A 72,089-nucleotide genomic window follows, 5' to 3' on the forward strand; every position below is an offset into this window, starting at 1 on the left:
ATCCACATTCATTTACATCATACCACATCTTATCACATCCACTCACATCTTATCACATCTTATTCACATCGCATGCACATCTATTCGAATTTAGTAACATTTTCTATTTTCGATACCGATGGAACTTTTCTAAATTTCTATCAATTATTTGGCCTAGTTAAAGGTACTTTTTCTCGACGGATATTTTCATATTCTTTCTCAAATTTCTCAAGTGAAATATATTCAATATTCTTCTTTTGAGTAAAAGATTCATGGGATTTACAAAAATCGATTCTACCCATATTTCTCAATAAAATTAATAAAGCTCAAAATTTCACTTTTGATAAATACTCATAATTTGAATTATGCTAAAAATTTCTCTTTTACCATTTAATTTCTTGGATCTCAAATATCATGGGAATTCCTCTTTTTACATTTAAATGATTGAATTTCAAATGTCATGGGAATTCCTCTTTTATCATAAAATAAATTTATCTAAAATTCATCTTTTCTTTAATAAAAATATCCATTACTTCAATTGTGCCAAGAATTTCACTTTTACCATTTAAATGAGTGAATTTCAAATGTCATGAAAATTCCTCTTTTATCATTTAAAAATTTCTCATGCATAAAATATATTTGTCTAAAATTTCTCTTTAAATTAAATAAAGATATCCATTATTTAAATATACCAAAAATTTCTCTTTTTCCATTTAATTACATGGATCGCCATTATCATGGGAATTCCTCTTTTTGCATAAAAATAAAATTACTAAAATTTCTCTTTTCTTAATTACTTATTTATGCATAAACACTAAAAATTAGTTTCCCATGAATATGATGAAAAACATTCTTTTAGCCTAGGATATTCAATCCTAGAATATGGCAGGAAGTCCTTTTTTCATATTATGCATAAAAATGAGCTATGTATTAATTTCTAAAAAATTTACCATAGCTTCGCTCTGCTATTACTTATAATTTTTAATATTTCTAGAAATAATAAGACTTTGTAATACAAATATGATAGAAGAACTATCTTTGAACTTAAATCTAATTTATGAAATTAAATCATAAATTTATCATAATTTTATTATTATAAAAGCATAAAAAGATATTTTCTTAACCTCTAGGTTAACAAGCTTAGACATTGATTTTGAATTAAGAATTTATCAATGAAAATCATTCATTTGCTAAAGAATTAGTCATAGGAATGACTATTCTTTTGGGAGAGAGAGATATACATAAAAAGCATCATAATTAAGCATAAAGATTAACTTTTTTATGATTAATCATTAAAACTCTTAGAGAAAGCTTGATTTGCATTAAAAACAACTAAATAGAAACTTCTCAAGCTTGAGAGGGGTTGAGAAGTGAAATAATTGAGAATATTAATGAAAACCATGAAATTACTTCTTATCTCTAGATTTGGCTTGCTTCTTTATCTTAGAAGGAAGCCCCCAATTAATCAATTGGTTTTGTATGTTGAGAAGAAAGCTCCAAGGATTGTTGAAGAGAGAGCGAAGCTCCAAGTTTTCCAAAAGTAGAGGATTTTTAAGAGAATAGAAAATATCATAATTAAAATGCAAGATGTCCTCATCTCACAGCTGGAGGACAAACTCTTTCCCTTAAGATCCAACTAATTGTGGGGTTCCTTATAGTCTGGTCAACCCACGCAGAATCCTGGGATAAAGATCCCTTCTACAAGACGAACACACAGAACTCATTATCAGAGAATAATTCATTTAGAACATATCATTCATATCCTTAACACAATAATGGTTTATCAGACCGAAAATTCCATATGAACATTCTCCCACGGAATTTTCACTTATGTAAGTTCTCAATTTATCATCCCTTAATTTGATTCACTGGGTCAAAGGTCAAACAGCAGCAATCTGTCAGCACAATCCACTAATCTCATAGTAGTGATTTGCTGAAGTCATTATTCCCATTCCAGTTATTAACATCATTACTGGGATTTGTCCCATTCATCCTCATTGTGGCTTTGTTCAACTTATCTTCTTTCAACCAAAATTCAAGAATCATTATCTTTCAATATGAGAATCCAAATAAACTCATCAATTCTCAACCGGAAGTCTAAAATCATATCAACTAGCATTCGAATTCATCATTTGGATAGCATTTTTGCTTATAATTTCAAGGTCTTAGATATACTCGTATATATTGTGAGTAAAGAGCTGCATATATACCCACGGTCACGGTCCTTGGAATTATAAGGTAAATACCATCATATCTAGGCCTCAAGCAAGTCAGGGATTCCATACAATTGCGATACTTCCATTTGAAGACCCAATTACCAGTTTATGAATCTTCATTCCAAATATCAATTTGTATGAATTTTATCACACAATTACAATCTTTTACTAGTACTTCATAAATTTTTGACATTTCTTGCTTCTCGGTTGATCCACTTTAGCCAATTTGCTCTGATATCAGTTGAAAGATCCATGCCTCCTCCACGCAACGAATTCGGGGGTGCAAAAGTAGCACTTCTTGCGTAGGGTAGAGCCTCTCACTTGGGGCCTCGCCACGGATATCCAGACAAGAGACGAATCCCTCGGTTCTTCCACAACTGAACTCGAAAAGACTTCCCTCGCTCAGAAAGCACGGGTGATTCCTCCATGATATTTTATTCTAACGTAGTCAAGGTCTTCACTAACCAAATTGATCCGACCGAACCTGTAAATCTCATGGTCAGATCAAGGAAGAGACTTGCACTTGGATCATAGAGACCAACGCTTTTTTCCTCATCAAGGGGCACAGCCATTGATTCTTTTCCGTAGAACTATCCGGGATTTACTTCAACTATCGTAACTTAACAGAATAGAGTCTCATTTTTAGGGATCCATCAGTCCAGCTTAGCCCCATCCAATCCCATGGGTTAGCCAACGCCCAACCACTGTAGAAATAGGATCCATTTAGAAATTTGGTTATGTTTTGCCCCGGGTACCAGGGAAAAGAATTCCCAGGCTCCCTAGCCGGCGCTTCAAGCAAACTTCAAGATAGTCACACCACTTACACACCCAATATGAAATTGCCTGTTCTTTAAAATAATCTTTTAATGAAACCATAGTATTATTGATCATAATCCTCCAAAATATCCAGGTTGAATTCTAAATTTCCAATCATTCTTTCATCGGTGTACCTATGGCACCTATGGCAACCAGAATGCTCACCACCTGTTCACTCAGAGACCTTTTCAATAGTTCCGAGCTCATAGTACCCGAAAATATATTCACTTATAAAAATACGGACAGACTCTCCGTTGAAGATCACCAAGATCAACCAACAGATCCATATAAAAGAGCCATGGACTCATCCGTTGAGGACCAGCAAGGATAATCAACCAGATCCATGCTCGAGTTCAGAAAACAACTCTAACTCCTTGTTCCATTTTCTTCCTTGACGTACGCGTGGGTATCTTTGGCGACCCAGAGCCCAAGCACCGTATTGTCAGCATCCTCTAGGATCCTTTGCAGGTCACCCAACGTTTCACTTAAAGGCCGCTTCCTTGGTCCCTCATCCACCGTACCGGAAGCTCACCATTTAAATCGAACTGAGGCTGGTCAAGACCTCTGCTGACCTTACTACGCGAGACGTCCTCCGTTGACTCTCCATCAGCTATTGTAACTTTATCACTTAGGTCTCCACGACCCCATTAACAAGATGACCAAGATGCTTCCCCAGCATTCTTGACATAAAACAGTCATTTAAAAGCAGGTCATAAATACAGCTTCTAATGAACTCTCATCTTTCCACATTGTTCCACATCATTGTAACTTTATCACTTAGGTCTCCACGACCTCATTTACAAGATGACCAAGATGCTTCCCCAGCATTCTTGACATAATACAGTCATTTAAAAGCAGGTCATAAATACAGCTTCTAATGAACTCTCATCTTTCCACATTGTTCCACATCATTTCTCGTTATTCCACATTCTTCTACATCAATTCACATTGCTTATTCCACATCCTTTCATATGTATTCCCATCATCCTTCATCTATTCTCATCCAATCACATTATATTACATCTCATCACATCTATCCACATATATCCTCATCACATCTCATCCATTCTCATCTACCCATATCCACATCACATCCATTCACATCACATCTCATCCATTCACATCTACCCCGATCCACATCACATCCAATCACATTATATTACATCTCATCACATCTATCCACATATATCCTCATCACATCTCATCCATTCTCATCTACCCATATCCACATCACATCACATCACATCCATTCACATCACATCTCATCCATTCACATCTACCCCGATCCACATCACATCCATTCACATCACTCTCATCCATTCATATCTATCCCAATTCACATCACATCACATCACATCTATACACATCACATCTCATCCATTCACATCTATCTCGATTCACATCTATCCCGATTCACATCACATCCATTCACATCTATCCCCATTCACATCACATCCATTCACATCACAGCACATCTATTCGCATCACATCTCATCCATTCACATCTATCCCCATTCACATCACATCCATTCACATTAGGCGATTCCTCCAGGATATTTTATTCTAACGTAGTCAAGGTCTTCACCAACCAAACTGATCTGACCGAACCCGTAAATCTCATGGTTATATCAAGGAAGAGACTTGCACTTGGATCATAGAGACCAATGCTTTTTTCCTCATCAAGGGGCACAACCATTGATTCTTTTCCATAGAACAAAGACTATTCGAGATTTACTTCAACTATTGTAACTTAACAAAATTGAGTCTCATTTTAGGGATCCATCAGTCCAGCCTCCAATCCCATGGGTTAGCCAACCGCATAACCACTGTAGTGATAGGATCCATTTAGAAATTTAATTATGTTTTGCCCCGGGTACCAAGGAAAAGAGTTCCCAGGCCCCCTAGCCGGTGCTTCAAGCAAACTTCAAGATCGTCACACCACTTACACACCTAATATGAAATTGCATGTTTCACAGATTCAGCTGTGAAACCACTTACACACCCAATATGAAACTGCCTGTTTCACAGATTCAACTGTCTTTAAAACAATCTTTTAATGAAACCATAGTATCATTGATCATAATCCTCTAAAATATCCAGGTTGAATTCTAAATTTTCAATCATTCTTTCATCGACGTACCTATGGCATCATTGGTAACCAGAACGCTCACCACCTATTTACTTAGAAACTTCTCAAGCTTGAGAGGGGTTGAGAAGTGAAATCATTGAGAATATTAATGAAAACCATGAAATTACTTCTTACCTCTAGATTTGGCTTGCTTCTTTATCTTAGAAGGAAGCCCCCAACCAATCAATTGGTTTAGTATGTTGAGAAGAAAGCTCCAAGGATTGTTGAAGAGAGAGAGAAGCTCTAAGTTCTCCAAAAGTAGAGGATTTTTAAGGGATAATAGAAAATATCATTATTTTAATGTAATACTGGCATGGTATAGTTCTCAGATTTTTTTTGCAAAAGACTAAGGATCTATTTATAGGTGAGGGAGTCCACTAACCAAGTCCAACTAGATTCTAGAATTTTCCACGTTCAGTTTGACTCAATTTGGACAAGATTTGGATCAGTTTGGCTCCCTTTTTTATTTGGTCTGATCCAAGAGAGAGGAGAGATAAAAATATCATAGTTTTTTTGAATTAAAAACTCATCCACATGTATGAATTAGGTGCCTACCTCAAGAGTCCCCCTCTCCTTACCAAGGTGTGAAAAATGCATTATTATTCCAAAATATCTCATTATTTTAGTAATATCCCATAGTTTTTAACTAATAAACCTTGTACTCAGTCAACTCGTCATCTTATGTGAGAATTTACTTATTTTTGGGTATTTTCTTTTATTCTTTGGATTTATCTCATCCCAACACTTGGATTAATCCAATTGGCCCATTGAAACCTTAATTGGATCATAATCCAAAAATTCCTAAAAATGTAGACCCTTACGCTGCTATGGTCCTTTATACACATTTTCAATTAATTCCAATTGCACATTGGAAAGCTCTTTTTGAATTTCTATTTTTAAGGGAATCCATTTTAGACACTAGGAGGATTTTTATATCCAAAGATATCTCAATTTAGGACTATCTCTCTCTAGACTTTTTCTCTCTAGACCAAAACAGGGTAAAACATGATCTTTCTTCTGTTTCAGAGGGGAATAATTTCAAGAATAGAAGGGGAGGTTCTTACATCTTTGCACCTCAAAAGCTGGAGGGAGGAATATTACATCCTATCCCACTTAAAAAACGCAAGATGTCCTCATCTCGCAGTTGGAGGACAAACTCTTTCCCTTAAGATCCAACTAATTGTGGGGTTCCTTATAGTCTGGTCAATCCACGCAGAATCCTGGGATAAAGATCTAACTAATTGTGGGGTTCCTTATAGTCTGGTCAATCCACGCAGAATCCTAGGATAAAGATCCCTTCTACAAGAAGAACACACAGAACTCATTATCAGAGAATAATTCATTCAGAACATATCATTCATATCCTCAACACAATAATGGTCCATCAGACCGAAAATTCCATCTGAACATTCCCCACAGAATTTTCAGTTATGTAAGTTCTCAATTTGTCATCCCTTAATTTGAGCCACTGGGTCAAAGGTCAGACAACAGCAATCTGTCAGCACAATCCACTAATCTCGTAGTGATTTGCTTAAGTCATTATCGCCATTCCAGTTATTAACATCATTACTGGGATTTGTCCCATTCATCCTCATTGTGACTTTGTTCAACTTATCTTCTTTCAACCAGAATTCAGGAATCATTATCTTTCAATATCAGAATCCAAATCAACTCATCAATTCTCAACCAGAATTCTAAAATCATATCAACCAGCATTCGAATTCATCATTTCGATAGGATTTTTGCTTATAATTTCAAGGTCTTAGATTTACTCGTATATATTGTGAGTAAAGAGCTGCATATATACCCATGGTATATATACGGGTAGTCACGGTCCTTGGAATTATAAGGTAAATACCATCATATCTAGGCCTCAAGCAAGTCAGGGATTCCATACAATTGCGATACTTCCATCTGAAGACCCAATGACCAGTTTATGAATCTTCATTCCAAATATCAATTTGTATGAATTTTATCACACAATTACAATCTTTTACTAGAACTTCATAAATTTTTGACATTTCTTGCTTCTCGGTTGATCCACTTTTACGAATTTGCTCTGATATCAGTTGAAAGATCCATGCTCCATGCAACGAATTCAGGGGTGCTAGCAACAAAAGTAGCACTTCTTGCGTAGGTTCTTGCGCAGGGTAGAGCCTCTCACTCGGAGCCTCGCCCACGGATATCCAGACAAGAGACGAATCCCTCGGTTCTTCCACAACCGAACCCGAAAAAGACTTCCCTCGCTCAGAAAGCACGGGCGATTCCTCCAGGACGTTTTATTCTAATGTAGTCAAGGTCTTCACTAACCAAATTGATCTGACCGAACCTGTAAATCTCATGGTCAGATCAAGGAAGAGACTTGCACTTGGATCATAGAGACCAACGCTTTTTTCCTCATCAAGGGGCACACTGTTTATTCTTTTCCATAGAACAAAGACTATCCGGGATTTACTTCAACTATCGTAACTTAACAGAATTGAGTCTCATTTTAGGGATCCATCAGTCCCCATCCAATCCCATGGGTTAGCCAACCGCCTAACCACTGTAGTGATAGGATCCATTTAGGCATTTGGTTATGTTTTGCCCAGGGTACCAAGGAAAAGACTTCCCAAGCCCCCTAGGTGGTGCTTCAAGCAAACTTCAAGATAGTCGAAGCCTCTACCTTACAAAAATATTAATACTTGTGTAGCTTGTTAATGAAGAGAAGTATTTGAACTACACTAATATCCACTACTACCAAGGAACTAACCAAGATGTGATACTACCAAGATGAGAATCAAGGTGGATAAAAGAAGTACGAGGCTAAGCATGATTAGAAGCACTAAGTAACACTATATGAATACACACGAGATGAGAATCAAGGTGGATAAAAGAAGTACGAGGCTAAGCATGATAACACTATATGAACACACACGAGATTAATCAAGACAAACAGTAAAATACTCCAATTTTATTCTTACATTAGCATGAGTAAGTTAGCTCGTTTATAGCTCCATAGAGCCACACACACACCATACAGATAAATGGTATAAAAAAAGTACCACCTAAACGGCTCCAAATGAGTCCACATTAGCACATGCTATACCACAACCTTTTCAATCTTCTAAAAAGTTATTCATTTCTCCCCCATCCACTTTCACAAGTTACAAACAATGAACCTTACAATAAATATTCCATCACCACTCTTCCAACAAAGGCCACTTCATTTGTAAAAAAATTGTATGAGTTGATTATGACCAAATTTGGTTGTCTAATCGAATTAAGCAAGGAGGATATTTTGGTAAGAAAGTACTACAAAGCTTGACCCGACATTTAGTTACCTAATTGAATTAGTGAGTGACCAAGGAGGACGTTTTTGAGTAATAAACATCATATGATTATTCATAGGAAGTATAATATGTATTATCCTTAAGAAGTAATAGAAAGCGTGACCCGACATCATATGATTATTCATAAAAAGTATACTATGTATTATCCTTAAGACGTAATAGAAAGCTTGACCCAGCATTATATGATTATTCATAAGAAGTATACAATGTATTATCCCCATAAGCAATGGTCTGCTGTGGCTGAATCCTCATCAACAAGATTTTATAAAATATCCTAAAGAAGTTAGTTATAAATGAGGACATGACAAGCTGGGACTAGAAGCATCCCTTTTGCCTATGGGCATTTCGGAAAGACACTAACGTGTGGTAGACACAGTTTTCAATAGTATTTATATACAGTTCTAGAAGTAGTAGTTCCCATGGAATTTATGGTTCTAAGTTTATGCTAGATGATCTGTAGAGGAGTTTGAAGAGCACCGAAGTCAGCAATAACTGCCTACTTTCAATAGTAGCAGTAGCTGTGAAAAGTCTTTGGACAACTGATGGTGAAAGGTTTTTCTCTTGGAGATCTTGAAAGTTAGTGAAAGGTCACTATACCATCATGTGATCACTATATCATCATGTGGTTTTTCTCCTTTGCACGTGCACTTTTGGTGAAAGGTTACAGCTTGAAAGAGCACGTGCAATTAGTGAAAGCCCAAAGGTCACGATATGAGCACACTAGTCCAAAATGATCCCTCTACAAGCTGGCCAAAGTCCATGGTCCGTTGGTGTCCAAGCAGCTATAGTTGCTTCCACGCCGGCAATGGCCCCAGCGGGCGCTCACGAACAGCCGCCCGTCTGGCCTGAATAGCAAACCACTCGCTGATGATAACATCAAGGCCGTAGTCCTGGTAATTACTTATTGCTTTTAAGTTATGCTTAGCTTTTCTCATATCATCGTTATTAAACCCCCCACACTTTTCATACTCATTGGGGTTCTCATACCACTTTTAGACCATCAATCATTTTAAGCTAGCTCTTTTAATAGAAATTGAAAACACCCACTTTCAAATGTCACAAGTATCAAACGATATGTTCCCTGTGGAGGTATATCCTTACAATAAAGTAGTATTTGACAGTACATTCATGTGGATTTTTCACTTAAGTTTTGAACCTTTGTTCACACTTTTTACACCTTTAATAACATGTGCATCCTTATCTACCCAATAAGATTACATGTTTCTCTGATCGATGATTTTATGAGCCTCAGGCCTTTAATAAAATATGCATCCTTATCTACCCGATAAGATTACATGCTTCTCTAATCGATGATTTTATTAGCCTCAGGATATGTTTGTGGGTGGTATACACACATCTTCAATTGCGATAGAGTGGGCTTTAGCATAGCTTGTAAAACACCAAAAAATTATGAAGAAGGTGCAAGATGAATTGGAAAATGTGGTGGGAGTTGCATGCTTGATTGAAGAGTCAGACTTACCTCACCTACATTACTTCCAAGCGATGGTGAAGAAGACCCTAAGATTGCACCGCCCAGTTGGACCATTGCTAGCTCCACATGAGTCAATGCGACCATGTAGCATAGATGGTTACACAATCCCTGCGAGAGCTCGTGCATTTGTGAATGTATGGGTGATAGGCCGAGATGAGGACTCATGTGAGAGACCTCTAGAGTTCTTACCACCAGAAAGGTTCTTAAACAACACCGTTGATGTGCATGGCCACCACTTTCAATTGTTACCCTTTGGATCAGGAAGAAGAGGGTACCCTGTGCGATCCCTGGGTGGCTTGCTCCACATGCAGCTCATGCTAGCTACATTACTACATGGCTTTAATTGGATGCTTCTAGATTCAACATTGGATATGTCAGAGAAATCTGGCTTGACAACGATGTTGAAAACACCCCTAACTCTAATGGTTACACCAAGGTTACCTACCTTTCTCTATAACTTTTCCTAATCCATCTTTCTAAGTGATGAAATGTATGCTGTTGACTATGTGTATGATGATAAATGGCCATTGTAAACATGCTTAATTACTGTTCTTAGATGATCAACAATCGAGGAGATTATTCCTCTAGCTTTCTATTGTAATATCACGAGCATGTCTAACTTTTGGACACTTTGTTGTAGGTTATTTTCTATGCCTACAACAGTGTCCAAAAGTTAGACATGCTCGTGATATTACATTCTCCCACCACATTTTCCAATTCATCTTACACCTTCTTCATAACTGTTTGGTGTTTTACAAGCTCTGCTAAAGCCCACTCTATCGGAATTGGAAGATGTGTGTATACCACCCACAAACATAAACAAAATTTTGCTGCTAGAAGCGTTGCTGAGCAACAAATGGAATCCCAGACATTCCGACAAAAAAAAACGTTGCTAGAAAACACTACTATGCTCCTGAGGTGTTGTAGTAGTGAAACCTTATAGTTGAAAAGTTTTAGCTATAGACCATGATTTGAAAGTTGTAACTTGTAAGTATGTTATAACTTGCAACGTCACATCAAAGACGTTACAACAACATTGTTAGATGTTATCCTTAGATGTTGAGGAATGAAAGTAACTTAAAAGAATAAAGGTTTTGATTTAAAGAAATAAAATGTGAGCCTTCAACTAGTTATACATGCACTCATAGAGTGAACGAGGATTTATCTCTTTTACCCATTAAATGGTCCCAAATATTTGTTGCCACATTCTTGAAGATATGCATGGGATCTAAGAGGTGATTGATCTTCATGTCACACCAATATGGAAGTCGAAAGAAGATTGAGTGTCTAGATATCCCGTTTGGTGGTGGATTGGGAGTGCTTCTCCATGCCTCAAACCAATCTCTATCTCTTATCACAAGTGGTGATACATCATGTGACACATACTTGGGATTTGAAGGAGGGATAAATCGATGATGTTTGTCATACACCACCTTCTTAAGTGTAGAGGGTCTTTACAAAACAAGTGATGGTCCATAAATCAAACATGCATGATGTTCGGATATTGCTAAACCTATTTTAAAATTGTGATGATTGAGAAAGAGATATAAACTCAAAGTTTAAAGGTTAAAGCCTTATGCATATAAGTTTTAAGTAGGTACCTGAGCACTCCAAGAACCTGGGATAGTCATGCATCATCCAAAGAAAAACTCCTTTCACCTCCACCTCAGGCCTATTTATTGGCCTTGAAACACCATGTACTTTGATACCTCGCCATAGTGTCTCAAGCTCCTCAATCAAAGGCTCGAGGTACATATCCATGTTCGCCACCTTATACTTGCATGGTACAAGGAGAGCAAGCATGATATAACCTTTCTTGATTGCTACCCAAAAAGGGAGGTTGTAATTCACCAATATAATAGGCCAAGTAGACCATGATGTGGACTTGAAGCCAAATTGGTTAACACTATCCATGCCCAAGCCAAGACGTAAGTGACAAGGCTCATATACGATTCTCATGATGCCATCGATCGAGCGATGAGTAGCATGCCATATCATGAGTTCTGCAATCCCCTTGCATTTATGTTGGATGCAAGAAATAATAGGGAAGTGTCTCAAAACCTTTTGGGGAACTTTATCTCCTTGCAAATCATCCCTATAGCTGCTCTCCCCACATTGTAGACATTGTGTTGCATCTTTATTAACCTCTCTAAATAGCATGCAATTATTGGGACATGCGTGCATTTTTGTGTAATCCATACCTAGCATTGAGTGCATTTTATGACACCCATCTCGTGAGTTCAGTAATAGATTTTGAGGGGGAAGAATCTTCTTGAGAAGTCTGCAATAAAACATAAGAAATCATAGGTCAAAATATTAGCAAAGAGAGTATATAGAACATGAAACATTTTCTATTTGAGAGAATAGAATGAGGTAGTCTTACCGAAGAAGACTTGTGACACTTGTATCACTCCATTCATAAGTTGTTTGCAAGTTCAATAGCTCCAAGTTTTTTTGCAATGTGGAGTACAAACATCGCGCATACAAAGGGGTGCTTGCCTCTCTATGGAAGCTTTCCTCCTCTTGTGACATTGGAGCTTGCTCACTATCATCTATGACCTCCCGTCCAAAGAAGTCATTTGCCATGTCGTCCATGATGAGATTCTCTTCCTCCTCATGTGGCAATGGTGGAGGCGCCTAATTCATTAGTTGGGGAAGATGAGTCTCAACCATGCTTTCCATATGAAGCCTTGCCACCTTTCACACTCCACCCGATGTCACGGAATGGTGTGGCATGTTACCTAGCACTCTCCTATGGTTCTCCTCCATGTCATCATCCACACTTGGTCGTGCCACTGCCTCATGTGAAGACCATGTGTCCAGAAATGCTCAATTGTTATACGACGTTGTCATATATACTGGCCCTTGCATCAATCACAATGAATTTTTGTCTCTCAACCATGCTTAATTATTATACGACGTTGCCGTATATACTGGCCCTTGCATCAATCACACACACACAATGAATTTTTTCTCTCAACCATGCCTCGGAACCAACTTTCGGCCCTTGATGATCACTGTCAGACATCTTTAACCTGGCCAAAATTGATTTAGGGTTCACTATCAGACATCTTTAGCTTGGCCAAATTTGATTTAGGGTTCATAAAAAACACACAACAACATCCAGAACTGTAAACAAAAAATTTCACTACATGCGAACTGTGACTCCCACCTAAATCGCCGCCGATGGGTGTCAATACCTACCTACTTCCCCTATCCTGCACATGCATAGGTTATGCCTACAACCCGACTATTCCTCCCACCACACCTCTTCTCTCTCAAGGCTTTTGCATCAATCAACTCTCCCTCTCCAAGAAGGTAAGCCCTCTTTCTTGCTTTCTCCAAGCTTTAATGGAAAGCTTCAATATTTGCCTTATTCTAAGCTTTCATGGAAAGCTTGTTCATAGCTTAATGTGAGATTTTCTTCCCCTTCCTCTCTCTCTTTCCTTCTCCTTTCTCCCTTCCCCTATCTTTCCTCTCCCTTGTCCTAACCCTAGTCTAATGCATAAAGCTTTAATAAAGAGCTTTGATGGAGAGCTCCCCACCATCAAAGCTTTCTATTAAGCATTCTGTGCATAGAACTAGGGTTTAGTCTTAACATAAACTAATTTTTTCATTTAATTATGCATTAAGAGTAGGGTTTAGGGTACTCACCTTTTTTCCCCCTTGTTCTCCTTGCTTGTTCATGTGTTATTGAGGACTAAATTTTTGATTTATTATGTGTTAATGAGGACTAACTTTTTGATTTATTATGTTTCTTTTTTTTAAGGTTTATTCATGCTTCTTGTCTTTGTGTTTTGCACCCTTGGGTGTTAAGGATTAGGGTTAGGTCAATAGGCCTCTTGCAAAATAGGCTAATGCATAGCCCTTATATGTAATAGGTCAACAGGCCTTATGTATAGCCCTTATGCAATAGGGCTTATGCAATAGGTCTTATGCATAAGCCCTATGCAATAGGTTTATTCATAGCCTTATGCAATAGAGCTTATGCATAAGCCCTTATGCATAAGCCCTATGCAATAGGTTTATGCATAGCCTTATGCATAAGCCCTATGCATAGCCTTTGCATAAGCCCTATGCATAAGCCCTATGCATAAGCCTTATGCAATAGGGCCTATTGCATAAGACTTATGCATAAGCATAGGCCTTATGTAATAGGCCCTATGCATAAGGTCTATTACATATATGTTAAAATGAACTAATTTTATTTTTTTTATGATAATCTTTTGTAGGTCTATTCAAGTGAACAACCACCAAGGGTTTGGGCCACGGGTGACTCATACGGATTTGGTTACAAGAGGTAAGCCCTCTTTTTCCATTATTTGTTTATGCTTATTCTCTTGTGTTTTTACACCCATGGGTGCCGGGGATTCGGGTTAGGTCAATAGGCTTATGCATACCCTATGCATAAGGTATGCATAGTGCTTATGCATAGCCTATGCATAGTGCATACCCTATGCATAGTTCTTATATGTATAGACTATGCATAGGTTATGCATAGTGCTTATGCATAGTCTATGCATAGTACTTATGCACTAGGTCTACCAATGCGTTTCCCCAATAGGGGGACTCTTCATCTACATATTGTGAGCCAGCTCCCAGGATATCCATTCCTCCATTCGATCCACGCACCCTACCATACAATGTGGATATCAATGGTGCCCTCGTGAGATGGATGCATGAGAAAGGCAAGTCATGAACTGCATGCATGTAGTTTCAAACTTGGAGTTTATGAACTCCTTTAAGAAGTGGAAAGCACAAGATGAACTTTTAAAGCAATACGTTATTGATGTGCTTAAGTCAGAGTTCCCTATTCGACATGTGGGTGTTTGATTCTCCAAGGAGTGGATGAAGAGGCGAATCAAGCTTTTGGTCTCTAATATAGTAGAGCAAATATCTAGAAAGCAACAAAGAATAACTTGGAGAAGTCCAGTGTTTGCACGGCCAAGGAGTGAAGGCATGTACGTAGCTTCGTGAGAAAGCACCCAGGTGCTTTTCAACAACTAGCAGAGCAGGGAGTGCTTCCCGACTATAGGGATGACAGGCTGTGTGATAGCCATTCTAGAGACTGGCATAGTTATAGCGCCAGCTCATTTAGTCGGGTCTTTTCTACGTCTAATTGTAATTTAATGCCCTTTCTTACCTTACGCTTGATGGCATGTATGTAGGATAAAGGGGAAGATAAATAGAAGGATCTGATTATGAGCATAAAGCGATAGAAGCAAGTGAAGAGGACGAGGAAGATGATGATGATGATCACTCAGAATCCGAGGAGGATTCTAGTTAGATACCTCTTCATTGTAAATATTTTATGTATATATGGCCAAAGGTACAACACTTTGTTAAATATAATAAAATTTGGACTCAATTGCATTCTCCACAACCTATGTGTTTCTAATGTTTGTGTTTGTGTCATAAAACTAAAACTGTGACTCTGTTTTAATTTTTAAAAAAAGAGCTAGGGTAGACTGGGGAGTCCTGTGTAGACTCCCCAATCTTTCCTAGCTCTTTTTTTACTGTGCAGAGCTTTCGCTGTTGAGTAATGAAAATAGCAGCAAAATATCACTGTGAAGCAACATAATTTCACTACTATTTTCGCTCGTGCTGAGCAGTGAGCCCGTTGTAGCAAAATTAATAGCTGTATTTCTAGCAACAAAAATAGCCCGACATCTACCTACCTTTCTAGTTATAAAAATGATGCTATTTTTGCTACTACACCCTCATTATGTTGTAGTGTTTTATCACCTTTAATATTACATGTCACAAGGTAACTTCCTTCTTGAGGTTACCAAAAGATTTACTGAATTTGACAAATAATACATTGGTATCTATTAGTTTGTTTTTTTCTTCTCCAAAGAGATATACACTTGAAAATGAAAGGGAAAAAAGCAGTGACACTAAGTGGCCATGTTTCTATGAACACCCATGGATGTCCTTTTTTTTACATGATGTTAAGGAGGGTGTACCCTTTCTTTTGCACAATGTCATGCTATATCTAATCAATGTCTGCAAATATAGCTTGTAACGAAAGTACCATGTATCCTCCCCCCAATACAAAAAAAGAACGGTGTCATTTTTGCCTTGACTATAAAAGGCACAGTGCATTTAAGAAGTGGGGAGCATGGCATCGATGGCATGGGGCATCTTGAGGTGTTTTTTATGGCCGAGATTTTAAAAAGGCATGCCCGAGTTCAACGCAGCTCGCTCGAGTTTAGCCCCACGTCGGATTTTGAGATGCGTAACCACGTGTGTACTCTACCTCTATGCTAAACGCGTTTCGTAGGTCCATGGCGCGCGACTTGTTTATAACCTAAACCCTATTACTTGCCAAGTTCACCCCACAGAAATCGAACGGCTGCCCGTGTTTCGTTTTGCGTGCCCGACTTCCGCGGCTTATGCACAGTGCCTTTTATGCACCGTCACACGACCCAATCTATGTGCCTATGTTGTAATTCTTTCTCTATGAACAGTCGCACGTGCCAATCGGACAATGAGACGGATTCAAAGGCACTGGTATTGTCTCTCTCTCTCTTCTACTGACGTTAATACCTCTCTCTCTCTCTCTTTGCTATTAGCTCGGTCCGCGTGATGCTGGGAAAGCTCTTCGGCGCTCGTGTTTTTCATTATCGATCTGAGCGATCTTGCCCTTTGGTTGTCCGTTACAGTCTTGAGGTATGTGTGTGTGCGCGCGCGCGCGTGTAGAGAGAGAGAGAGAGAGAGAGAGAGAGAGAGAGATCTTCGTATGCAAATGTCAAGGATTTTCTGCAGATCTTCAAAAATACGGAGGAATCCTCCCTAATGAGGATGCAATGGAGAGCTTGAGCTGATTGAGCTGACTTTGTCTCTAATATCGGCAAAAATGAGGCGCAGGATCGGCGATCCACGGCGCCAGCAGCGAAGGCGCTTCTCTACCGCTTTCATTTTGCTCGTTGTCGGGCTCTTTGCACTGATGATCCTGGCGATTCTCGGTCACCATCGCCGCCCTCCTGCCTCGTCTTCACAAGGGCAGGTATGCACTCCTCTCTTGAGTGGTTTCTGGCTCCGCGTTGCCTTTGTTCACGTGCATTAGTCAACAGATCAAAACCCTTGTTTTGAAATTGAGGTAAAACAACGGGATAGCATGTCCGGAGCCCAGGTGAAAGGCAACCGCGGTGCCTGTTAAGAGTCCTCTTTTTTCAGGTAAAAGGAAACCCTCTTGATCTTTGGCAGACCAAGTTTCAGCAGGGACACTGGTCTCCGGACCAAAAAACACTCCCCTCAAGCATCTTCTTACACAGCAATACAGACAAATACAACACCAACAGGCGACACATGCCACTGGTGGAATGCTCTTTGGCTGGAGAATGAAAGGGAGGCGCATGACAACGAGTTTACGCAAAGAAGGAGTTACAAACACAAATTATCTCATGCCAGCTGAAATTGGAACTTGGAGCAGGACAAAGAGGAGTGGAATGACGCTGACAAAGGCATGCATTTTCGATGCAAGGAAGTGGAGGCAGCGCAACAAAGATGCCTTTGAAGCGATAGCTCAAGTGGTAGAGATTTTTGACTAGGACCAAGAGGCCCTACATGGTGCTTCCTCCGAAGGGTCCATAAAAAAATGCCTATGAGTGAGCAGGTGCTTATGGGCGATGAAAAATGGTAACTACGGGAGGAAGGCTAGTTGGGGAAGAAAAAAGACGCCTATAGGAAGCCAAAAATTGGGCGTTGGCAAATTGGGCTTTACATCAAATAGGACTGAAATCAGCTCAGGGCATTTGGATTTCCCTTCATCATGAGTCTAAGGGTAGAGGTAGAACTCTGATAAGAATCCGGCAATGCATTGAGAATTGTGGGCACCAATGTACTATTAGGATATATCTTATCCACACTAGCAAGCTGCTTCTTAAAATCTTTGATCTTGGTTAAGAAGCTGTCCATTGAGTCTCCCTCGTTCATGTGCTCAACTCCAACTGTTTGCGCAGATATGCAACACGTGCTTCATTGCGTACCTGGTATAATACAACAAATGCATCCCATGCCTATTTTGAAGTCTTACATGACCGAATATGAGGAATAATGCTTCGCTTCACAGAAAGTGCAAACAATGCATGTGCCAGTGCATCTCTTCCATCCCATCTCGTTTGAGTAGCAATGGAGGTACTGGTGGTGTATGTGGAGGAGCCACATCTATATCAGATTCTACTTCCGATGTACCTGCAGCATCTGGTTGCACTGGTACTTGTGAAACAGAATGAGTTTCACTATCACTGACCACATTCCAAAGGCCTTTAGCAACCAATACATGCCTCATCATATAGGACCACAATGGGTAGTTAGTCCCATCAAGTTTGTCCTCAACAGACAACATGTTGAATACATCACTACTGCCAACTATGACTTTCTACTAAATGCAAAATCTTTCAACACACTGCAAGTACTTAGTATTCACTGAATGCAACCCTAGATGGCTGCCAACTGAGTGAATCACCTGCAAAGTGTATGAAAAATAACACAAAGTAGAGAATAGAGTGGTATTGATGAAAGTATGTTGGTCGATGTTGTTGAAGACACTGTAGATGCTGTTGCACACCAAATCTTTGTCGTTACATAGCCCAAACACCCAAAATTGAGTAGAACCAATCCAAAACGACGCCTCTCCAGAACGTTTGCAGAAACCTTGCAGTGCGCAAAACGCGGCCCGAAGCGCGTTGCGGATACCAAAAATTTTGTATACTTCGTATATTGCACACTACAGTATATACCTTCTTCTCCTAAGAGGGTATCTCAATCGGAGACAGAAAAACAGGGTTGTGAGGAGGGAGGTAGACTACTAGATCAAGTGTCAAGAAAGCTAGCTCTAATACTAATTGTTGGAATTAGGGTTAGGATTGCAACAATGCACACACAAGATAGAGAAGCTTGAGAGCACACAAACTCACTAGATTAGATTGAATAAATGTGTGCCAGATACAAAAGATAAGTACATATCCCAAAATGAGTAGATAAGAGTGTGTACATACGCACAAGGAAAAAAACCTCCTAGTGAGGGAAAAAGTACTCCGACGGTCCTAAGTGTGTTCACACACATCACTACCATATAATGCCACACTCGAATAGCAATAGTTGTGCTTTTTTAGACCTTAAGATCACTCAATCATCTTCAGGCTTCATAGTAGATATTTATGACAAACGCTTATAGCCTGAATATGCTAACTTAAAGATCATTCGGATGTCGCATTTTTCTTTCAATATTTTTGATACAGCTAAGTATGGTGTTATCTGCTCTCAGCTTTTTAGATTCTCTCGTCTTTGCTCTGCTAAATTTGCCTTTCTCTCTCAATTATGCTATCTTAATTTGCTGCTTATCAAACAAGGTTATAGTTTCAATAAGATTTTGAAAAAGGTTCATTCTTTCATGAATTGTAGTAAGTTTATCTTTGGTATTTCAGCTTTTGGAATGTTTAAAATGATTAGGAGTAAGTTTTATAGAAGTGGGGAGTTGAAAAGCCCACTTAATTCATAATTCAATGCTCTTTTTTGTTAAAGTGGCTTGTTCGAGCTTAGAGTAGGGTTTGTTGTTTTAACTTAGAGTAGGCCTTGTTTAGTCTTTTTGTAATTCTTTCTCGCTCTAGCTTAATATAGACTTAGTTTGGTTCTTTCCTATGTTTTGTGATTCTTTGTTGTTATACCTTAGAGTAGACTTTGAGTGCTAGTCTCTATCATGGCTGAGTATGCCCATCACCTCCGGAGAGCGATAGAAACTCAGTTTGCTGGTTTTCTAAAGCATGTTCTTTTTGACTAACCTTATACAAACCTGCACCTACTCTTGGGCACTGATGACGTGAGTAGGGATGTCATAGCTTATTGTCCACGCTATGCATGATAGAGTTGATAAACCTACACTTCATGTTCGGACAGACATTGAAGTTAATGGTTGCACTTTTGAGTTGAAGTCTTTTTTAAAGTCTAGCTTAATGTTTGGTTCTGGCTCTTTTAAGTGCTTTAGGTCTAGAACTTATAGTTCTCTGTTTTGCTATTTTGTGTTGTTGTTTAGTATCTTAGCTCAAAAGGTTTAAGTTCTTATTAAGAAGAAGTGTGTGTATACTTTTGTGCGTGTGTTTTTATTTTTTATTTTTTTAAAGTTTCTTTCATTCATGTAATTGTTTTGTTTTGTTTTCTTGTTTCTTGTTTTTTGTTTTTTTGTTTGTTTGTTTGTTTGTTTTTGTTTGTTTGTTTTTTGTTTTTTTGTTGTCTTAATTAAAAGTCTTCATTTGATTAAAAGTCTTCATTTGATATTATCTTTTGTTTTCCTCTCCTTAGTAGCTAGGTTTGTTAGTTTATTTATTTTTGATCTTTCAAATGCTTTGTTTTTGTGTTTGTCTTTCTTCACTATTATTTCTTTCTCAAATCTCTCAATTTGTAAGTTCAGATTTTTCTGACCTTATGAAGGTATATATAAAAGCATAAGAGCATAAATCAGTTAGGCATTCAGTACATTCAACATTCATTCATCATTAGCATGAGAAGGAGTTCTGTAAAAGGGGCCAAGGGTAAACTTGGGGGGTCAACCCCATGGGGTTGACCAAGGCCCACACATGTACAAGCATTCATGTAACCTTTTTTTACCATATGAATAAAAGAAAACCCTGACACCCAATCTCTCTTCTTCTCTCTCCTTTGTCTTAATCATGTGTTTATCAACATCAATGTTCTTAATCAAGCTTGGGGCTGTGGATTAGTACAACAAGGCTTCCGTGCATGCAACAACTCATTGGTTCTAGGCCAATTTCCGTTTTAAAGCTGGTGCCTATGTATGGGACCAGTTCATTACCCACCTCAAGAAGCAGTTTTTACCACCTCATTATTTATCTTGGGCGGCTTGAAGATGAGTCCATGGGATTGCGCCAAAACGTGCAACCAGTTATCCAATTTGCCAACAATGTCACTTACTTGCCTTTACAGCTGAGCAAATATGAGGAGGGCAAGAGAGAGCAGTTCCTTTATGGTTTAGACATGTAGATCCAATGGGATGTGCATAGGTTTGAACCACCGACCTTCGAACGGGCACTCATGCTTGCACTAAGTGCCGAAATGAAGTACAACGATGGAAAGCCCAAGACTTTCCAACCCACAGTGCCCACAACTGTAACACGACTTTCCATCCTATTCTTATATAAAGGAGGTTGGAAAGACTAGATATCTTATAGATCTCTTAGGCATCTCTGAGGTGGTGGCAAGAAACCCTGCTTAGAGGTAGCTTGAGGTAGCTCTAGGCACAGAGGCAAGCATCTAGAGAGCATGACCATGCTATGAAAATCAGCAAGCTTTTGTATGCAAGTAGATTAGCATGCATCTCTTCATTCAGGAGCACCATCTTTTAGAGGGACGTTCTCATTGCCGCTGCGGGAAGATCTTGCAGGGCAGGAGTCACACCTTCCAGTCCCATTCTTGTGGCCCCTCTGGGACACAGGGTGGAGTATGCATTTGCGTCAGTGAGTAGCTATTGTCGGCGGTGGTTGACCCAGGGCACCATTGTCACTAGATGAGCTCAGTGGGTGACCATCAAGATCTCTACCTAGGACACGAGGCTCCAGAGATTGCGTCTCCCCATCCGCATGTAGGAGGAGCTGCTTGATTTTGAGTTCGCCGATGACACAACATACTTGTCAAGGGACGAGGGAAACTTCCAAAGATTCGCCTAGGTGATAGAGATCTTTTGTCGTGCATCTGGAGCGCAGATCAACTGGCACAAGTCATGTGGATTTTGGGTTGCCTCATCGCTCGCCTCTACTTTGCATCCAGTTGAGGCTTTTTAGTGGCTCCCGAGGGGCACTCCAGTTTGTTATCTTGGATGCCAAGTTAGCATTGATATCTCCCCTGAGCAACAGCTAGCCCCTCTTCTTTTGAGCATTCGGAAGAAGTTGCTATACTCGAGTTCAACCAAGCTTTCGTTAGGTGGCTGGGTTGTGGTGGCGAACAAGGTTCTTCTCGCCACCATGTGGTACATCACTTCTTGTTGGGCCTTCTTCCGGTCTTGTATTGGTTAAGTTCAACGGTTGATCTGCAATTTTCTGTGGTATGGCAGCGAAATGATGGGAGGCCTCTCTGCTAGTCAACTAGCCGACTTGGAGGATTTGGTGGTAGACAGACATTGCATTTTGGATGAGCATGGACACTTGTTTAGTGCGAATTTTCTCAATGAGTTATTTTTGTCTCGGCCCAAAGTTCACCGCATTGATCTCATTCCCGATGTAGAGCCCCCATCTCATGCCCCATACTGGATGAGTCATCTTGAGCTAATAGAGCTCAAGGAGGAACTAGAGGAAATGTTGGCCAAAGGTTTGGTGAACATTTTCTCCGTCCGAGCTCTTCACCGTTTGGAGTTCCAGCCCTCTTTGTCAAGAAGAAGAACGGGAGTGTGTTTGTGTGTGGACTACTGAGTGCTCAACAAGCTCACCATGAAAAAACAAGTTCCCATTGCTCGAGACATTGATGATTTGTTGGATCGGCTCGCAGGGGTGAAGTGGTGTAGCAAGTTGGATCTAAAATCGGGATACCATCAGGTTCGTATACGTCCGGATGATATTCCACCAAAGACAACTTTTCCAGTTTCATTCGGTTTGTTCCAGTTTCTTGTGATGCCATTTGGGTTAACCAATGCCACGGCTACGCTACCTGCAGGAGGATGATGTACCAAATCTTCCAGCCTTTCATTCGGATATTCATCAGTCTTCTTGGATGATATCTTAGTCTTTAGCAAGACTAAACATGAGCATGGGAAGCATGTGGAGATGGCCTTGAGGTTGATTGATGTCCATAAGAGGGAGTCCTGTTAGCAGTCATCTCGTATCTGTACGTTACACCAGGGCCTTTGTTGTGGGTGTGCCCGCCCATTTAGGTGTTCTCCCATTTTTCCTCATTCTCCATAGTATTTTCCCATTTTTGCTGGGTGTGGGAGGACTGTTTCTGGCTGTTGGCTGTATCAGATGCTGGCCGACTGATTCTATGCTACCTGACTTGAGCCTCAGTGCTGGCCGACTGGTTTTCACCTGGCCGACTGGTCTTTTGCTGGTCGTGTGCATTTATTGCTGCTGTCGGCTGTTTATGGGCTGGCTGACCAGCAGCCTGGGGCCATATTAAATGGCCCTGGACCGCCACACTTGTTTTGTATCATATTCAGGATTTTTTTGTGTAGAGCAGAGCTACAGAGCTTCTCTCTCCCCTTGTCATCTGCATTTTGCTCTCTACAGCAGTTGTCTTCTTTTCCGCTCTGCATTCTGACAAGTCCCCCCCTCTTTACTTTTTGTCCGCATTCGCAGATGTTCTATCTTTTCTGACTCATGAAGGATAGTGGGGAGAGTAACGAACAAAAGCAGGGCAGGGAACAGTGTATGCATGAGGGGAGAGGGGTGTTATATATAGGCACAACATGATTGTGGCAGGGCGTGAGCGAGATGGATGCCCCTCTTGTGAAAGTCCTCATTTCTCCATTAATTCTTTGATTAGATCCGTGACTTGTTGAAACTAGGTGTGAGGTTTTTAGGCTGCTGAAACTGGCTCATCCTCAAACAAGAGCCTCATGAATAGAGCCCCTTAGAACCAAGCAAAGACAACTGAGGGTGGTGCATTGGTTTTCAACTCTGGCGATACATTAATTGGAGGTTATTGCGTGCATAATGGGATTCTTGTTAGGACTTGCATGGTGACAAAAAAAGTTTTTTTATTAAAAATATTTACATGCAGATGCTATATATTTATATATATCATTAGCATGTAGTCTATGCTATGCATGATGGAGTTGATGATTTGAAGCTTTGTGAGTAGACTGTCATGGAGTTAAGATTACACTTCGGTTTTTTGTAAGTTTGGGAAATAACCTGAAGTTTCCATTGGGGTATCCAATGTGTTATAATATTAAGTGGACTTCGGAACTCTGCTATAGTTTATCCTTACTGAACCACTGCTTGTGATTTTATATGCAGTTTCTCAATGCACATTTGAGTGACCAACCTGCCTTGAACTTGACAGAAGAGATGCTTAGCACAGGCTCTCTAACTCGGCAATTGGGGGACCAGATGACTTTAGCAAAGGCTTATGTTGTGATTGCGAAGGAAAACAACAATTTAGAACTTGCATGGGAGCTTAGTGCACAGATCCGGGCATGCCAGCAACTTCTTTCCAAATCAGCTACACGAGGCTACCCGGTGACTCTAGAGGAAGCTGAATCAATCATACGGGAATTCTCTGTGTTGATTTATCAGGCTAAGGAGTTGCACTATGATAGTGCTACAATGATCATGAAGCTCAAAGCCCAAATTCAGGGCTTGGAGGAAAGGGTCAATGCAGCTACCGTACAGAGTACAACCTTTGGGCAACTAGCAGCAGAGGCTGTCCCAAAGGGTTTGTATTGCTTAGGGAACAGGCTTACCATGGACTGGGCTATGGATCCGGATCTTCGTAGTTTTATTGCAAGGCAGAAACGCTCTGCAAAGCTTGCAGACAACAAGCTTTATCATTTTTGCATCTTTTCTGATAATATACTGGCTACATCAGTGGTGGTGAACTCGACTGTTCTAAATGCAGACCATCCAGACCACCTTGTCTTTCACCTAGTTACTGATCAAGTCAACTTCGGTGCCATGCAGGCATGGTTTGGCATGAATGATTTCAAGGGGGCAACCATCGAGGTCCAAAATATAGACAGCTTCAAATGGTTGAATGCCTCATATGTGCCTGTGCTTAAGCAGCTCCAGGATGCAGAGACTCAGAGCTATTACTTTAAAGGAGGCCAAGATCCCAAGAGTGCTGTAAAGTTCCGCAACCCGAAGTACCTATCAATGCTCAATCACCTCCGTTTCTATATCCCAGAGGTGTACCCTGCTCTGAAGAAGGTGGTCTTCCTTGATGATGATGTAGTAGTTCAGAAGGACTTGATGAGTTTATTCACATCAGACCTTCATGGGAATGTCAATGGGGCTGTGGAGACATGTCTCGAGTCTTTCCACCGGTATCATAAATACTTGAATTTTTCACATCCTAAGATTCAGTCAAGCTTCGACCCAGATGCTTGTGGTTGGGCCTTCGGAATGAATGTTTTTGATCTTGTGGCTTGGAAAAAGGCAAATGTAACCAGCCGGTATCACTATTGGCAAGAACAGAATGTGGACAGAACCTTGTGGAAGCTTGGAACATTGCCACCAGGCCTCCTAACATTTTATGGCCTTACAGAACCTTTGGATCGGAGTTGGCATGTGCTAGGGCTGGGATACGACCCAAATGTGGATGATCAGTTGATCGAAACAGCTGCAGTAGTGCACTATAATGGTAATATGAAGCCATGGTTGAAGCTGGCCATGAGCAGATACAGACCTTTGTGGGAAAAGTATGTGAACTTCTCACATCCCTTGCTTCAAGAGTGCAATGTCCACTAATTGCATACCATTTTTTAAATCTTGCAGTCATTCATTGGATTTATCCTCCCTTGTCCTGTTGTATGGACATTGTGGTGCATTTTTGTCAAAGGTGGGCAATTTTTAAAAGAGGTGAGCAATTTGGAACCAGCCAGGGACCAGCTTTTCTCTCTTTTGGGGTGGCCAGGAGTAAACAAGATCTGCAAGTTATTGCTAGAGACTAGCTTCTATTCTTTTAGAAATAATCCTAGTTTAATTTATCAAATTATTTGAACTAGTCCATTCAATTTATTGTTAGAGACTAGCTTCTATTCTTTTAGAAATAATCCTAGTTTAATTTATCAAATTATTAGAACTAGTCCATTCTGGTGATGATAGCCTTTTTATATAAATTTTCAACTTCCTGTTTTTACCTAAGCACTCTACATGACATGCTATGTGCCCTAGCATGGCTAATGGGTGGTAGGTCACAAAAAGCGCTCTCTCTCTCTCTCTCTCTCTCTTTGGTTATAGCTTTTGCACGGGCTCCATTCATCTCCTATTACAGATAGTACACACAGTACCATCTTGGTCTCATAGATCAATTTGGCCTCTTGAAGATGGGGTTTCCCCCCTTTGAAAATTTAATTGCTTTATAACTTAATAATGGTTACAAGGTCTAAAAGCTATAACAAACTAGACCCATGGCTTGAACAAAGTACTTATGCAAGGAATTTGTGGTACAAAGCTTGTGGAAAGTCCTTTGCCAAGTTGGCCAACCCACTCCATTGCAAATCTTGACTAGTAGTAGAATTACTAGAATAAAGTTCCTTGGAAATAGACTCAATTATCACCAAGTTGTTTTCCTAGGACTTAGCATTAAGGAGTCTTTTTAATTGAAGAAATAGGCAATTATCTGTGGTATGATCAAATAAATATTTTAAATCTTCCATGAGTAATGTAAGTCCATAGAAAATTGTTTGGACCTTCTCTTCCCATATGAATTGATTTGATTGGAATCAAAGCTTCCCTCTCGAGGAGCTATGAATTAGGGAACAAAAGGAGCCATTTTAAGCCATAATATCGGCCAAATGTAATGAAAAAATCAAATATTTTAAAATGCAATTATAAAAGTCCATCAAATCCAAACCATAGGATCAAATTTGAGAAGCACTTTGACTATGATAGAATTCATGCATCAGTAGAATATAACTCATATTTGATTAAAACAAAATAAGTCACCAAAATTGAAAAAGAATTCCTCAAATTTAGGGCCATGACAACTTCTCAATTGTAATCAAAAATCACTTTATGCAATTGGGCAACAAAAGTAGTAGTGCTCAAATATCTTGGTTTGTAATGTAATTTTCTTTGTTGAAATTTAGAAATCTTGGTTGGAATCTCACGTCGTGAATAATTTTAAGGTACATTATAGTTATAAATCTAGGCATTTGTATGATTTTTTTGGGTGATTTTTAAGTCTAAACCTTAGTTAAGCTTAAGCATTGCCTTTAATTTTGAGGGTTTGAAAAAAAACATTTTTTTTTGAGTTAAGCTCAAGTATTGCTTTTAATTTTAAGGGTTGAAAAAAACATTTTTTTCTAGCACTAGGCAGGAGGCACTCCTAGAGCAATTTAGTACGTAGGTATAGGTAATGTACATAAGAAAAAAAAAGAATCCTTTTGTTTTAGCAGTGCTTAATTTGAGGATTATTGTAGACAAACTTTACAATATACAAGACGAAATGCTTCACAACAATCATCATTTATTAATTAATTATCATAGCATGCTTCCAAGCTCTCCAACATTAAGGAGATCACGAAAAACCTTATCACAAGAAAACATAGTAATAGTAACTGATTAAAATCAAAATAAGAAAGAGAATTATAAGAGCTCTTGTGGACTTAAAGCTCGTGTTGATTGCTAAGTGAAATATATTTTAATGCAATGCTATTTGGGATCGTAAGCAAGAATGTGACTTTAACGATTAGTCTTAGGATAATAAAAGGTGTAATTACCTTTATTACATATTGATGATAACTCTAGTGTTCTATACCTTTGTATTATGGTGCTTATTCACTCTAATGAATTAATTCATTTTATCATGGGCGCTTCTCACTCATTTTATGACGAAAACCTTAGCTTCACCAAGGTTTCAAACATTGGTCACCACTTTATACTTAAGCATTGGTCACCAGTTCATACTTAAGCATGCAAACGTCATCACAAGGAAAATTTAATAGAAGTAAAATAAATAGCCCTGATATGATTACAAAAGAAATTGACAAATGAAATCAAGCTAAATCGAGAAACGAAATCATCCAACCATGATGAGAAATGTTGTTTGTATTTATCAGTATCTGAAGGCGTAAATGCAGTACAAGTCATTAATCCAATCCACTACATGTCATGAACCCACTCTACTAGAAGCCTACTAGAAGCCATAAATCGAAACCATTACAAACCATTACAGTCTACAGGAAGCAATCTTCTGCCTTAGTTAGGCCTACAATTAGTTAGGCCTACAAATTTACAGACTTTTCTGGAGAGAGCCGAACAAACTCATCTCCATCCACAATTGCTTTTTTGAAGTTGTATGCTCTCTCCCAAACAGAAAGATAGGATGTGGAAAAGTTTTCTTCTGATGGGTTGATTTGTTCATATTCAATGACAATAGGATTGCCACGGCTACTGAGCTGCACATTATCATTGGCATGCACATCTTCATCACTTTCTGCACCATCATCATCTTCACGATTATCTCTACTGTATTGTGCAGGTAGAGGATTAAAGTATCTATAACCATCAGTATCTGCAAAGAAGATCTCGTCAATATCTATGCGCTGGGTGAGATGAGGGAGTTTCATTACTTTCCAAACTGCAGTGGATCTTGTCATGCTCATACCAGATCCAGTCTTAGGTATGATCCAAGAAGCTGGTGGATAGTATTTCCCTGTACGAACCATTTTGAGAAGAGTGCTTTGTAGTGCTGCACCTAGTTTGTTAGCTATGTAATTGTCCATGTATACATATGCCCTCTCAAATAAATTTACAGGCGACAAGCATACTTTGTTTTTTAGGTCTGCTTGTCTATATAGAGCGTAGAGTTGGCGACCTCTTGTTATTTCCTCATTGGATATGTTATGTGAGAAGAACTTGAAGTGTGGCTTATGTAAATCTTTCATACAATATCCTATCATCCCTTCAAATGTGTGCATCTTAATCTATCTTAAACCTTTGCACATTACTGTACCACCCTTAGTCTTGAACAAATCCCATCTTAAATATCTTTTTATAGTTTTGCCTACGCTTATGAGTGATGGTGCCATAAGGCTTACAACCATTGGAAAATGCAAGTGGTTTAAAGTACCACCTTTTTTTAATGCAAACATTCCTTTTAAACATTCCATCCTTATGGACTCTTCAAATGGCTCCCAGCGTGATAGGTGTATATCTCTATTTTTTATAGCGACAGTGTGACTGATAATTCAAAAAGGTTCTTTTTCTTTTCTGGTGGGAATAGTGGAATCTTGTGTACAGAGGGTTCTGAGTCTACATTCTTCTCATTTGTTATCGGTTGTTCCCTTTAGAGTTGTGATGTATGGATTTTGCACAATATGTCATCGTTGTTAACAATAAGCACCCCAAAGTAATGTTTTCATTGTTGATAATTTATTAATGAATTAATTAATTTTATCGTGGGTGCTTCTCATTCATTTTATGAGGAAAACCTTGGCTTCACCAAGGTTTTAAACATAGAAAATGAGAAGGGTACACGAGCATTGCTTTGTAAAACTCTAAAAATATCGATTTAACATAAATACTAAAATTATAACAAAAACATTGGATTAAAATTCCTTTAACTACGCTATAATTAATATTTTCGTAAGTAAGACAATGCGATGATTCCAGCAACTAAAGTCTGCATAATTATGCAATTAATCTCTAGATTAATTCCTATATTTAATTTATCTAAACAAGCACATGCCTAGTAAATATGCACCCACAACAAAACTGGTTTGTTTGTGAAAGCTACTTATAAAATTAACCATGCACATCCTTAATTTTAAAAGAAATTGATAATGAACGATGCTGCAAATTATATTCATCAGGCAGTTCAGAAGCCTGGTTTAAATTAGATATAAGAAGGCACAATAACATGCACGCCAATTGATAAATCTGCATGTTATAGGCTGGACAAAATTCATCTTATACATTCAGAGAGAAGTGAACACTTTATGAAAAGGTGGTTAATGTTTTCATCTATACCTTAGAGTAAGTTAATGAGAGCGTGATGTGAAAAGGTGGTTAATGTTTTTGTCTATGCCTTAGAGTAAGTGTATGAGAGAGAGAGACATGAATCCACAGTAAGTTCAGGAGAGGGCAAAGGATTCATCTTTGGAGTACCTTAGAGTAAGTTTATGAGAGAGAGATGAATCTAGAGTAAGTTTATGAGAGGGAGATGAGATGAATCCTTTAGCGGACCTTCACATTATGAAAAGGTGGTTAATGTTTTCGTCTACACATTAAAGTAAGTTGATTATCATATCAACATTTATATAATTAACTACCTAGTAGAAATTAGTGGATCATATAGAGTTTAATACTACATTTTTCGACATGGTGGAGGGAAGACACGTAGCAATGATCTTGTAGAGATGTTTAATTGGATCTATTGCAACAATCTTGCAAGAAATGTTACTAGGGAAAAGCCTTGAATGTCAGCAATTGCTAAAGCCAGCAAACATAGATAAGTGGAATGGAAGTTCAAGAGCAGGCCATGTCGCATGGCGTGCCACAATGGCAAGACATGGTAGACGTTGGGTTAAACGTGTCTAATTTGGTGGTTTCGTAATTTTTGGCCGGTTTCAGACTATCTGAACACATTATAAATGACTTTATATAAAGGTGTAATAGTCTCATTCATTCTCATTTCTATATTTTGAATTCACTTTTTGCCATGGCTCACACGAAAAACATTACACGTAAGCATCCACCATCACCTCATCGTCCTTCACTCCCACCGCCACCGCCACCTCCACCTCCCTCTCCCTCTCATCCGAACACCAGTGACCCGGTCACCACCACTGACCCTGATCGAGAGACATGGAGTGATGTTGACCATAATGGAGTGCCATGGGTTGATATTCCTATCCCCCCAATACGTTCCACAATTGGGGGGAAGATCTTGCATCGAGGCATGGGTCCATTGCCAACACGAGAAGAGGTAGCAGCAGAAGTAGCAACAACAGAAGCAGCAGCAGCAATAGAAGCATTAGTAGCTAAAGGAGCTCCATCATCCTCTCGGTGTAAATGTGCACGAGATTGGAGTGCTCATGCACGTCCTCCTCAACCACCTGCAAGAAACCCTCCTCAACCACCCGCAAGAAACCCTCCTCCTCGCACCCCCAGGAGGAAACAATGCAATTGCATGACAGCTCTAAAGGAGATTTGGAGGTTCCATAAGAGTGTCGACCTCCTCATCCCGAGATCCTTTTGCACGTCTTGTCAAAGAGATACTTTACGATTTAGGGGGCCGAGACAAGAGGATGCAAAGCCTTGCCTTGGCTGCAATCCAAGAAGCAGTAGAGGCATTTTTGGTCACCATGTTTGAAGATTCTAACCTGTGTGCAATCCATGCAAAGCGGGTCACAATGATGTGTAAAGACATGAACATGGCATGCACCATTTGATGTGATAACCTCTAAATATTTTCCCTTATGATGTACATGATTGGACAGTGTAAAACTTCACTTAATATATTCTCTTTTTAGTGCTTCTCAAGTTGTCCATCAAGGCCTTGATTGTATGTGTATTTGTATCAAAAAAATTAAATGTATTTGATTTGTATATTTCATTTACAAGGGTGGTTTGTGTATTTCACTTGTTAGTATGTATAGTTTGAAGGCTTAAAAAAGTAAAAAAAATCCCCAACCTGAGCAGGGCGACTTTTGCCCAGATAGAAAGCCTGTCTGGGCAAAAGTCGCCCTGTTCAGGTTGGGGGTCTTTTTGCCTTTTTGAACCTTCCTCTCAACCATATGTATTAATATTTTTTTATTTTAATATTATTTAGTTGTAAATTTCTTGGTGATAGCAAAACTTGCAATGTATGATAACTAGGTGATATCAGGCTCAGTGTGAAGGCACCACATCTTTTATGATCTTAATACTACTTGTAAGGCAGTATATATCTTTAATTTTAAGTTCTTAATTTATAATAAGGTCTATATAAATGCTTATACATGACAATTGAAGGCTAAAAAATGCAAATAGAGCCCTAACCTGAACATGGTGACTTTTGCCCAAACAGCAAGCCTGTCTGGGCAAAAGTCGCCTTGTTCAAGTTGGGGCTATTTTTGTATTTGGTGGCCTCTAATTGTCATGTAAAAACATTTGTATGTATTCATATTCACATATACATAGGTCTTACTATCAATTAAAGCTGAGTATTGGCTAAATTAGATAAAACTATACTCATGTAAGAACTACACTCATGTAAGAACTCTCTCTTTCCATGTGTACGAACTCTCTCATCATGTAAAAGAGTATCTTTTATGATCTTAATATTACTTTATAAGGCACTATATATCTTTAATTTTAAGCACCTAATTTATAGAAAATCTTATATGAATGCTTATACATGACAACTGAAGGCTGAAAAATACAAAAAGAGCCCCAACCTGAACAGGGCGACCTTTGCCCAAACAACAAGCTTGTATGGGCAAAAGTCGCCCTGTTCAAGTTGGGGCTATTTTTATATTTGGTGGCCTTCAATTTTCATGTACAAGCATTTACAAGTAGTCACATTCACATACACATAGGCATTGCTATCAATTAGAGCTGGGTGTTGGCTAAATTAGACAGAACTACACACTCATTGTGGTCAGAGAGGACATGGGGGGACTTCATGGGAAGTTGGCCCAAATTAATAATTACTGATACCACAAACTAAACATGCATGCAATCCAGTGTTATCCACAATGGCTCTCACTCTCTCTCTCTCTCTCACTCTCATATCATGAAAACTTACATTATTCAAACTTTATGTAGACATTATGTATAAAAAAACCCACTTGTATTAATAAATAGGATTTACATTGATTGTCGAACACAATATCTATGATAAATTTTCAAGCTAACTCATAATGTTCTTGAGACACCTAGCTTCAATCTTACGCCTCTTATTGCTAAGTGGAAGGGTCCCTGACAATATGGCATACGACACAATCTAGGTCCTTCTCACCAATACTCTCTGCAAATGCAGTGTGTGCGAGCACTTTAGGAAGAGTAACCCCCTTGGAAGGCAGTGTACGCTACAGCCTTGTTGATGAGCACTATCTTGTCAATGTTTCTTGGAATCGTTGACAAGCATATGACCTTGCTAAGTACTTTGATGGCTAACATGTAGAAGCTTGCCATGGGGCTGAATGCATTGTGCACCACAACAAGGTGTTGAGGTGCAATATGACCCATGTAATGGGCCAACACAGCATCTCTTCCAAAACCCTCACATGTTCCACCTTTAAGTTGAGCCCAAGCATCTACAGAGACTATATGCTACACACAAGAAAGAGGATTAGTGGAATTTTAGTAGTATTATCAATTATATTTATTAGATTCATACATAATTTATCTTACCGTGTGTTTGAAATCAGAGCTAACCACCTCAGGCTTGCAAATGTCAATGGAGGACTTGTGTTTCTCCCAATGACACTATTGTAGCATCCTCAGACTCTCTGGTCGGCAATTGTTCCTGAGCTTTTCTAAACTCCTCCTCAGTCTCACAAGGCTTTGATCAGCCTCTGCAATTGCTAATTTTAGCATCATCACCGACTCATGCACACCACCCTGCAGCACCGGAACAAGCCCTTGTTGCAAAGTCTCTGAGCCCTTGTCGTCGATGGGAAATTCATTATTCACAGCTAACAAGGAGAGGCACTTGGCTTGGTTGAGCTTGTAGACCTTTTCTAGGTTATGTAAAAAGAGGAATTCCTCCCCTTCAATCACCACAGAGCTGAGCTTACTAAGCTCAAGCTCCGACATCTCATGTGTAGCCCCCTTTCCCTTGCCTACATCTGATACATCTAGGGTACCCTCTATAGGACCCTCCCCCACCTCTTCTCCACCCTCTGTTGTGGTTGAGGCACTTGTCTCTTAAGAGTATGGCAGTAATGCCTTTGACGCGGATGCTTCACCAGATTGAGGTGCCTCAATTTGGAGGAGGAGATCTTTGGCCATAACGGCCTCAACAAGCTGGTTGAGGACCTCAGGTTTACGATCCTCCTCCTTGCCTTGTACCATGCCTCCAATTGAGACATCCTCCACCTCTACCTCTCATCAAAGTCTTGCTCACCACAAAGGTATATGAAGGTGGCAACCCAAGAGAGAAAATCAAGGCCAATATTCCCCCTCTGAAGTGAAAGCATCTCCTCCTTGGTGATCTGCTTGTAGTGACTATCAAGGAGCACAATATCTTGGAATTTTTGCAACCTCGTGAGGGCATTCGTGTCATTCTTGTTGATATATCGAAGGAGATTGCATGGCACCCAATGATTGTCCTCCTCCTCTGGTAGTTTGATAGTCCAGGGCCTCATGTACTCCTCCATGTAGTCAAGAGTACCTCTGTAGTCCTCTTCTTCCAAGAGGATGGTCGTTCCAAAGTCAATCTCACGGGAGAAGATGAAGAAAAGTTCCTCTTTGTTAGGCCACTCGGTCCTCTTCAAGAACTTGAGAAACCTCTCGTATGCCATGTTTGGGTCCATGCTGGAAGGGAGTGAGGAATGCTAGAATTGGAGAGATGAGTGATGAAAGAGAGAGGAACTTCAAAACAAAGTGTTAGAAAATGACAGAGATCCTATATTTATAGACCTCAAAATTAAACATTGGGCATTTCATACTATAACATAAGTGACCAGTAAATAACCCCAAATTTATATAAAAATATAAATTAAATTGACAAGACATAACACAAGTGGTCCTTCACAAGAAACCATCATTTTATAATAGGTTTGATACAAAACCATCTTAATTAAAAAACAGACAAATAGCCCCTCGATGACTTGCGACACTATTTTTGAAGTTGAAATTTGCATCCACTGTTACTCCAGTCTTTTCAAACCTCCTTTAAGCTCTTCTCCAAGCATATTCCAATCTAAACAAGGAAATTCAAGTGTAATAAATAAAACAACATATTCAGAAAACAAAAAGCAACACAAATTTACAAATATCAAAGCTCACCTTTCGTCAGCCAATCTTGATGCTTGCTTCTTGGACATCTTGAAATCCTAGAATGATGAAATGGTCCCGAATATCTCCTAAGATCCATTCATTACTTGCATTCACCACCCCAATTGAACCATCTCATGAAGAATCACATATAAATCTATGGGTGTATCCATACCCTCACTTGATTGCAAGGGAACCCACTCCCCATTCTTCTTCATCCATCGTTCATAGAAAAATCGAATGGATAAGCTTTGACGAGTCTTCAAGTATCAAAAGGTCACACTTGAAGGCACCACTTTATACGAGTAGATGTCCCCTTTGTGAAACCCCTCCACAATATTCCATCCAATTCCCAAGACATTGTTAATTTGTTCAATTTGCAATTTCTTGCAAATGAACATTGTTGGGGTGGGTTGTGGAGAAAGCTTAGAGAACATACAAATAGATGGATTGGGGCAAACCATCCAAGCCCCATAGACTTAGAGGCCTTAGAGAATCTTAAGGAGGGGTGTATGTCAGAATACATCTTGTTTTTGAAAGCATTAACACTCCACTTGTCCGGAACTGGCCACTCTACACTATGTAAAGAGTCCATAGGGATCTCTTGTCAAGGCTACCATATTCTGTAGGCTGAGAAGGGACTTTGTAAGAGTGTGTGTAAAAGAATATATTTTTATTGAAGAGGGCTCTATGATTTTCACCTCCTGGAAACATAAGCTCACCTATTGTACTATGAAAAGCACCGAACACACCAATGAGGCTTCTTAAAGGTTGTTCTTCAATATAGCTTGATGGGAAAATGTCTGCGACCCACATACCATAATTAGTAAAACAAAACAAGCCATTTTCAAAAAAAATACAACCACATACTTATAGTTGTAAGGGAGCCTATTCCTCTCCATGGAAGGAGGAAGATACATGTCTACAGTGATATAGACATGTTGTATTATTATCTTGATTTCTCCATTCTTATCCTTCTTGAAATGAAGAATCTTTCCCTTCCAATGGTGTTCCAAAACACCACGGCGGTTAAGAACTCGATGTGGACCTGTGGCACTTGGTTGCATATAAACCTAATCTTTCACCCTAAATGGATGCCCGCCGATCCACTCACCTTCATCATCTGTAGTGTTGTAGAGAAGGTATTAAAAGATGGAATCACTTGGTCTCTTACTAGAGGTAGGCATAATGAGATGTATGGGGGAAGATGAGTGAGGAAAAGAGAGGGCACAATAGCTTAAGAAATGATTAAAGAAATAGAAGATTATGAAGAAATAGAAGATTAAAGTGTGGTATGGGTGAGCAAGAGAGAGCAAGATAAGATTAGGGAGAGTACAATAGCTTTAGAGATGATTATGCAATAATAGAAGATTAAAGAAGCTTGTGGAAGAGGATTAAAGAGAGATTAAGAGCTTAGAGGCTGAAATGAGCTTGAAAAATGGGTTTCCCCCACCATAGAATATGATTGGATAGCCTTTTTTGAGGTAAAACCACCTTTTTGGAGGGAAAACCACCTTTTTGGAGGGAAAACCAAAATTTTAAAATTTTAGGGTTTTTTTTGACCAAGTTGCACTTTTTCATTTAAAAATGTTGGCCCATGTCATTTCAAAAAGGAGATTTGACCGTTGCCTTGAACTTTGGTGTGACCTCTAGAGAGAGGTGGAAGATAGGTGGAGAAGGCTAAGAAATGTAATAATTACCCTATATTTTATAGCTAAAGCTAGTGGATAGAATGTGCACCCCCCCTTCCCATTGGTGGATATCTTGATTAGCACTATTTTTTTGATTAGTAAAGGGCCCAATTTATAGTCCATTTTCTCCCTAATCATGACACAAATCTTACAAAATTTTGAAGAAAGTGTTCGCTTTTAAATGAGCAGTCCACAACCCTCGATGCCCACAACCGTGGTCCATATCTTTTTGTTTTCCCCTTCTTCTTCTTCTATTTCTCTTTCTCAAAGAGATTGCCCCGCTTTTCGGGGTTTTCTTTGGGCAGTTGTTCACCCTCCTTTTCAGGGTAGTCCTCTTCACATAATTATTTTCCCTCATCTTCTTCGGATAGCTTATCTCTATTTTGGCATTGGTAGCTTCCAAGAGAACTTTTATTCAAATCAGGAATTGCAAACCATGCCCTTGATTCCCACAACTCTGGTCTATATCCAAATATATGTATAGCTTGTTTCTTCTCCATCAACATGATTTTTTTTTGCATTATGCTATATCTTAGAATATCCTAAGTATGCTGACAAAACCTTTAAGGTCATTAATGGAATGCGTGGATCATCTAAATACTTAGAATGGTAAATGATCAACATGTCTAGAGGTATCCTTGAAATATAATGGCCGAGGTTTGAATCTTTGCCAACAAAAGTACATTTACCTCCACCTCGGTCGAGGAATCCATCTTCATTTGCTATCTCCAGCTACAAACAGAGAAAAGATAATTTACTTTACAAAAATAAAAGCTTGAAAAAAATAGATTCTCAATTTATTCTATAAATAACTTTTTGTTCTCAACTTCAACAAGTCGCCTATCCTCCCACAAGTCAATTAAACCTTGTGGAGGGATCTCTCATTCTAAGCATGGAGTCTTTGGTGAATCTCTTCCCATATTAGAGATTCCCATGGTTTCTTGAATAGCTAGAAATTCTTCTTCTATGGGGGGAGTTTTTTCTTGTTCTTCAATCTTTGTAAGGCACATTTCTAAAGCCCTGGGTGCATCAATGAAATTTCTCCCTATTTCTATATCAAACATTCAAAATTCATCAATCTCATTGGGATCAATAAAGTCTGAAGCAACTTGACATCCAAAGGCAATAGTCTTCTCTTAAATTTAAGAACTTTTGAATATTTGTGAGGAGTACAACATTTTTATTGTCCTTGAGTGGGGAAATTTCTTTTAGCCATAGCTTTATCTTAAGGGTTTCTATAATTGATCTTTCTAGGAGAAAGAAGTCAAGCCAAGCTACTAATTACTATTTGGTTTATGTTGTATAATTATTTTTTATGTGTTGAATAAACAAGTTAAGACAAGGTTCTAATTACTATTTATTCTATGCTGTATGGTTTTTTTTAATGTGTTGAATAAAGAAAATAATACTTGTGGTTATTTGTTGTTTATGTTTATATCTATTGGTCAAGGTACCTTCAGTAGTTTTATTTAATTAAAGGTGATTGATAATTATATTGTTTGTTAATGTAGTATAATGTGTGTGTGTTTTTTTGTGTGTTAAGAATGAAGGGTATAGTTGTGTGATTTTTTTTTTGGTTGATGTTGTACAATGTGTGATTTTTTTATGTGTTAAGAATGAAGGATAAAGTTGTGTGATTTTTGTATTTGTATATAATATTAAAAAGATAAATTTATATTTTTTAATTAGTTGAAAGATTAATTGAAAGGTAAGTTGTTTTTGTTTTTGTGTGGTTTAAAAAGTTGTGTGGTTCTATGTTGGGAAGGTGGAATAATCCATGGGCTGACACAAGCAGCATCATGCGCCGTGTAGCTCACAGGCAGCATTAAACCCAGGCCGCTATATTGAGACCCGACCGTTCTACCAACTCGACTACACGTCCGAGGGGTTCTAATCGACACTACTTTGGAAAGCTATTGTGTTGGGAAGGTGGAATAATCTAAAGGCTGACACAAGCAGCCTGCGTCGTGTAGCTCACATGCATTGAACCTAGGCTGCCAAGCTTGGAAAAAAGCCCAAAAAAAGAGAGGAAAATCTAAATTTTGAGAAAAAAAATCTCTGAAAATTTTTGGAATTTTTTCTCTTGAAAACTCTTGGCTTTCCGCATTCCCAGGAAACCTTTTGGCTTTTCGAATTCCGGAAAAACTTTTGACCTTTCGTATTCCGAAAACTTTTGACCTTTCACATTTCGATCCTTTTTTTTTATCTTTTTATTTTCCTGAAACTGTTGGCTTTCCGTATTCTGGGAAAACAGTTGGGATTCTGAAATTTTTTGACCGTTTGTATTCTAAATGCGTTCGGGGTTTAAAAATTTCAAAAAATTCCTAAAAGTTAGTGGAAAATTAGACAAAGGTTATTTTAAATTTCGAGAAAATGTGGGGTTGGTGTTTGGCATGTGGTGTGTCCATTCGGGTGCCCGTGACCATTCAAATTCCTTTAAAATATATATTTTTTGACCGAGAAAATTGAAAAATCCATTAAAATTAAAAATTTTCATTGGATTTGAGAATTGTTGGGCAGAATTAGAAATTTCGTGAACGATGGGATTCTCAAGAAAAATTAGGAATTTTCTAGAAATTATTTTTAGAAATCCTAAAAAATTGGTATTTATAAAATATCAATGGTATTTTGGCAAATTAAATTGCTAAATTTTTTTTGGAAAAATATAGGTTTGGAATGCCATGAGATAGGTTTGGGGGAATTCAAAATTATTATATTTTGAGGTCCTAGAAAATTAGGAAAAATTTGAAAAAAATCATGATAAATTTTTTTCTCAAGAATTTAAAATTTTCGAGGGTTATTTAATGTTGAAGTATGTTTTCGCGTGCTGACATTAGATAGATGCGGGTTATTCACATATTATTAATATGATTATACCTCGTATTAGTAGATATTTCTGTTTAGATTAATTTTAAATGATTTTTTCATGATTTTTTTACCATTGTTTAGCCATTTTTTTTGGACATGTTCCTTAATTTCTTCAATGATGGCTAGAATCTCCGTTCAAAGTGTGTTTCACATTTGACACTTTTCCATGATAATTTATTTTGTACTTATTTAAGTGTGGATTGTGCTTAATTTCTTAAGCCTAAGATAAATTCTATCAGTTGATCTGTTTGTTTTGGTGGATTTTATTGGATGTTTTCTAAGTTTTATTTGGACTCATCACGTTCAACCTAGATCATTTGTGACTAGGGGTTTTTTATTGAGTGCTACACACATGTGTTTCACTCGCTTACTTTGGAGTTTTACTTGAATGACACAATGTTCATATACTCCGAATTGATGAGTTGGCCACCAATTTTAATGCTTCTTTTGGCATGATTAATGTCCATTAGATGGTATGCATTGTTTTTTTATGATCAACTATGGTTTTTATGGATTTGAGGAGCTTCTTTGCTTTTATCCATGTTTCTTTAAGGATCTTTTGATCTTTTGGATAATTTCATGTGCTTTGAAGGTAGCATTTGCCTTCGTTTTTTGCACATAATTTTGGAGTATATTGCTTGTACTCTTGTACATATTCCAACTCGGATACCTAGTTGCTTATATATCTAGGTGAGTTATTTTTCTACCCTAACTTTATTGTGTTTTGAGTAGTTATCATTAGAAAGGCACCAATAATTCAATTTCTTTTCTAAATGATGTACTCGAAAAGAGTTATTCCTTGATGTGGTCTCAGGTATATAGAGATAGATTTTAGTATGTGAAAGTCTGGATAAGGCCATCTTATTCCTTTTATACAGGATTTTATTTATATTTTCCTAGACGACATACTAGGGAGTTTTCAAATTGTTAAGGTATGTATGGGTGGTATCATGGTGGCATGGGACGCTAGTGATCCCTCACATATATTATCTTATGGGATAATTTGGGCTCAAGATTGTTGCTTTGCTTACATCACTTAGCATGTTAACCTCAACATTCAAAGACAATCTCATTTTCTAAATTCACTAGAAGTTATAGTGTGGGCGTTCTCTAGATAAGCTTCTTATATCTAGCCTGCATGTCTTGATGAATGTAATCTCGTCGACATTTTCACTTGTTGAAATCTCTTTCTTTGGAGTTCAAACAAGTTTATCTTGTTGTGTTCGGATAAGGAAATTTGGATTTTTCCTTTGTTGGCATTTCTTTCTCTAGTTTCGTACTTTAGGTGGTTTATACAATCAACCTGATAGGTTTACGGATGAACATATGTGACTCATCGAGACGTTGATAACTCTCTATGTTGATATGGATAACTCGGGACGTCGATTATTCCATATGCAGATGTGGGTATGTCGGGGTGCCAATAAATTCCTAGTTTCTGCTGTTATAATGCCATGTTTTCCTACTTTATTCCGAATGGTTTACAACGAGGAAGTTACTTTGAATGTGAATTGCTTTGATCATCCGCAGTTTGATGGGCAAACAGAGCGTATGAATCAGGTTGTAGAGTATATGCTTCATGCATATGTCTCTAAAAAATCATCATATTGGAAAAAATATCTTCCAATGATGGAATTTGCCTATAACAGTTTTAAATATACGGCTATTGGTTTTAGTCCGTGCATACTTATGTATGGGTATCAACCCAGGGTGCCTATTGATGTTGGTCTTAAGGACATTGAGCTTGATGCATCGAGGGATTTCTTGCGAGATATGCAAGAAATGCTGACCGAAGCTCGGGATTCTATCAGGAGTGCTCAGTATAGAGTACGATTTTATACTGATAGGGGATGCTCATCTCGGTCTTTTGAACCAAGAGCATTGGTTTATTTTAATGTTCCTAAAGATTCTCAGACTTTGTCAATAGGAAAATGCTCGAATTTATCTCCTAGATATTGTGGTCTATTTCAAGTTATACATCGGATTGGCACGGTTGCGTATGAACTAAAACTACCTCCAATTGTTAGAGTTCATCCAGTCTTTCATATCAATAGATTGAAAGGGAAACTAGGAGGTGAGGATAACATAGTTACTCCTCAAGAACTCGTTGAAGTCGAAGAATTATCCTATGTTCCACATGAACCTGATAAGGTACTTGGATTCAAGAAAATGAAACTTTATAGTTGACCAATCCTTGGGGTTAAAATTAGGTGGAAATATAGGGAAATAGAGGATTCAACTTGGGAGTCTGTTGAGATTGTTCAACGCAGTTTTTCTTCTTTTCATTGCAAGATTGCAATGTTTTGAGAGAGAGGAAGTATGTTATATGCACATTATGTGTGCATATACTAGGAGGCTAACCCACATTAGGCTTGTGAGCATGGGAGCATGGGAACAAGCTCTAGTGGAGCATGGGTTAGGACTAACCTTAAGGGTTAAGGTTAGGGTCAGGCATCCCCAAGGATCACACATGGGAAATAGAGAGTCAAGAGTCACTTGAGGGCTCTCCTATATAATAGGGGCATGGGACACACTCAAGGGGGGCTTGAGGGCTTGAGGCTTAGTTATGTTATGCTCTATTGTGTAGAGGATCATATCTACTCACCTACCATTTCACACTATAGCTACATGCTATTGGATTGGAGTTATACCTCTTGATGGTATGGGACATCAAGGTAAAGGTATGATGTATTTCATTTATACCTCTTGGATGGTATGGGACATCAAGGTAAAGGTATGATGTATTTCATTTATAATTCATGTGTGCATCCCTTGGGCTCGGGGGGGGGGGGGGGGGGGGGGTCGACGGGTGGTTGAGTTTTTGCGTCACCTAATGTGAAAGGGTATCTATAGGATGAACCCAATTACTTAAGAAAGAACTACACAAGATGAAAGATTCTAGTATCATTGTACCCATTAAGCACTCAAAATGGTTATCCCATTGTACCCATTAGGCATAAGAAATGGTTATCTTGTTGTACCCATTAAGCACTCAAAATGGTTATCCTGTTGTACCCATTAGGCACTTAGAATGGTTATCTCCAATTCATCCTCAAGAAAAATACCAAAATAAGATTAGTGCATAATCAAGAAAGGTTTCCCCCTTCCCTTCAATGAGAGAGCCCTTAAAGATGTGGTAATTCATGTGATTTATTGGTTCATGGATGATGGTAATTAATCAGGTAGATTTGCTCAAAACCATTTTGTCACATCGTGGGGCACTTATGCTTATGTCATGATTCCCTTCATCCTACAATGCCCTGACTTCCTTTCAGCATCAACAACAACGGACATCAGTAAAGATCTTTGAAAAGTACCTAAATGACTTGTTATGTATCTTCATGGATGACTTCTCCAGCTTTGGGAATAAGGGTACTCATTGCATTGGGAAGAAGGGTCATTGCATTGGGAGAGCAACCGCCTAAGCTTACATTGGTGTTCAAGAAGTGCAAGCTCTTAGGCCTTGGGCTTGACCTCTTTAAGTGTCATTTTCTAGCGGGTATGTGATCTCAATAGAAGGACTCTCCCCAAATCCAGAGAAGACCATCATGATGCTTTGACCACAACCCTAAGGGGGTGCAAGAACTCTTGGGGCACATGGGCTGCCATAGGAGGTTTGTAAGGATGTGCGCTCACATCATTTGTTTCTCTCTTAACAAGTTGTTGCATTTAGATATGTGATAGTAAGTCAATTAAGTTTTTAAAAGGTTGGCTAAGCCCGAACTCTCTTTGGAATCCTACTATCACATCAACTTTCCTCAATTGCTCACATCTCCAATGCACATCTATAAAGAAAGTATGGTTCTCCACTTTTTATAGCATGGATCTCTTTTGGATATATGTTTTTTTTTCAATGTCTTGCTAAGAAGCTGATTGTGGTGGTTGATTCCTATGCATTGTGTTTTTATGAGAGAGTTGAATCTAGAGTCAGTTTATGAGAGGGAGATGGGTCCTCCAAAGACGGATCATTACCAAACTTAATGTTTAGTACCTCTCCTCCGTGCTTGCATTGTCTCAAGAGTGTATCTCTCAACCCATGGGAGGTGTGGTTCCATCTAAAATATTCTCCTTGTCCACAGTGGGGTGGGGAGAAGCAATAAAGGTGGAGATACCCCTTTCTTAATTATGTCATCTGAGTTCAAAAGCCACCAAGCATCTTAAAAGCTTGGCTCAGTGGTGGATTGATCCGAGAAGCATATAAAGTAAAAGCTCTCACACCTAGTAGTGCTGGGTGACCCCTAGAGTTTGCTTTTCATCAACAAGAGTAGCGGACCATTTGCAACTCAAGAGTGATAGCCTCGTGTCATCTTAGATGGCAAGTCTAGAGTAAAAATCATTTTGGAGGCAACCAAGAAACTGTTGAGGCTTTGCATCACCAACCTAAGAGAAGTCATGCCTCTAGAAATGGTAAGGTTAGTCCTAATTTCCCTTCAAGGATTGTTGTAGATGAATTTTGTGATTTGAAACTTTCCCCAACTAGGAGAGCACACAATCTATTGATAAAAAGGTTATGGTTGCAAGCTACTCGAGTGGTGCATGATTGGGGGTCTAGACAAGTTACAGATGTTCTCACAGTTGATGGCAAAGTAACCTTATCTCTAGAGAAGGGTATTAATGAGGCTTCATGTCGAGCCACCCTACATAATACCATCCCCATAGGGAAGGTAGGTGATGCAAAGTAGGAGAAGCTTTCCTTCAGAGAGAAGAAAGTTGTACCATGGTATGAGCTTCCATGAGAGAAATAGCAAGGAATATCCATGGACAAGAACTAGGATCAATTGGGGCTAGAAGGTGAAAGTATGGGGAAGGTCACTCTACACGATACCATCCCATAGGGAAGGTAGTTGATGTAGAGCACGAGAATCTTTCTTCAGAGAAGAAAGTTGTATCATGGTATGAGCTTCCAGAAGAAAAATGGCAAGGAATACCAATGGACAAGAACTAGGATTTGTTGGGGCTAGAAGGTCAAAATATGGGGAACTGGTCAGAGTCCTATCAAGGATTTAAGTGCAACATGGTGGACATAACTAAGTTAGATGCAAACCTTAGCAGGACAAAGTTTCCCTTGGAACAATGGTTATAGGAGGAAGTCCTGGAAGATCTCTCTATGGTGCTCATGGTGGACTAGGCCGAATCCTTATATCATACAATGACCACCACACTAGAGGAGCGTTCCTCCCTCAATAGAACTACTGAAGGTGATAAGCCTACATGAGCTAGAAATTTTTGATAGGTGACATAGAAGCTACCCCATTAAATAGAGGCTACATAGCTAGGAAAAGCCACTTCTCCTCACTACATCTAAGAGGAGAAGCGAGCTAATCAATGCAAGACTAGAGAGGAAGCCTTGCATGTGGAATAACTACCCTCATCTTGGATAAAGGAATGCGTAGGAGACTTTCCCCATGAACCCTTATCTCTACATCAAGTGGTGGTGGTGGTGGGTGGTGTTGCACCTCTCCCTCCCACCATGTATCAAGAGCTCAACCTCTGCATCAAGGAGGATCCTCCGCTTCTGATCTTTGTGTGGTAGCATGGGTATGGGAGGACCCCACTACTAGGGACAAGGTTTTATCCTTCTCAAGGAACATCATGATGTTTTTTCATGGGCATATAAGGACGTCCTAGCAAGCCATTCGCACTCACAAGATTCTCCTCAAGGAAGGTAGTCACTTGAAAGGGTATCTATAGGATAAACCCAATTATTCAAGGAAGAACTACACAAGATGAAAGATTCTAGTATCATTGTACCCATTCAGCACTCAAAATAGTTATCCCATTGTACCCATTAGTTATGCTAGTACATGCCCCTATATTGGTTACTCCTAAATATGGAGCTTAATTTTTATGTGCAAACTGGCGCTAGTGGGGTGGTAGTAGGAGTGTTGCTAGCCCAACCAGATGTAACTTTTTTATATTCGAACAAACTAATGGCCACTTTCAACACTGAAGATGTATCTTTGTGCTACTTTCAATACTAAGAGTGCGATTTGGGAAACGTGGGAAGGGCACGTTCCCTTATGTTTATAAAATTGTGGGGAGGACTGTGCCAACTTCCTTTATGTATGTTTTTTTTTCACACACAAACAAGCACAAAATTTGTATGAATTGAATAACGTTATATAACTCAGATTTAGAGGTGCTAACCAATTTGTAATTATCCTTTTTGCAAGGTACTTCAAGATCTCTATTGAGCAAAAGAGTAGGCATGTAGTTCGTTGTTGACCGTGCCCATTAGGGCCAAAAACATTAAAAAAGGGTCACATTTTAATCACTTGTACCAGATTTGGATTAAGATTTGGACTAATAGAAATGCAACATTCAACCATAAATATAACATTGGGTGTCATATCTACTTTTCACTAACTTCACTAGTTTTGGCTATTTTAGTGGGTTATAACCACTTTAATGTAATATAGCATGGAAATTTCTAGGGGTTCCAACTTTAAAGGCCCACCCCCACGTACCAAATGTTAGTACTTAAAAAAAAAGGTTCCCCCCAAAATGAGTTGTACATTTGACTAAATACATTTTGAATTCCCTAGTCTACTGCGGTTGCACTTCTTTCTCATCATCTTTTTGCATCATCCTCTCCTTTATTCATCATGAAATGATGTCTAGACAATGGTCTAACCTAAGATGCACTCCTAATGACATTTTATCATGCATCCTTCACAATGTTAAAGATGATTAGGATGTGTGTAAAGGTATAAACTTCAACTTAAATGATTGGGTGACTGTGAAACCATCATACAAAGGTCCTCATAGGAAAAAAAAGGCAAAGAAGAGGCTTACTACAATATCATTGGAAGGGGTATATCTTGGAATTAAAGATAGCAAAAGATGGGTGAAAGACAAAGGTGCAACATGTGTAACATGACAAGAGACATGCACATGCATCCTTCTACTCCAACATCTGTATTGCAAGCTCATTGTAAGATATTTTTTGTAATTTAATTTATGTTCTTTATGATTCTATGATTTATTTACATGTGGTTTATATGTGATAGATGCTCATCCACATCACTCAACAACAAGCATTGAGTTGCAACATGTGGAGTCATTTACCGAGACTTTCAAAACTATGCATGCTAATCTTGGGAAAGTATATCAACCTTCTTCTTTTTTCATTAACAAGCAGATATTTTTATACAACGCTACGTATGCAAGACCAGAAGCTTATGGAAGACTAGAGAGTTTTTCGATTGACCTTCTTCTTTTTTCATTAACAAGCAGATATTTTTATACAACGCTACATATATTATCCTTACAAGACCAAAAGCTTATGGAAGACTAGAGAGTTGCCTATACCAAACCTAAATTTATTAGATTGGGATTTTCCAGATAAAGGTACTCTATTAGCATTTAAATCCAAGATTGTCTTGGATTTTCAAAAGTACATGAAAGTAGGGAGGATTTCTAAGAGGATTAAGCTATCATGGTTTATACCTCTCCATGTATTTGTGGCATGTTTTCCAGAAGCAAACATGAAGAGGGCAAAACAAATGTGGTTGTCTACATATATATATGAAGCTGACTTGGATAATGCAATTGGAGTAGAATGGAAAGTGACTAAAGTCATCCATAGGATTGATTTTATAAAATGTAATGCTTGCATTGATTCTGTGGTGATGGCATACAACATCTCTCGATAAACTTGTACATCAGCTTGTCAAAGTCACGCAGCACTAGCACGCACACCACTCTAGGGCACTGAGCAACATCGGTGGCTGGGCTCCCATCTCCTGGCCGTTGCTCCCCCCAAAAAACCCGATCGAAGAAGATATATATGACAAGGTTCCACCACACCCTATATATGGCTCTTTGACTTCCCATGCTCTTGCATATGGGATAATCCACCACAACTTCTAGTCATTCAATAACCCGAGAGTAGCTATGAAAATTGCCACCTCCAACACCCTCCTTCAATTTGAGCACCTTGATAAAACAAAGGTTAGGACCGCCCAAGACTACACAGGCTGAGCTTTGATACCATGTCAAAGTCATGTAGCACTAGCACACACACCACCCTAGCACACACACCACCCTAGGGCATCGAGCAACACGTCGGTGGCTAGGTCCCATCTCCTAGTCGTTTCTCCCCCCCAAAAAACCAACTGGAGGAGATATCTATGACAAGGTGCCATCACACCCTATATATGGCTCTTCGACTTCCCATGCTCTTGCATATGGGATAATCCACCACAACTTCTAGACATGTGATAACCCGAGAGTAGCTAAACGAGAATTGTCACCTCCAACACAGCCTAGAGTATAGACGATGGAAAAAGAGTAGAGGAACTTGGATGCCATTGGATTCAAAGGAAAAATTTAAACATTATTACCTAATGATCACCTTTAGTGATGACAACCGAGTTGTCCTTGTGAATGCAAAATGGACATTGAGGGATGTGCACAAGTCCTTGTAATTTCTATTAGATGCCATATTACCATGAGACTTCAAATTTAAGGTAGATGGTATTACGATGGGAAGATCTGAAAATACTTTTAGTTGTATGAGATGTTTGTCCTCTATAATCTTGAAGTTTTCTTAACACAAGATAATTTTACATCCACTTATCTTGTCTTGTAAATTCATTTGTAAAATAGTTATTCAACATTGTGTCACGACAAGATGACCAATGTTAAACGAAAATTGAATTTAATTTTAATTTCATATATATATTTATTGCAATGGTATCTATACAAATAGGTTGGATACAAAGGGTGAGAACAAAATAACTTCTACTCCTATGACTCTTGCTTTGGTCAGTGTCCATTGGACTCTGACTTCTTGGACTTAGTTTCATTGGACCTCTTTTCCTTAGATTGTTTCTATTTTTGAGAAGCCTTTCCTTCTTCTCCATGTCTGTCATTTTCTTCTTTGAAGATGACCCGAATTTCAATGCGAAGACACTGTGGGAAGAACTTTCTTTTTCAATGGCTTCTTTGCCATCTTAGGTGGGATTGATGGTAGTGGTGAATTTGGATCTGCACAGCAGGAAGATCTACATGATTGTCGAGCATTAATCTAATTGCCTTTGCTCTCACCCACCAAATGTATATGTCTGTAGTATAACATGAAGTTATAAACTACAAAGAATTATGACATAAATATTAGTGTATATTAGTACGATATGAAAGTTTAAGAAAAATATATAAATTTTTTACAACTACTCTTTCTGATGTGTTTATTGAAAATATTGATTGCATGTATACTCACAGCTACTCTTTTTGATATGTCTATTGGAAATTTTGATTACATGTATCTCCATGTATTTGTGATCGCTCTCCATCCACATGAGCTTCCATCAGTTTGTAATGGAAACTATAGCAATGATAGTTCTTGTTAAAACTCTCACAACAAAAGCTCTATTACAAACTTTAAAGTTGATACTCTGATAACATACAAGAAAAATGAAAAACTAATGTGGAGCTTTATTGTCGAGGAGTGAAGGAAGGAGGGTTTCTAATGTGCTTATTATCCACCTTTAGGCCTCCAAAATAACAAATCACATAGATTATTCAATCTAACATGATATGAATAATTAAACACAGTCACCATTTAATTAAAAACTTACAATTTTGCTTCTCCATGCATACCAAGTATGAAATTTAAGAAACATGTCTTTCTTATCTTTAGATCAATTATAAATACACTCCAATGCATCCTTCACAACAAAAAAAGAAACAAATGATCATTAATAGAGAAGTATAATAAAACATATTTAAATCAAATTGCTTCTCATGATAAGGCACAATTACATATTTTACCTTTTCAAAGTTGCATCTCCTCAACCAATCTTCAAGCCTATTAAAATTAGGGTTTTTGTCTCTTACATAAATAGAGACTATAGGGTCTAATAAAAAAAGAAGATAGTAGTCCTCTAGGGTAGGGTGGCCAGAAGAAGCCTACAAAAAATAAAATTATTGGATAAATTAGATTTTTTTCTTCAAAAAAGACTACAATAATAAAATTTACAAAAAACATAGCTTGCATACTTGAGAGATATCAAGATCACTACATAATTTATTTCTCAATTTCTCTCTTCCAATATATATGTATCTGATGGTGCTATATCAAGGTACTCTGAACCATCAAACAAAATCTTTCACTTGAACAACAACTTGTCCAGGTGCATTCTTTAAATCTTTAAGGTTCTTCTTCTCAAGATCCACTAGCTCATGTCCCATTACTCTTTTGTCCTCAATTCTCCTTTCTTCCTCACAAGATATCGTTTCTTTGACCTTCTTAGCCTTTGCTTGATCTACAGTTCTAGTATCCCTGTCATGTGTAATATCTTCAATCTTAATACCTGCATCCTTGAGTTTCCTAGCTGGTGGCACACTCAAGATATTAAATGCCCTATAGTCACTCAATGGTATAGGATGTAATAGCTTTTCAAATTTGTATCTTATAAGCCCTGCAAGTGTGCATGTCCTTGTCCATAAGAGTGGCCCTATGAGCATGGGTAGAACAAATATAGCTGTAAATAAAAAAGTCTATAATAAAATTTTATGTAGCCTCTTGAATGGCACATATTGCATTGGAGGCCCATCTCAATCGAAGCTTTCAATCATCGCACATCTGTCTCACAATTCTCATGAATGTAAGCTTGGGTATGAGAAGATCAACATGTTTTTGGGCCTTCCTTATCTCTCTGAGAGCTTTCATATGCTGGTTAAATCCTCTTCTTTTCAGCTTCTACCTTGATACATTACTTTCACTTACTACTTTCTCTACCAAACCTGAACATACTCCAAACCTCCTTGCTTTCTTCTTTGTTCTAGCCATCTTTGATAAATTAGACATGAAAACAAATCAGACACAACAAACCTTGATGTTAATGTAGATTTTACATCATAGAAGGATTGCACAATTTAGGAAATTCAAGAAGATCCATATGCTTTATTTGTGCCATACTTCTAGTGTGCCTAATGTGCAAGAAAGCAAGAAATCTGATGTCAAATATTCAAGCAAGCATAAAATAGATACCCAAAATACAAAAAGAGGCATGAAATAATACCTTGTTGGTAGTTGGAAAGACGACAAACAATAATTCGATTTTGATGACTTTGCTTCGTTGTTGATATCACACCGTGTTTCTATGAGATATCAAAACCACTAGTGCCCCATAGATATTAGGACAGAGCCCCCTTAGATTAATATGAGTGATGCATTGAAGAAAACAAGGTGATCTGGGATCCTGAAAAAGTTGATTGAAGAAAAGGAGGTGATATGGGAGCATGAAAATCCTGAAAGATGAGGTGGTGTGGAATATTGAAAGCTAAGAATCTGAGGATATGCAAAAGGAGGTAATAAAATTCTAAGAATATGAGAATGATGGCGTGATTCACTTTGATGTGTATATGTGCTATTTGCGCCGTCTTTCTACATGTAGAAAAAATGTAAAAAATAAAATAAAATCCTTCCATGTATTTATAGGTCTTGAACATATACCACGTCAGCAGTATGGACACACATGGGTATAGGTCACATGTGCCAACCACGTGTGAACTGTACTACCACCACGTGTGTCCATACTGCTACGTCTCATTTTGTTAGGCTCGCATGTGTGGATGTATGGCCACATGGCATCCATATGGCTCCACGGTTATGTAAATGATTTAGGTCATTTTATAAATTTTTTGTTGTACATTCCAAGCTGCTACCCACCCTAACCCCAGCCCTCACACTTTTTATTTTGCACTCATTTTGCTAAGCATCCCCAACCCCCACACTCATTTTACTAAACAGCCCTAGCCAGATATTTTATTTTTCTACCCACCCTAGTTTAGTGATTCTGCACTCATTTTACTAAGCAGCCCAATCCCTAGCTAGATCTTTTATTTTGCTACCCACCCCAGTCTAGTGATTTTGCACTTCTTGACCCCAGCTCACTAATTATGCACTTGTTTTCCACTCAAGTAACTCGTTTTTCTTTGCCACCAATTGTGCTAGAAAGAACGGCGTGAATTTAAGCGTCGAAGGAGATCCAAATCACCTATATCGCACCGTCCTTTTAGTGCATGATTCACATCTTATTCTTGATTTTCAGGCATGTTCAGATAAGTGATTAATTTTCTAGTGGAAAGATGGCACAAAATAAGACAACGGACATGATCGGATACACCATATCTCACCGTCCTTCCAGACCTTACAAAGGTATTCCTAGTGATTTTTAATAGCATCTAGGTATCTTCCTAGTTTGCTCAAATGGGTTCAAGTGATGAAGGTATACCTATGGTAGAGGAAACACCTGCAGAGAAGCTCTTTGACTTTTTGCAAGTAGCAAGTGCATAGGATATGTTTGTGTCCTATGAGGAATGATTTAATGTGGGTGTTGACTTGTGTTCACTCATTAATCATTTCAAAGAGTAATATGAAGAATAAATGGAAGCTTTCCTTGCCTTGACAGAGGATGGTGCTTTAGATTTTGAAGGTATTAGGTGTGATTATGTTACTAGTTTAGCAAAGACTTCTTTAGAAAAGGCCATGTTGCATAATAAGTATGATGCACTTCCTGAGCATGTGAAAATCACTATGGACCAGCATAGGTTATATAATAGAAAATGCAAGCTTCTAAGCATCATTTCTAAGCATCATGTAGGCTTGCGTTTCTATCTGCATGCACAAGCGGACATTGAGGATGCTGAAAAGAGCAGTCCTATCACTTTTTGTGTGTAGTCTGTGGCTTTTTTAGGGGATATTGGAAATGAAGAAGAAATGAATGATGTAGAAATGGTCTTGGATAAGGCACAAGAAGAAATGAGTGCTATAGAAATGGTCTTGGATAAGGTACAAGAAGAAATATTGAGCAAGGATTTTGATGTTGCTGATTTCAAGGCTAGCTTAATTGTGCTAAACAAAAGGATGTTTTTATAAAGGTTTCAGAGAAGGAGATCACTCTCCCATGCCTACCACTAATCATGGACTCCTAAAGAAGAGGTCAGTTTGGAGAGCCAAATCAATTGGGCTATAGGTTTTCGGTTTAAATCAAAAAATATTTCAAAAGGTATTCAAATTCTGATGAGATTGAGTTCTACTTGGAAAAAGGACTTTTGTTAGATTAAAAATGAGTGAATATACTTAAATAATGCTAAAATGTGATCTTTTAGATTCTAAAGAAGAGAGAGAGAGAGAGAGAGAGAGAGAGAGAGAGAGAGAGAGAGAGAGTAGCCTTTTTTATTACCTTCTTGCACCTTTCTTTGATTTAAGAAGAGAGAGAAAGTTCTTAGAGGGCCCCCTTTTGAGTCTAAAAATTCCCTAATGGGATGTTCAACATTAATAACTAGCTTGAGTAGCTTCTATAAAACTACACTCCCACTAGGTTGATCAAGCAATAGCTTGAGTAGCTTCTAAAATGGCACTCCCACTAGGTTGATGAAGCCATATTAAGGCCCCAACCAGCCTTATCCTCAACTTTAGACCTATTTGAAGTTTTGTATTCATTATCCTCCTCCTCTATATAATCCTCCTCATTTAAATAGGAATTTTTTTGAGGTAAAATATCTCTTTGAGTATGCTATGATAACTTGGTAATAGAGAACGAGACTAAGGGGCGTTCTTTTACCCAATGCAACAACTATTACAAAGTCTTTATCAATTTTGAGTCAAAAACATAGATTCCTAGTATCCAATTTTAGTGTACATAGTATACACATAAAATGGATACGTGGATATCATGTGATCAAGATAGATACATAGTATCCACTTTTGGTATCTAACATGGTATTTTTTTTTGTGCTTTATTGATCACTCAAGATAACTCACTTTATATAAGTTAGGTGAAGCACTTAAAAAAGCTCAAGGTGAAATAAACAATTGACAAGTAACATAGATAAAGCATGGAACAATTAATTATACTTTGTGCTATAATAAAAACTTTACAGAGAGAAATCTTACAAGCTACTTTTTGAGAGAGAATAACTAAATTGAACTTTTTCTAAATTTTCATTAATCTTTTTTGTACATTTCTAATTGAATTCAAGACTTTTGTTTTGAGGCTAGTGATCTAATGAGGTGATTAAATGTGCCTTTAGAATTAAGTCGTTCACATCGACATACATTTGGCCCTCACAAACTAGGTTGTCTGTGGTAGTGGTGGTCCTTTCAAACTCTTCTAAATTTTCTTTCAAGTAATCCTCTAAGCCCCCAAGAGTACATTGCAAATTGAACTCCATATTGAACATCTCTAAAGTTCCATACATAAGATGATGCTTTTGAATCTTATGCAAGAAGTCATATATCATTTCTTGGGGAGTTTTTGGCACATCGTCACCTTCCTCTAGAGGGGAAAAATGTTTTGCCCCTACCATTTACAAGTGGAGATTGAAATAAAAATACTTTCCATAGATGAAAGCCTCTAAGATTCAAGATAACGCGATAAGGTAAAACATGATGGGTGAGCACCACTTTTTGCGTTGTGTGTGTAATGAACACTACAATGCAAAAAGATAATTATAGAGACAAAAAAGTACCTAGATTGTGTTGGACATCTTCTCTGTTAAGTACGTAAGAGGCCGGGATGCCTCCTTGGCAGATACAAACTAAAAATCACAAAAAGAGCAAGAGAGTAAGTTGACTGAGAAGGGAACTTCACACGGATGCATAATAATGTGATATGGACAAACCTATATAAATGAAACAATGGTTTGTCTTGCATTGATAAGGAGAAAAAATGATTCTATATCTAAGAATAAGTTGAGGAAAAAGCTAGCCTCACATGATGCATAACAATGTGATACGGACAAATATATATAAATGCAACAATAGTATCGCTTTATATTACATCAATGAGGAGAAAACATGTCTCTATATTGCATTGATGATGAGAAAACATGTCTCAATATTTAAGAATAAGCTGTGACTGAGAAGGGAGCTTCACATGGATGCATAACAATGTGATATGGATGAATCTATCATTAAATAAAACAATGGTATCACTTTGTATTGCATAGTTGAGGAGAAAACATGTATCTATATTTAAAAATAAGTTGACTGAGAAGGGAGCTTCACAGGGATGCATAACAATGCGATATGGATGAACCTATATAAATGAAACAACAGTATGGCTTTGTATTGCATTGATGAGGAGAAAAATGAATCTATATCTAAGAAGAAGAAGAGTAAAAAGGGAGTCTCATAGGGATGCATAACATTTCATGGAGCATTACCCACATCACCAATGACTCTTTTTCCTCTCAGCAACACCATTTTGCTAAGGTGTGTACCTGCAAGTTAGCTGCCTTCTTATGCTATTCTTTCTCAAGAAGTTCTCAAAAGCATGTGAGGTGTATTCACCACCTCCATCTATCCTCAAACATTTTATCCAAGAGCCATATTGCTTCTCTATAAAAGCTTTGAAGTCCATAAACTTTCCTAACACTTCACTCTTCTCTTTGAGAAAGTAAATCCAAGTCATTCTGCTGAACAATGAATGTCACATAATACAAGTTGCCTTCAATGGATGGGTTTTGTGTAGGACCCCATACATCACTATGAACTATCTCAAGTGGCTTGCTACTTATGTTGCCTTCTTTAGGCAATGGCAACCTTGCTTGCTTTCCAAACTGGCAAGCATCACAGACATGCATATTCATATTATACTTGAATCTATGCAGCCCACCAACAATGCCTCTTGCTTGCATGTTCTTTAACCTTTGTATGTTCACATGTCCAATCCTTTTATGCCACATTTCAATGTCTTGTACCACATTTCAGCTTTTAGAGAACATGGCCGATTTCAACTCAGGAATCCTAGCATCCAACTTAAATAACCTGCCTTCTTTCTTGCCTTTGGCAATGACTCTACATCCATTTTTGAAATCCTCACAACGAAGCATCCATGCTCGTTGAAACAAACCTGTAAACCTTGTTCCACCATTTGACCAAACTAAGTCCAAACTCTTTGTAATAGAAGGCACATACAAGACATCTGACATAGACTTCGTTTCACCATTGTGCATCACCAATGGTACACTCCCAACATGAGTGATAGCATGCTGGGAATCATCACCTGTCTCCACATAGCCTTTCACATCCATTGGCTTCATATGTTCAAACCATTCGCCATGAGAAGCCATATGGTTTGATGCTCCAGAGTCCATATACCAAGTGTCATCACTATCACCATGTGTCATCAAAGGTCCCACAACATGTTTCATGGCAAACAAGTGATTTGCACACTCCCATCATGACTGCTTGATGCAAAATTTCCACCATTTACATAATTTCGACCATGGTGTGCAAAATTTCCACCATGTTGTGCTCTACCCCCTCTCAAATCATTTTGTTTGTGGTAACAATCACGTGCCATATGACCAAACTTCCCACAGTAATGGCATTCCACATTTTGCATAGATGCTTGTTGGCCTTGCAACGTCCTCTTCCATGAGGATTACCTCTACCTCTCTGAGGTGTATATCCATGACTACCTCTAGCACCATATGAAGGCTGAAAATTCTGTTGTGGTGACCTATCCTGCCATCCACAACCATTACCACGACCTCGTGATGCAAATCTCCCCCCACCTCTTTGTGAATAGAAAGCCTGATTCCTGCCATTATCATCATGGCTAGTAGATGCATCATGAAAAGAGTCACTGAGTTTGATTTCCTCAATAAGCAATAGTGAAACCAACTCATCAAAATCAGGTAAACCTGTACTCCTCAATAAGCAATAGTAAAACCAACTCATCAAAATCAGGTAAACCTGTACTCCGAACAGAGATAGATGTATCAAAAGACTTGTACTCCTTGCCAAGACCACGCAAGGCAATGTCTACCAAACCATCATCAGGCATGGGGGCATTGATAGTGGCCAATGCATCTGCATACTTCTTTATCTCTTGAACATAATCATGAATACTCCTTCCTTTCCACTTCACATTATGAATCTGTTGTCTCAACTGAGCCTTACAACAAGCACTAGTATTTATATCAAATAGCTTTACCAAAGTATCCCATGTAGCATCCTTGGGATTCTCAGCATCATGTATATGTATGAGTATAGCATCCGAGATACATATAGACAAGTAATGTAAAACTTTGTATGCTCTCTCTGACCACTATTTGTAAGCTATAACTTATTGTTGTGTAGGTTGTCAGGGTAGATCCGGCTCTGGCTCCACACCTGTAACAAGATTCCAAAATCCTTTTCCTTCTAGAAAACTTTTAATCCTGTACTTCCATGCCTGGAAGTTCTTTCTATCCAACTTCTCACCCACAATTTGTACTGGGTTGTCTGACATATTTGCTCCATGAAAATGCACCTTCTGCACACGTCCAATTCTGTAAATGAGCCTTCCTCAGCTCAACCACACTCTCTAATAAGTGTCCCAGATACTCCAACGTACTCAACCAACTTCACTGTTGATGTAGAAAATTGAAGTGGCATACTCAGTCCTCCAAAATACCCTGTTTTGGCGCATATAGTGGTGCAATCAAGTGTGGATAACTTGCATTGACACCCTAACAAGCTCAATGTAGCATATTATCACCAACCAAGGTGCATACATACTAGCAATATCAAATCCCCTTCTCTATTTTGAGAAAAACCAGTAAAACCAATAGGAAAAATGCTCTAATTTCTTCAATTCTTGTCCAAGTTGAGGAACCAGGCATTCATTAGCTTAGCAATGATGTCTACTAACTCCTTACAAAAGGAATTAGACCAATTATAAAAGTTGAGAGAGTAATTAGTCAATTAATGACCCTTTGTTTTACTAATCACTGTTTATAGCCTTTTTAATCAACTCATAATTAGCTGTAAAGTGCATAATTGCTCCAACAAACCACATAGAAACCTTCTCCTCTCTGTGTATAACACTATTGCTAAGAAGATTTTGAGATTAATCAACCACAAAGCTTGTATCTATGGCCTCCACTTATGCAAGACTAGCAAATTCTGCCCTATTTCTGGCCTTCAGGCTGTGCCGCCTACTGTTATGGGGGTTTGGAGAGTTGGTTGTGGCTATTGAAACTACACAAGGGTTCCCAACACTCCTAGGCATGCACCCAAGCCACCAATTAGTTGATTTTTGCAAGAGACCGGCTCCAATTGCATCAAAATTGAACCTCTATTTTGTGTTTTTGTGAAAATAGTATTTTTCCAATCACTCCAATAAATCAAACTTGCTCCAAATTCACTCTAGGGCTTGCACATGAGAGTTGCCAACACAATCCCTTTTTCTTTGCCAGATTTGCAACCATTCGCCTCATACATTCACCACACAATAAAGCTTCTCAATGGAGAGCTTGCAAAACAAAAATTTTGCTTTTGCTTTGGGCAACTCAAATCTGATGTTGTTTGTGTTTTTGCACCTGCAATCTACACAAGGATGTTTAGTGTTCCTTACCCGGTAGGCCAAGCTCTCAGATTTGGTGAAAATTGGTGTGTTCTAAGCTTTACAGCTCTAGTGGCAAGCTCCACAGGTTTTCTTCACAGCTTCTTCTCCCTCTTTTCTCACTCACTCATAAACCCTAATAGAGAGCACCAGGCTCTGATACCATGATGAAAAACAAGTAGAGGGAGAGGAGACACACACACAGGAGAAAACCCTAATGTATTAGTCAAACCCTAACTATAGGGGGAAGCCATGTCCCATCTCACACAATGTATAAAGCCATAATCCATAAGCTACAACACACTACTTGTGTTGTGTCCACACATAGCTAACCCTAGCTACTGTCCACACACTATGACCATCTGGACTGATCATTTATGTCTCACATCACACACTATGACCAGTTGGATGCGATCATTTATGTCTCACACCACACACTATGACTAGTTGGATGCGATCATTTATGTCTCACACATGTTACTACCTAACATGCTAGCACATAGTGCAACTGGCACAAGCTGACATCGAGCTTGAATCTCAACAAAGGACAAGCACATCAGGAATTAGAAAGGATCCAAGGAACAAATTTCACATCTAGTTACAATCCAAAATCGAGATCGGAAGACAAGATTCTAGAAAGATTAAAAAAGGAGAAGCACAAAATCTAAATTAAGAAACTATTAATGTAAGTGTAATTTCAGTATGCGTAGAAAGGGAAGAGCCAATTGTCAATTGCATGGAGGCAGTGGGAAAAGCAATGGTGTCGCCTCGTAAAAAAGAAGCATGGATGGAAAGGGAAAGGTGTCACATAAGTCTTGTCTTACCACTATCCAATCATAATCAACCTCGTAATTTGTGAAATAGGCACTAAGAGGTCATATCTAAAAATAATTTTAAAGAATCATGAAAGCATCAAGAAGTTATGGCCGTACCAAGGGGAAGTGTGTGCCATGATAACGGTCAGGGTGCACTATAGTTTCTCATTTGAATTCATGCCTTGCTTGGTTTGCATTTCTCTATTGTGTAACAATAAGCTTATTGTGTAACAATAAGCTTTGTTGTGTTCCTTGCTATCTCTTCACTAAGCTTTGTTGTGTTCCTTGCTATCTCTTCACTAAGCTTTGTTGTGTTTCCTACTCTCTCTTACCCTCCTCTAGCTATGCATTGTTTGATAGGATGGTTGAATTCGAGTACCTATCGTCCGCCTTTTACACAGAAGTAGACAAGCATGAAAAATGGCTGGAGAAGATGTGCCTAAAGGAATTTGCAAAGCTGCCTAGGAAGAGTTGCAACACAATTTCAAGGTAGGAGAACAACTGGAGAAGCTTCAACGTTCTAACATCATCATGCTGCCCTTAGAGGAGAAGGAATTCACACCCATGTATGTATCATAAGTATTGCACTTACCAGCAGAGGGGAGATCAAAATCAAGCTAGCAGAAGATGAAGATCTTATCGCGGAGTTCAGCCCTGGGAAGGCAAGCCAAAGGAATACAAGATAACAAGAAATACTCATGATGAGGACATGCAACATCAAATGAGGTTTGTAGTGGAGGTGATCATCCTCACACACAAACCCTACTACATGTCTAGAAAGACTTTCGGCATGGTGAAAGCTACAGAGGCTGGCACATAGGTGGCATGGGCAAAAGTTCTCTACCACAACCTCAAAAAGCAGATCGGCAAGCTCATGAGGCTAAACACCAAAACCAAGATCAGGCTATATCTTGAGGCCATGTTCAAAGCAAGAGTTCAAGAAGGAGTAGAAGGAGAAAAGGTGGAAGGCACAAAGGACTACACCCTTGGGAAATCTAAAATCAGACCCCAAAACTAGCCACCATAGTAGGGTGAGAAAATATTGTTTGAGTTTGGGGAAAGGAAGGTCAACACAAAAAGTAGAAGCTCCTTAAAGGATAATCTAGTGGGAGAATGGAGGTTCCCAACAGACAATAGATGGAGGAGGATTTGGCTGCACTAGGCCGATCCATGCTGCTGACCCAGAGATTGGAGAAACATCAATAGTAGAAAACCTCCAGACAAGAAACACCCACCCACTATTAACTTCCTCTGATGGGCCTCACTGTGCTAGAATCCACTGCCATAGTACAACTAAAGATGTAGCTCCCTTAGCCTAGGACCCACCATGCCCAACACAGCCCCAATGGTACCAAGCCCATCCAATGTTTTGGAAACCATAGAAATGGACTAGGTGCAAAGAGCATTAAATTACATGAAAAAATGCATGAGAGAGGGCCTCAAAGAAATGTCCAAACTACAAACAATCATGAGGGAAAAGGATGTGGCATGTGCTCAGAGCACAAAGGCACTATAGGAATTGAGGAGCCAACAAGAACCACTATAGGAAGAACTACGTAGGAGTAGAGCAGAAGCCAATCAAGTGGAGAGCCTATAAAGGCACTTAACGGAGCTCCAAGAGGCCAATAGAGGGCTAGGATAGGAGGTGGAAACATTAAAAAGAAACATGGTCAGACAGGACTAGGAAGCCCAGCGCATGCAGGAGGAGGTGAACATGGTTGTGGAATGGCAAGTGAGAATTGAGGCAAAGGTTGTGCAGATCAGGGAGGAGCACCTAAAGATAATAACGGTTGTCCAAAACAAGGCAGATAAAGATAAAGTAGACTTGGTGAAGGGTGGAGGCACAACTGGCAGTACTAGATGTCGAAGAATATCTGGAGGTCTTCCAGATGAGAGAGAATTCTAGTGTGCTACATGAGATCAAATTGAAAGAGGGGATTAAGCCTATGGCATAGAAGCTATGGAGGCTTGGGACCATTCAAAGGCAAGTGCTAGAAATAGAAGCTATGGAGGCTTGGGACCATTCAAAAGCAAGTGCTAGAAATAGAAGTGACTAAAATTCTACAAGCTAGATTCATTTACAGAGTTTTTATCAAATTGGGTGTCCTGTGTGGTTATAGTGCCTAAGAATGGAAACAAATGGAGAGTATGTGTAGATTATAAACCCCTAAATGTAGCCACAAGAAGACATCACTATCCCCTGCCTTTTTAGGGGATAAGATCTTCAAGTTGTAGTAGGGAGTGAGAGGTACTCTTTATTTGATGGGTTCACTGGTTACTTCCAAATCAAGATAGGTCCAGAGGATCAAAAGAAGACATGTTTCATTACTCCATGGTGGGTGTTTTGTTACAGAGTAATACCTTTCGGACTTTTGAATGCATATGCAAGCTATTAGAGTTGGATGGATAAGAGACGTGGTCCTTATTTGGGTACTTTTGCCAGTGTTTTTATGGATGATATATGTGCTTATAGTGATAGGTTGCTTCATGTTAAAAAGATGGATCTTGTATTTCAAAGGCTTGATGAGGATGGGGCTCAGTTGAATCTAGGTAAGTGTAAGCTAGCAAGAGCAAAGGTAGTGCTGCTTGGGCATGAAGTTAGTGAAAATGGGATAGCCCTTGACTCTTCCCAATTGGAAAATCTATTGCAAATGGAAATTCCCAAGACAACCAAGGAGGTAATTAGCTTCATTCAAAAGGTGAGATATCTATCTAGATCATTATGTATGCTAGCTGAGTATCTCTATCCCTTATAGAAGATAAGCCAACAAGATCCATTTGTCTGAAGCGTTGTTGAAGAGGAACTCTTGGATAGTATCAAGGACCTTCTCTCCACCTTACCCATAGTGATGCCACCAGATTGGACTCAAACCTTTTATCTTAGTTTGAGTGTAGGTGAGAATGCAGTTGGAGTAATTTTAATTTATAAAGGAGTGAAGCAATCTTATATGAGGCCTGTGTACTACATCAACACAGTAGGACCATGGGAAATGAGAGGTCTTGGCATGATGTGGAACTATTGGTATGGGAATTGGTCTATGCAATCAAGAGATTGAGGAGCTACTTGATATACAGACCCTTTGTGATATTAACATCCTAAATCTTACTACCTCATATACTAAGACTTCTAGGGGATAATCCCAAGGTGTAGAGGTGGATCCTAGCTCTATAGGAATTTGACATGAGCTTCATCAAGGAGGACAGTGTAAGGGAACAAAGGGCAGATATGTTAACCTACAGAGAAGTGTAGATCAATTCTAAATGAGTCAAGGATGTTGAAAGACATGTAGTTCCCAATCATAGTTTACATGAGGAGTTATAGGGTACTGAGGGGACCATGGACTTTGATGGTGCTTTCAAAAGGAGTATGGGAAAAGGAGGGGCTGGATATGTATTCTTGGATGCATAAGGAAAAGAAGTCAGGTTTGGCTGCCATGAGATAGAAGTGAAGAGCAACAATGAAGCTAAGTATAGTAGCTTGTGCTTGGGCCTTGAGGAGTGTAAAAGGAGAAAAATCAAAAAGTTGATAATAAAGGGAGATGCAATGTTAATCATCATCAGACAAATCCAAGGAGTTTGGAGAGTTGATAAGAATGAGTTGAAACAGTGGTTCTTCAAGGCCATGAAGTTACTTGAGAGTTTTCAAGCTGTCCAAGTCTAGCATATAAGACTAAAAGGGCTCATGAGCTGGTTGAGCAAATACTAGTTCAATCTATGCATGGGATAGAGTTTCAAGAGCCTTTATATCAAGGAAGAGAGTCTTTGCATGAAGAGGAACATGTTCTGCTTACTGGTTTTGCCAGAAGGGATCTAAGTGCTTCAAGCAAACATGAAGTGACTAGAAGGGCCATGAAGTATGTACTGATAGGAGAGCAGATGTATCATAAGGGCTCAGGTGGGGTTTTAAGAAGAGTACTATATCATGATGAAATACAACAATGTTTAACAACATTTCATGAGTGAGGAAGGTTGTGGAGGAGGACACTATGGTGTAGATATCACCAGAAGGAAAATCTTGGGTGCATTCCATCACCTGTAAATCAAAAAAGACCTATGACATTTGAGAATGGAGGTTTATAATTTGTAATAGGATCCTTTGGATAAATCCTTCCATCTATCCATAGATCCATGTTCTTCCTTGTATTCTCATATTGGTTTCCTCTAATCGAGTCAAAGTTCTCACCTTATTTCCCTTCTTAAGTGGCTCATATTCTCTATCAATCTCTATATAATAATTATAAAGTCTCTTCTATTGCTCACCATAGTTCCTATTTTTCTACTTTTCAAAATGTCACTTAGACAATATGTAGAAAATACAAAGAAGATGATTGGCATGAAAGTTTGTACTTTTCTCACCATAATTTTTATGTTTCTACTTTTTGAAGTGAGACATAGATACTATGTAGAAAATATAAAGAAGATGATTGGCATGAAAATTTGTACTTTAGAGAATAATCATCTTATAGTGACAAAGAATACATCTAAATTTATAACAACTCATTCTACATACGTGCTTATTCTATGTACATCCTTATCCTAAATTATTGACTTATTCTATGTATGTCCTTGAATTTGTAACTCTGGAATGCCTACATCCAATTTAAACAATTTGCCTTTCTTGTGTCCCTTTACAAAAATCTTGTAATTATTCCTGAAATCTTTAACAAAGAAGTCATGTTCATCTTGCATCCCTTCTTCTACCATTTGACCAACTTATTCTTAGTAATAGTTGGCACATACAATACATTCGACATTCTCTTTGTTTTCCCATCATGCATCAACAATGGCACACTGCCAACATGTGTAATTGGATGTTGTGTATCATCCCTTAGCCTTGGGCATCATCCTATCAATAAATCAACTCAACTCAAGCTCATTGATGTCCAAAACCATAGTAAAGTCTCCACCAAGCATCGAATACTACTCATACATGTGCCATGATACATATGCATGTATGTAAATGACCCAAAGCTCCATAAACATTTTTTTTGTTTTGATAATAGTTCTGTAAAACAACACCTTTTTACTTTATTGCATCATGGTCCAAAGCATCACCAAAATCGTTACGATTGTAACCTACGAGGATCTTTGCCTATTACACCTTGCTCTAAGCTCAAATGTATACTAGGGCATCAATGGTCTTCAAATTTCTTCTCTATTATTAATAGATCTAGTTTAACTCATTTTTTAATTTCTTTGTATTCCTCTAGCTCATATACCCCTAATTTAAGCTTTTAACATGTTAAATAGCTTCACTACTTTTGATGCCCATTACCATGCAAGAGATCAAATGAATATATATACTCCACACATTCCATAAGTATAGATTGTGTGGTCTATAGAACTCGATGTCTACTGTTGTGCATTATACAGACCCTCAAGAATCAAATCCAAGCTCGAAGCACCTTAATTAGTATATGTATTTGCTAGTTTGATAATCAACTTTGGTCCCACTACTCTATTCTCTCTATTTATAAAAAACTATAGGTCTATGTAGCAGTGTGAAGTTGTCTATTTCCAATTCAGTCCTAACATTGCATAGCAAGATTAATAGGCATCAAGAGCTTTATTAAGATGATTATTATGGGCTTGAATTACACCAAAAAAAGCCCTTCTTGTGAGATCCCTACCCTCTATGGTCCATCAGAATGCTAGCAGTGGAATAGCAACTACATAGGGCAGAGCGTCTCACTCGGGGCCTCGCCCCGGGCAAAAGACTAGTTGGGCGGCTCATCCTGAAATCGTACTCGAAAATTTTTTCTCACTGCTGGAAGACATAGGCGATTCCTCCGTAAATTTTCAACAACATCTTAAGGTATATCTAACCAACGGTTTCTCGAATCATCTAAAACTTTATCGGTATATGACTCCTTCTGGTAATATCTCTTTCATACTTCACAAGTAAAAGATATATTGGTGGTTTCCTTCTGCTCATGCCAACAGCTTACCCCTCGAGTATAAAGACCATAAATTAAGATTTTCCTTCTGAAATTCTCTAAGGTACATCTATCTTTATCTAGCTTAACACTTTCCAGTCTTAATGTTGGAAAGCTTCCGTAAACTACTCGAGTCCACTCTGTCACCCGCTTTTTTCCAGTTTAAATTAATTCAATTGGGTTTGTGTCCACGTAGTTGGAGAGAGGTCTTCCCTCCACCCAAGCCCCATCGTCGACACAGTGTAAGGACCATCATATGCATAGAAAATAGTCATACCTTAAAATTCAAACAGTATTTAGTTAAATAATCTATCCAAACATAACCGAACCTTTATCTTCTCTATTTCTTGATCATTAGTGAACCTTCCATTCTGAGTTCATAATGAATTCTTTTCTTCGTTCTTGACTCTTATGTTACTTATCCCTTCAAGTGGCTCTCTTAATAACGATCCGCCAAGGGAAGCTATCCTTCAATCCTCATTTCTCTTTGGATGCTCTCTTAACGATCTAGCAAGGTGAGTCATCCCATATTCCTGATTTCATACCAATTTTTACTCTTTGATGAGTACTCTCTTAACGATCCGCCAGGGGGAGTTACCTCTTATTCAATGATCACTATTTTGGATACTCTCTTGACAATTCGCCCAAGGGGAGTTCCATTCCTCATATTGTTGTTTCTCATTCCCAACTCTCTTTCGCCCTTTGTTATTTCAACATCACTTCCTCCACCTTCGAAACATAACCATGCCCACCGGCGATCTTGGTGTAAAACAGAATTCTAAGCAAACAAGTCAACAAGTATACACTTATCTAACCATGACGTTTCTCTTCTGATAAGGTCAGTTCTTTTTGAGGTTATTCATCGATCCATTTCTTGCAATCATCTTTCCTTTCTATCCATCGAATAATTTCTTAAATTTGAACCTCATCGTTCTCTGAGCTTGATCACAACCTTGGTATAGTTTCCACAATCATTTCCTTTGATTTCGACAACTTAATCCTTTCCAAACTGATCTTGAGAATTGAATAACTTTCTTACGTTCCCATTCATTCTAAGGTCAATGGTGGTCAAACTTGACAGTGGAAAAAGACTCGCACTTGGTTCATGTAATCAACGCTTTTTTTTCCCATCGAGCGAGGAAGAGCCGTTGAATCCTTCCCCTAAAACGAGGACTTATTCGGGTCCTATAATACAGAAAGAAAATCTAACTATAATCCCACAACTTTCCTTTATCCACATAACTTCATAAAAATCTATTATTCTCTCGATCCATTATCCCACTACGATTCTCGACCATTTTGAGGATAACAACACGGCCATTATCCCACTACACGGCCATTATCCCACTACAATTCTCGGCCATTCTAAGGATGACCACCTTGTTATTTCATTGATCCTTGATCCTTTCTTCAAGACCAACGTTTATAGGATGGTTCTCTATACGACTTCATTTATAGTCAGAGACGTTGGGTGAATTCGCTTCTTATTAGGGATCTTTCCCATCAAGGACTTTTCGCTTGAGGATCTAATATTCACAAGGATCATTTCTTTCCCCTTTTCTTCAAAATAAGGGAAGGTTCTCATGCATCACAAGTCTTCACCTTGTGACTACGTGGTCTTATCCATTATTTCTACTCGTCTCTTAACTCATGGCCATTGAAATAGGTCGTTGACCATCTTATTTCAAAGATAATTACATCTAGGAAAATTTTGCCATAACTTGGCTGCTTTTTGAATGATGTCACAATTTTTATCCTAATATTTAAGAATCTTGAAAAATGAATAATTAATATCCATCCTAAGAGTTTCTTTCATTTCCTTTTCCAAAGAAATGAATAAATATCATTTAAACATATCATAAAATATCATGAGACTTTCTCTTTTAATATCTAAATTATTTATGCATGTACTTGCATAAAATTAAGCATAAAATATGATAAAACTTCCTCTTTTAACATCTATAAATATGCATGCATAAACATAAACATAAACATGAAAATGTAACTAAATATCATTCTTATTGCATCTAATGACTCGTGCATACACATACCATAAATATGTGTATGAAAATGTAAGTAAACATCCACTTTTAGCATCTATATGATTCATGTATACATACCATGAATGTAAACATTCAAATGTGACCATTCATCCTCTTTTAACATCTATATGATTCATGCATACACATAAATGAATGTAAACATACAAATGTGACCAAACATCATCTTTTAGCATCTAATTACTTATGCATAAGCATGCATAGATATAAACATAAAAATATACTCTCATGAGTCCACTTTTGGACATAAAAATATATACCTCTATTCATAGTTAAGAAGCTAACTTAAATGATTTAATTCTACCCATAAGTCTACATGGATATTCTCATGCATGATTTAGACACTATCTTCATGGCTATTCTCATTTTAGAAGAGGGGATGGCTTCGTTAAAGCTCATCCACATAAAGCCCATTATCATAATCTAGACATCATTATAAATCCTAAACCAAGTATTAAGCAAGAGGGTTAACATCTTCATCATTAATCATCTACTTATTTAGAACACATGGTTTAAAGAGATAACCATGAGAGTAGCATGCTTCCAAAGCATGTGGAAGAGAAGAGAAGAATCCCTAATGCTTAAAGAAGAAATTTAACATCTACTTAATTCATAAAACAAGATTTAGAGAAGAGAATCATGCATGTCCATGCTTCTAGAGCATGTGGAGGATAAGAAGATAGTATAAACATCATTGTTTAGGCTTACCCTTGGTATGAGCTTGATTCTTTATCTTGCAAGGAGGTGTGTAGCCCTCAAGGAAGAGGGTTGGCCACTAAGAGAAGAGGGTAATCTTAAATAGAAAGGTACCCTTCAAGAAAGGAATCTTGCTTCAAGGGAAGAGAATAGCCTTCAAGAGAGGGTTCACCATCAAAAGAAGAGGCTAGACCACTATGGAGAGGATTAGGATTCAAGAGGAGAGACCCATGGCCACCATGGAGAGGATTAGGGAAAAATAGAATGGTTTAGTGAAGCACCAAAGCTTCAAGATGGAGAGGCAAGGAAGAGGGATGAAGGAAATGCACTAAATTGAAAATACACTAAGATGCAAATATAAAGGAATGGGGCTCTATTTAAAGGTGAGGGAGGCCACCAACCAAGCCCAACTAGGATCTAGAGGCTTTGATCCAATTTGGACAAGATTTAGCTTAGTTATGCCCACTTTTTGATCTAGTTTGGAAGAGGGGAGATGAGATATACCATGCTTTTAGAGTATTTTTGAATAAAAAAATGGGGGTTCTCTTCCTGAACCTGATTAGTGTGCCATCCTCTGTCCAACTTGAGAGTCTTTCGTCTTATTTTTTCTTGTAGTCTACTTGGAGTGTGCCATCTGATGCATACAACAGGGCATGAAAAATAAACAAACTTAAATTAAATATAACATGAATAACAATAGACCAAAAAACAAATACATGTACTCGTGTTGTGGTGAACTATCAAGTTGTGGTGAACAGTCTAATGCAATACACTGCAATAAGACAAATATGAGCATAACAACAATATGTGTTTTTGCATTGTGGTGAACTATTGATTAAGGAATGCCATAACAATGGTCTACCATCTAATGCAACACAATGTGATAAAAAGTGAAATGATCATAACCAAATGTAATAACACCGTGATAAGATAAAAGATTAGCATTTCATTAGGGGATTTGGCAGGTCACTTTTGGGCCATGTAACAAAGTCCACTCAGCATAGAGAGAGAGTATGTGAAACATAAAAACATAGTAAACAACACTAATATAAATAGAATAAAAAATAATAAAGAAATTAAAATTATATCATCCTTACGAAATAGTTAGTATCAAAGAATGGTCTTGTCATTAATATATCAGTTTATTGTGAAAACTGGTAAAATCACACTCTTGATTATTGACGTCATCAATCATGGTTACACATCATTAACCAAATGACCCAACTTGGAAATTTGATTAGAATTCTAACTGAAACAGTTACTAGGGACCTCAAGGAACTTAGATGTACCACCACTAAACTTGCTAAGCTTAAAATCATTATTGTGATTCCGCATAGGATCACGATCGTGATTTCGCATAGGATCGCGGTCATGATTCCGCATAGGATCATGGTTGTGATTCTTGACCCTGCAAAATCACAACAACCATTAAACTTGCTAAGCTTAAAATCATTATCGTGATTCCGCATAGGATCACGGTTGTGATTCTTGACCCTGCAAAATCACAACAACTGAGAATTTGAGTTTCACTTGAGTGCTTAGGGGTATTCCTAAGGACACCCTGACACTAGGGGTAGCTTGAAACAACTAAAATTGTGAGAAACTTTTAACACAATGGGTCTAGCATGATCACGCTTGTGACACAAGAATCTAGTAATTCTAGATTTAAGTGATTTCAACTATGTGCAAATTAAATTTTACCAGTTAAAAAATTTTCACACTTAATGTTGGGAAGGCTTGATGGTGACAACATTTCCCTTGACGATAGTTCATCAAACCAATTCGGATCCTCCTACCAAAGAAGCCTAGGGTTAGCTTGCTTGGCCAACACACAAAGAAGTGTGTTTAGTTTATAAAGATTGAATTCTACATCAAAAGCAATGAGGAAACCATGGAAAACCCTTGTAATGAAGAATTGGCAAGGGGGAAGAAACTTCTTCTCCAACACTATCTGGTGGATTCATGGGCTTAGCCCAAGGAATCCTAGGATACACCTATGGGCTTGAAAGAGAAACTTTGCAAGTTGGCAAGGGACCACCACCATTGAGCTTAAATAAGGAAATAGACACTGAAAGACTCGAGAAACTAGGGGAAAGCAATCCTCAACCCATGACATAAGTTACTCCCAAAATTAGAACAGACTCTATAAGTGCCCAAAGAATAGGTAAAATGTATTTTCCTACTTCTAGGGAGCTAGAAATTGAAGAAAGACTGAGGGAAGCGTAAGCCCAACTCAAGAGCTTGAACAAGAGAAAGTGAGCCTAGATCTCCACAAGGAATTGATCAAGAGACATCCATTTGACATGGCAATGTGTGGGGAAGGGAATCCAACCTTAGTGGATTGAGACATGGCAATGTGTGGGGAAGGGAATCCAACCTTAGTGGATTGAGACATGAGGAAGACTCATGAAATAGTGTTAAATAGATTAAATAGGCAATGGCGGAAAGCATGCCACATCTAGAACCTATTTCAAAGGAGTCTCGAGAAGACCTGACTGCTCTTGTAGCACCTCTATCAGAAAATGATGATCCATTAAGAGAAAACCTACACCAAGGTGGAAGTAGACATGATGTTGACGACCCTAGAGTTAGAAGAGTATATGAGAGACATGTTATAGGAAGGGAACCTGGGAGAAGAAGTTTTTGATGATTATATTAACAGAAATGTGGGAGCTATTCCAATACCACTTGACCCAAGGATACATGGAAACCAACATGCAAGAGCCACTACAAGCCAAGAGGCAGGGGGTGAAGTAGCCATAGGAAGGGTGGTGCACGAGGCCCCATCAAAGGAGCCAAAGAGAGTGAACCATCACATAGGAGTTGCAATCTGCTAACCTATTAAGAATGGATGAAGAAATAGGTAGGGTGTTGGTGGTGGGAGTTAGTAGGTACCGCACCAGCACCATAAAGGGAAACACCAATCAAGCCCGACCATGTGGCGAGACTGATGAAGAAATTCTCAGGTGAGCGATGCTATATATCACCTTAATATATTTGAATCAGTGTGAAAAACTTGTGGACCTATTAGCAACTAAACGTAAATATTTACATTCTCTCTTACATTAGAAAGGAAAGCATACCAACGGTATTGATTGCACTTAAGCCTGATGATAGGATTAACTTTACAAGGCTTAAGTATGTGTGTATAGCAAGTTTTGCACGAAGCGGAGACAAGTAGAGCCCTATAGCCTAACTATACAACAGTAAGCAAGAAGATCACAAATCTAGAGAGATTATATCTCGCATCTAAAAAACTTAAATTCAAGGTGTAAACTTAGAGAAAGGTTAACATATGAGTAATTGTTGCCTTGCTTCCACATAGGGGAGTAAGATACCTAAGGATACACGACTATTTATTATTGGCTAAGACAATATCTCTTGATAATTATTGTCAATTATCCATTGACTTTGAGGATAACATATTTGAATTGCATCAGCCTGATGATCCCAAAACTATCACTTTAATAGTTTCTTCACATGTGTTGAGGTGAACAAGCATGACAACCTTGAGAGACAAATTAAGAATATAAGTATTGTGCTTCTAAACAAAATAAAGCCAAAGGAGGTAAGGGATGTGCCTATTGACCAACATTTTTACCCACACAAGAGTTGGTATGATATTCGATATACTAAACAAAATTATGCAAGCACTGAGTGTCCTCAATTAATGCCTCCCTTCCTGATTTGTTGCACACATTGTATGCAACTCAGGAAGAACCATGATACCAACATGTGTAGGTACCCATGTCATAAATAAATAAGCCTCAATTACCTCCTATGCGACAACAATCATTAGCTTTACTAGCATAACCTAGGCAAGGGAATTCTCCAAGGGCAAGTGTGTCAAATGTGCAAAACCAAATGAGGGGAATGTAAAGAGAGTACTTGAAGTGCCTATACCACCACCTATCCTACCACTACAAACATTAGCACCTAGAATAACACCAATAAATTAGATGATCATTTAACAGCTATCATAAGAAGGAGATTATATACAAGAACTTGACAAATCATCGGAGGTCGATCTCAGGGAAGATTGAACTAGGAACTAAATCCTAAATGATTATCCAAGTAATAACTAGAAAATTGATAGACCACATACCTAACAATGCAAACAAGCACTCAAACAAATGGTAAATGGAGAGTCATAAAAATATTAAAACAATAGCAGAAGGTGAGGATGAGTTAGAATACACTCAGGCAATGGAGGAAAATCTTATCCATATCGAGGTTGCATGTTCACAGCATGTTGTAATTCTGGATATGGTCTACACGACTGTACCTCAATAACCTATAATTCAATACTCATCTAGATAACCATAGTGTGTAAGCTTGCTCTGATTCTTCATCACTAGGTTGATTTTCCTCCTCACTTGGGTGTGCTTCATATTTATATCTGTCGAGTCTAGTTTACTAGGGCGAAATGATCTGAGTGCATCCTCATTGTGAAATGGCATGGGTACTATATGTTAGAATTTCCTGGTGCTCATGCTAGATCAAATATGTGGAGGAGAGAGACTCACAAAATACAAGAAAATATCTTGCTCATTAAGTTGCTCAAAATACAACTAAGCTTCATGTTTCATACATTGCCTTCTAGTTCCACCTTTAAATAGGTGAGCTAGTGGACCATAAGTCCATTCACACGCACACCCTTCTCTTCCCCTTTTACAAAACCTTAGTCTCTTAATACCCCCCTCAATACCAACTATGAAAGGAAATTGGAATAGGTGGTATTGGACATAAGTTGCCTTTATAACATTAGGCGTACAAGGTTAGGAATATAGGTGTGGTTACATTGAGATTTAAAACAATTTCTCAGTGGAGTTAGAGGCTGATACAAAGTTAGCCTCTGACTATTTGTTAGGACATTTAGAAGTGATATGTCCCGTTTGTTTACATTTGTTACATTTCATTTTGTTGGGATATTTGATCCAACAATTATTTGCCAAATGACCCACCTTTTTGCAATGGACACATCTTACTTTGATCACTTGATGTGACAAAGCTTGTTCGATATATTCGATGAAGTTGTTGCATTTGAAGATTCAGCTCCTCCCTTTGGCCTCTTTTCTTCATCAAGACAAGATTGAATGACTCCTTCAAGGGTAGGA

At 38.4% G+C, this 72,089-nt stretch overlaps 1 protein-coding gene across 1 annotated transcript; it reads left to right on the forward strand.

Annotated features, from left to right (window-relative positions):
- Positions 1-16,497: 16,497 nt before the first annotated feature.
- Positions 16,498-25,723, forward strand: LOC147617832 (hexosyltransferase GAUT11-like). Its single transcript, XM_086776090.1, has 3 exons — positions 16,498-16,635; positions 16,732-16,972; positions 23,928-25,723. Exons 2-3 carry the CDS (start codon positions 16,823-16,825, stop codon positions 25,374-25,376), a joined length of 1,599 nt encoding a protein of 532 aa, XP_086632216.1. The 5' UTR covers positions 16,498-16,635; positions 16,732-16,822; the 3' UTR covers positions 25,377-25,723.
- The last annotated feature ends 46,366 nt before the right edge of the window (positions 25,724-72,089 follow it).

The sequence above is a fragment of the Cibotium barometz genome, chromosome 36, assembly GCF_041138505.1.
Source record: "Cibotium barometz isolate CiBa-2024 chromosome 36, ASM4113850v1, whole genome shotgun sequence".
Lineage (NCBI taxonomy): Eukaryota > Viridiplantae > Streptophyta > Polypodiopsida > Cyatheales > Cibotiaceae > Cibotium > Cibotium barometz.

Excerpts from the sequence above, each read along its gene's own strand:
- LOC147617832 (XM_086776090.1), top strand. The coding sequence starts at position 16,823 with ATGAGGCGCAGGATCGGCGATCCACGGCGCCAGCAGCGAAGGCGCTTC. Across the intron at positions 16,973-23,927 it reads CCTCGTCTTCACAAGGGCAG|TTTCTCAATGCACATTTGAG; the intron begins GTATGCACTCCT and ends TTTTATATGCAG.